The following is a 72,089-nucleotide window of genomic DNA, read 5'->3' as shown; positions in this document are numbered from 1 at the left end:
GACACCCTGGGCAATGTCTGGACTCTGCTGCTCCAGGGCCACCAGGACGTTACACGTCTTATAGTCGAAACCTGCCGCACGCACGCACACATGCGCGCGCACACACACACACACACACACACACACACACACACACACACACACACACACACACACACACACACACACACACATACACACACATACACACACACACACACACACACACACACACACACACACACACACACACACACACACACACACACACACACACACACACACACACACACACACAGGGACGGACCAGGACGTTACACGTCTTAAAACCTGCAACTGGGCTCACCCTGGTGTCATGACTGCTTCTTGCTCTGCTTCTTACCCATGTACTTTAAAGGTAGGGTAAGTGATTTTCTTTGGTTTTTGTTCAGTAACGGGAGTCTCTCTGTCCTGAAAATTGCATTTTCAGGTCGTGAATCGGGATAACAATTGTATCCAGTCAAGATATAGAGCACTAACGCAGCCCGGATACAGAATAAACAAGTGGAATTGTAATTTATGACACAAATAAATTAACAAAAAGTTTGGAACTGGAACAGTATAACAATGTTTCTGCTAAATGCTTACTCTCTCCTGATTGGCTGAAATTGTGTCACCTACCTGAACATGTATTTTCTGTTTATTAAAGAGTTGGAGAGACAGGGAGACCCCATGTTACTGAACACACACTCTGTAGCAATGATTACTATCAGAATATAGGGATTTAACCTTTTAACAAAAAACCTTTTGTTTTAACCAAGAAATATCACTTACCCTACCTTCAGTGTCTTTCTGATATACAGTACTAGCACTTTTATCAATCGATTGACCCTTTATTGCTTTTTTTTGTCCATGCACTCCTTAAATATTTAACATTGTTGATCACTTGTAGGCATATTTATAAAAGCTAATGAAATTGCAAATAATACACATAATAATACCCATATTATTCTTTTTTGCTTTTTGCTTCCTCCAGATGGGTGTCAGCTGGCATGGAGCAAGAAGTCGACCGGAGCAAATGGAGGGAAATCGTCGCCCAATTTTCCAGTAGGAACGGGAGGACCTAAAGTCTAAGTAAGTCTTTTTTTGCTTTCGTTAGTGATGTGAAAATTGGACCTTGTCCTTGTTCTTGAAACAGAGAGCAGACTCCCTGGGATTTGGCTGTGCTGCACAGAGCAGATGTTTCCATCTTAGTTCCTCTCACCTTTGTCAGAGTTGTCGTAGCCGATGTGTTTGATGGCGTCTCGGACAACCTTCTGGTAGTCCACGTTGGCACGAGAGGTGATCTCGCCACACAGCAGCACCATGCCCGTCTTGCACACAGTCTCTGTCAGTGGTGTCATGAGCCCGGTTAGGCCTATACTGTACAATCTACTGTGCTTGTGGCATTGTGCACAATCCAATGTATTTATGAATATCTTGTGATTAGGGGTGCAACAGTTAATAAATAATAATAATGAAGAAAAAAAACGATAATTTAATACAAAATATATTATATATCCTTATTTTGGGCCTGTCATTATCAGCGAAAAGCTTAAAAACATCTCGTAGAAGGCTTGTCTTTGACTTAGGTGAACTTTCTAATACAATCAATCGTCATAATCTATGAATGTCAACTGTGTGTCACAATGATAATTAATTGTGACAATGTGCTATTTAAAAAAATAATACAAATAATAAACACAAATATTGCGTAAATGTTGAATAATCTTGAACACTTAACGACACACAGCTTCTGGTTATGGGGGTCCCAGACACGAAATCTTTTCAAAATGGGGATCTGTGGCTAAATAAATGCAATTTGCGGGGTCCTTGACATGACAAAGATTGAGAACCGCTGGTCTTTAGGTATACATGTGTTTAGGTGACATCTTGTGCATCTTGGTCTGACGTGACAGAGTGCCACTCACCACAGGCCACCTTGGCATCGGGGTCCTGTCTCAGATGGGCGTCCAGCACCGCATCGCTAATCTGGTCACAGATCTTGTCTGTAGAAAAATAAGGACAACAAACAAGAGGAGCCACGGTTAAAGACAAGTATATCGGCAGGTCCAGACATGGTTATATAAGTGTAGTAGAACAAAACTGTTGCAGTACACACGTGTGTGTGTGTGTGTGTGTGTGTGTGTGTGTGTGCATGTGCATGTGCGTGTGCGCGCATGCGCGAGACGCACAATCGCACCATGATTTGTAGACCAGTAAATCTTTGAGCTGCTCTTTGCAGCCAGTAATCCTGGCTTAACGGTGCCGGCCAAAGCAGACATTTTAAGACTGTATTAATTCTCCACATATTCATGAACATTAGCTAATTAACCACATTTCAAACTTGGCATTCCTGTTTTGGACATGTCATTATAGGCTGAAAATAAAACAAAAAATAAATAGCACGTCAACAAGCTTGTAGATCAGCTGTTTTCACAGCAAGGCAGGGCTTACTTGGTTCATGTTCATCCTTTCATTTAGACATATTTTCTTGACCTCGTATAGCATGTAGACAGATGCTACGTTTGATGTTTACCTGGTGCCCCAGTCTCTCTCTGTAGAACTACATTGTTTCTTTTTGCACATACAGTATTTACTTGACCATTTACCCTGCTGTTTGTTGACCAGGGTTCATGGCATTTAATCTGATCTTGCACTTTGTAACGTCACTCTGGAAAAACAGCTTCTGCTGAAATGCCTAAAGTAGTGAGACTGGCATCTGGTAATCCCAGATCTCATTAATTGACCGGTGTTTATACAGTACGTCTGAAAATGATGTTAATTGTTTTGAACGGGAAGAGTGTTTTGTTTTGTTGTTCCTCTCCTGGGTTGGATTCCAGTGTGGGACAGCACAGTAGCAACCAGACAATACAATCCCCCCCCCCCCCCCCCCCCCCCCCCCCGCCCATTCATCTCTCTCTTTCTCTCTGTCATGCTGCTGAAGCAATGCAATGCAAAGGTTACATCAGAAACATAAAAACTATTTGCTCATCAATCATCATCAACATAAGTTGCTTTGCATGCCATGATGGGAGGAGTTAAATACAGTTTATGTTAAGTTTTAAAACAATGGAAAGAAAATGTAAAAGTTTTTCATCATAGTTGCAATATGCACACGGTGAAATCCTCAGGGATCAATTATAATACAAATAAAACAAACGCTTACTGATAATCTCTATACTTATAAACTTTACTCTACATACTCGTTGTCCGATGCAATATTGCAACAGATGTCACATGCTGCCGGGCCATGTACGTACCTCTCCTACATGGTCTGTTTTCCGTGTAACGTCCATACCTATACACAAATACTGAGTATTTGTGCGTATACTTCCATACGGTCCCACTACCAAGAGACTGTCCCAAGTGTCTGTGGGAACCGTCCAGACCTCAAGGTCTGTTATCAGGTGGAAACGTGTTGACTGTGGCCTTCAGAGCCAAGGCCACGCAGCCGTGTGCCAAACTGCAGCTGACCAAGCAGCTTCCAGTCCCATCACAGACGTTAGGGAAGAGGGACACATGTTGGGGACAGACTAGCTAGAGGCCCATGGAATCTTATCGTGTTCACGTGGCATCTCATTACAGGAAATATGTATTGAAATAAAATATTTGAATAGGTTTGTCTGCAAGGGATACTGTGACACCACACATGCACTGCAGTCTGCAGTATAGATGGGCAGTGTTGCCTTTTCTGGGAAATGGCAAAGTTATGAATGTGTTTTAGCCTATATGGAAGAACTAAAAGTCTTCTTCTGCTCTATCTGAACTGTTTATTGTACTGTATGAACTTGTGAAGATACAAGTAGACGGAACCTCTCTGATTCTAAAGTTTTACTTCACGGTTAAAAGGTTATGAATCTTCATGACACGTCATCAATGTTTCACTACTACTTATAGTGACATTCCAAATCTTAACTGTCCAGCCGCATATTATGATAAAATCCTAACAAATTGTCAATTTAAAGGTTACACATTTCCAGGTGTTTTACAACATTGTTTAGTCCAAAAACTGCAGAGCGGGCAGAGTGCATTTTAACATTTCTGATTGGATGGTTAAAACAAACTAAGAAGCTCAACGTGGTTCCAGGAGATGGGAGGCCACAGAAAAAAAGGAAAGAGAACTATGTTCGCATACATGCACGACGCATGCACGTGTGCGCACACACACACACACACACACACACACACACACACAGACACATGTGCACGCACACACGCGAGTGCGTGCACAATTCGTCATTCTTCAAGAAGGACATTTTTATAGTCCATAATCGTGGCTCTAAGTCCCACAGCATAATTACACGCTTTGTATTGCTGGCTGTGACAGCTGATTTATTATGTCAAGCTTTGTATTGCTGCTGTAACAGATGGATTTATTATGTCCACACACATGTTTGGATTTGTAAATAACTCCGATTAATCTCCGAAACCTAGCTGTATGTACACCGTGCAGGGAGGTGAGTCGTATAACTGCAAAATGTAGTACTGGCTCACTATACTTTTCACACATCGGTCGGTTTCTCAGTTGACATTTCCTTTTTTTCTTTTTTAGCATGCAACCCTATACTCCCCCCCCCCCCCCCCCATGAAGAATGAGAGCGTAGTAAACACATGTTGAGTAAGAGTCGTATATCAATGGAATACCGTTTCATTCAAGCCTGGATAGTGAATGGAGTTTAGGAGATCTATGTAATTTGTGCCAGCAAAGGTTGGTCACTGTTTGAACCATATCATCTCTATATTAATATTAATAATAATAATAATAATAATAATAATAATAATAATTGCAGAAAATAGCAGATCTATGTTGTTGATCTTGGGGGTTTTTTGGCAAAGAGAGATTTGGTGTAGAGAGGTGTTAAAAAGAGCACAAAAAAGGCCAAGAGGTTTAGGGATAAGGGGTTTAGCGGTGACGAAAATGTAGCCCTAAGAGACAGGCCAAGTTGAGTTTTGTCACAAAAAGTGCAGACATCACCTGACCTCTGACAGTGTGACTGTCACTCGTCAGTCATCAACAGAGAAACAAATAACACTGGAGCTTTCTCTACACAGAAGTGGTTCGCAAAGTGGGCTCCATCAGGAACCCTCAGGGTTCCTTGTGGGGGGGTTCCAATTTTCAAAATGGACCCTTTTACTTTAGTTTAGGGGTGTCCTTGGGAGAAAAAAACCCAAAGAAAGTTTAAGAACCACTTCTGTACAGGAAGCCCCATGCATGCAGTTGTGGTTCAGCCTCACCTGGGTGTCCCTCTCCCACAGACTCTGACGTGAACATGAAAGACCCATCCTCCAGTGAATCACTCATTCTCTACACCGCCAGGCAGCTCGCAAAAAAAATTAAAAAGGAAGAGAGGAAAAAAATAACCACACACACACACACACTCCGGGGGAGAAGTAGATAGAGGTCCTCAGTCAGTTGACAGGGAGTTGTGGAGGTCTGCTTCTGGTTCAGTAATCCTACTGGGGTCTGGAAGGCTTGTGAGAGAAACACACAGAGAGGCAGAAACAGAGAGAGAGAGAGACAGAGAGAGAGGTAGACGAAATAGAGAGAGAGAGAGAGTTGAAGCCCTGCAGCCAATACAAAATCTATCCTACAAAACAGAACGTCTATGTGCACATGGTCCTATATATGGCTAAGACAACACACACACACACACACACACACACACACACACACACACACACACACACACACACACACACACACACACACACACACACACACACACACACACACACGTACACACACACACATACGTCATGTGAACTGGTGTGTGGGATAGACCATTCCAGGGGGGGTGTTGTTGATGGGAGGGCTCTTCCCATTTGAATACTCCCAGTTTAACCCCTTGCGTGCATGCTGCTATCAGGGTGATTTATTACTTAATTAAAAGTATCAATACTGCAATATAATATATAAATTACTGTTTTGTAACATAATAATGAAAATCTACAAAGTAACTACAGTATAGTAACAAAAGTTTTCAAATAATTGTAATGGAGTAAAAGTACAATATTTTGCCTCTGAGATGTAGTGGAGTGGAAGTGAAAGTACAGACAATTTGAAATTCTCCAGTAAAGTAAAAAATGTCTCAGTTGTACAACTAAGTACAGTACTTGAGTAAATGTATAGTTACTTCACACTGGTGAGTTCCATTGTGTTGTGTTCTATTCTGCTAGTAGAACGTCATCAGTGCCCATACCCGAGGCGGGGTTGGCGAAAGGGCCTTTCTGTGTGGAGTTTGCATGTTCTCTCCGTGTCCCCTAGGGTAGGTACCCTCACAAAAAACATGCAGTAATCCTGGTCTCGAAACTGCCTCCCCCTGGCCAGCCGGGGCGCCTGAGGGAGGGGAAAGGAACTGGTTGGAATAACGTGTTCCTTCCACGCGCTACGTCCAACCATTTCCAACACATTATTGGTTTGTTGTGTACAGTACAGTACAATAGTCATCCACCCATTTAACAATAAATTATACATTCTACAAAGTAAGGGGTGGCCTCAGTGTTTTGCGTGCATCCACATTTCTCATTAAATTTTTTCTTGCATTCAAATTATGTTGATTTTGTGTTATTTTTCTAACTATGTGTGCTGCCATTTAGGCCAGGGACTCCCTTGCGAAAAACATTTTTAATCCCAATACGACTATTCCTGGTACATTTTACATTAACAATAAATAAAGCACATGCACGCATACATAACACGTGCACAAAACGTGTAGAAACGGACAGCTAAGGACACTCACAAATGTGGAATCCATTTTGGCAAAACATTGACGGTCTTTGCAGCTACTCTGTGAACTATTATCTTTTTAGATTAACACCACTGTATTTCCACAATGGTGCAATAGAACAAATCTGGTATTTGCTGTAACACAAACAGTGCACTGGCTGGCACATGTATATTCTCTCTCCCACCTGCTTCTCATTTCGGTTTGACATGGCTTCCAGCTTTTAGCATTGAGTAAAGTAAAATGCTTCTCTCCCTGACAGCTTGGGACCAGCAGCTTTGACGGCGACTGGGATAAAGCATGCCGATGCCATCGGAAATACATCAGCTGTGAAGAAAATCGGTTTCATCACTGTTTTACGGGTGAGTTAGGCTATTCCTCGGTTCACAGACAGTGCACTACAGTAGTATCGGTAGATTTGGTACTGCTGTACGGGGCCCGAGACATGGACGCTCACAGTAGAGCAGGGAAAGGCCCTGTTTGCGGAACCACATCAGTTCATGTGTACCTCTACGGGGGCCTACGTTCAGCGTTTTCTTTTTTCCCCTCTTTTTTCTCACTTCGCTGCACAGTCTGGAAAGTTAAGCCACCTATCTCCTTGCCCAAACGAGAGAAAACGACTTGTGGCTTCTGATTGGTCTGCATGTGCCATGTAGTCCAATGTAAAACTGGAGTCACTTCCTGACTTGCCTGGCTGTATACAGTACAGTATATGGAAATAGGAGTCAAATTGGACCGTGGCCAGACTGAGTAGCAAAGTGAGACAAAGACCAATGTAACCAATCAGGAGGGGTTCCAGGCTACTTTAGGAGAGTGCAGTGCATGTGCTGACTAAACTTACTTTAACCACAGGAACCCTAGTGTCCCTATTCTATTCTATTTTCAGAGAAGATATTTAGCTTAGAGCGAAAACATGAGGGCCCCTATTATACAGCCCTGGGGGACTCCGGTCCACTAATTATAGACTTTAAGTGTGGCATGTGCTTAAAGTTCAGTTTATAGTGCCACAAAACGATAGAACTGAGAACCAAAATATGAAGTAAAAGTTAACATTTGTGATGATAAAATGTTGCTGGGAAGGGTGGGGCGGAGGGACAGAGGATGAACTACCAAGGTGTTCAAAGGTGTTCTGCTAAGCCTAATTGTATTTTAAGTAGGGCTGTCCCAATCACGTTTTTTTGCTCTCTGTCCGATTCTGATCATTTGATTTTGAGTATCTGCCGATACCGATTTGTCCCGATCCGCTATCCGATATTCAGTCCAATATCATGATACTGTATGGATATAGTATTGATGCCCTGCCTGTTATGTTATGAGTTGTCCATGTACATCTAAGTCTGTGTACTTGAACTTGAGATACAGTGTACTTTATGTATTGTGTACTGCCTGTAGTGTAGCATACTTTATGGATAGGCTACGAGAGACATCTCAGTGCCAGCAAGGTCAGCCTTGCTGCATTAGTCATTATCATGTCACCTTTCTATGTCTCATATCTTAGTGTCACGTCATTATGATCCAGCACTGTATATGTTCCCTGTTTGTGTAATAAACTTTGTGAACCTTTAGCGTGATACTGTCTCGTGATACTGTCTACTGTCGCCGTACCAAAGGAATACTTCAACTGGATTATCACACACCACCCAGCCTGCACACACTACCAGTCTGTCAGAACCAGACGAGGGTCCAGTTTAGAGATTACAACACTGCCCATTTTAAAACAATTGTTGTACCATTGCTGTCATGTCTGTGTCACAGTTATAGAGCTGCATGATTATGGAAAAACTTATTATGAGTCCATAATGAGATCAGTTATTAAAAGTATTACCTTTTTTAACAAACAAAATCTTAAGCGAGATTATTCTTATTTTGACCAAAAGCTAAAATAAAAGGTTTTCCCATTCAGGCACATGGCAGCCGATCTTTCCCCCCCTGATTCCGATCTTTTGAAAATCACCCGGTCGGTGCCGATTTCCGATCATGTGATCAGATCGGGACAACACTAATTTTAAGGTTATTGGCATTCTTATTTTTTATACAGGATTGTTAACGAGTTTAGGCCTACATCTATAATATGATTTTAATAGACTTTTTTTAATGATTATTGTAATGTACACGTTAAACTAGCATCCGTTGTCTGGACATACGTATATAATAGGAGACCATTCGCAAAACTAGCAGTTCCACAATCAATCAGTGACTGGCCTCTGGAAGAAGGTCATTTTGGTTCATTATGAACTTGATCTTATACGCAAAAACACATCATAAAAAACATACTCAACCTTCACAGGTCAAGGGGATGAGAGGCCTGAGAGGTCAGTGTGTGTGTCCAGGCCTTTCCTGCTAATCATCACCCAGATACAGTCTTAAGATAAGTGCTATCGTATGATGACCGCTTTGACAACGTGTCCTAACCTGAAAGGTGGGAGATGGTCTGGGGCCACACTAAATACACCCAACTGCATTATCCAATGGGTCTACTTGGAGGGGACACAACCTGATTGTCAAATTTACTGTACGTTCTGTGCGTGCACAAATACACGCACGCACACACGCACGCTTACAGGTTACATACTGTACATCTGTATATGAATGTGTTTTTTTGTGCATTCGGTTTGTAAAGAAGTCAGTCAGTCAATCAATCAATCTACATTTGATTTGGTGATCAGGTTAAGGCTAATTGATGATGCACACATGCATAGTTTTTCATAAATATTCAATTCAAATTTTCACCAAATGATGAAAGTGCAAGTGTCCCGTCCTCCAGAGTACTACATACATTCAAGCAGAGTGTCCTACTTAATATATCACTACGTAGACATAGACCACCATGGAACTGAGTAAATGGGTAATGTAGTAAACTGGGCCTGAGTTGGCTCTACACTTGGACCACGTTTTCATATCTTCACCGAAAGTATAGCTACAACCTGCAACAGCCTGGTCCACTCCGTCTGACCGTCCGCCCCTATAAAAAAAACAGGTTGCATCCTCATCTTATATTTCTTTTTACACATTTTACCTCTATACCAGGGGTTCTCAACATTTTTGGCTGGGGACCCCCGGAAATGCTTTGGCCATGTCTCGCGACCCCCGCCCCGCCCCCCTCCCCACCCCCAATACAAATAACCATTCTTACTATCAGTTCAGAGAGTTCATTGTGAGTCGGTGGGTTTATGAAACCCACTGCTTAGTGCGACCATGAATGGAGTTCAAAGTTCAAACCCACCTGCATGTCCATCTAGAGCCTCACTGGACCCCACTGAGGAAGGACAAAGAATGAGATAGAGCAGGCTGAACTGACACTATGCTAGCCAATGTCCATCCACTCTGGTTATGCCACCCCACAATACCTAATGGTGACTATAGGCCAGTCGCAAGTATTATATAATCGCCCGATCACAATGATTTGAGATGAGCTTATTTTTGCATCATCGTCATATTCGTTTCCATGTTGACAAATGGGGAAATGTTGAAAAAGGGAGGAAACAATAAAGCTCACAGCTGTTGATCTACAAGCATGCAGATCAACTTGTTCTGCTATTTTAAAGACATTTGAAAGTGTGCAATTATTTATGATCTATTTTTGGATTATTATTTGGATTATTGGCATTGGTCATTGTCAGTAATTACTTTGTATGTTCAAGTTATTTGTCATATCTGCCCTGTGCACTGTGTGCAGGCAAACAGAAACGGTTCAATGCTAAACAAAATAAAGAAATAAAACACAATAAAATTGCTAATTGCAATTATTTGTATGCATAAAGTCGCCAAGACTGATTTCAGTTATTTGGAGTCCATAGAAGACTAGAAGTCATCATGTCTTCTGTAGAAGTGTGTCCTGTACCAAAAATAGGCTATCTACAAGCTTACAACATGTCACAGCGTTGTAGAGAGCCTATTTTGGGTTATTATTAGTTATTTCAGTCTTCCAGAAAACCCTAATGAACTCAAATATTTCATCATAACCGCAATCCTTAACTCCAATCTGCAATTTCGTCAACTGGTTAGCTGTATGGCTATACCAAAACATATAAATTTTGCATATTGTGTGCATATAAGTGTATAAGACACACGGCGCTATAGACTAGTGTGAGGTGGCTCCTTTCACGCCGTTTCACAAATTACATATTAGTACTTGGCCTATAGCAGCATGAGATTAAGATTTTGCTTTAATCCATGTGTATGGCAGTCAATCGTCAAGTCAACTTCCATGATTGTGACAGCCCTAGCAGTGACACGGACCAGAGGGCAAGGTTGCTTGACATCTCTAATCTACTGTAACTGGGACAAAGTATCAACGTAATAACAAAGAGTCCAAACAAGTTTCAGCAGGGATTAATAACCTGAACCCTAGCGTCCTGGTTCTGGAGCAAACATTTGGCGCTTATGGCAGACTTACAGGCTCACGACGTGTGTTTGTGAGTGCTTGTAGATTGGCTATTATCTGCAAAGATTTTTGGTGGTAAAAAAGGACGGGGGCCTAGTATTGCCCCATGGGGGACTTCGGTCAGCAAAGAAGTGGTTAAGCTTGCTTTGCACGTGTGCATGCATGTGTGCGCGCATTTGTGTTTGTGTGTAAATAAAGACAAACACTCTTTACGTGTGTTTGAGAGAGAGTTCATTAATGCAGTGGTTCTCAAAGTTGGGCCTGGGGGTCCAACCTCTTAAGCTCCATTGCCCCAGCCGGCGGGGGCGATGGCTGTTTACCTCTGAACAGCACTCAATAAATCTAATCAGACCTAATCAATCTGCAATTGCAATGTTGATTCTGGGGATTTTCCCCCTGGACCCCGCTGGGGCTTAACAAGTTAAGGGGCTCAGAACAATTTGTTAGTTTAACCACTATAACCATATTTGAAAATCTTGGAAATATCTTTTAAGCTTGTTTGGGCGTCCTCCCAGGCACAAAACTCGCAGATGGGGACCATGAATTCCAGTACCGGACTTCCATCCCAAATCATAGATTGACTTGATCAGGAAGGACACTCGACAGCATCAGGGTGACCATGTCAACTCCTCCTTCTACCTGATTGGGTAGAAGCTCTGCCGTGGTTGAGCTCTTTGAGGATTGGTAAGTCCGGTTCAGTCCCGAGGTCATGCTCTGGACCCCTGGGTCAGTCACACACAAACCTGAATGAACAGGATAGTTGACGTCGGGAACAGACTAGCAACACCTGTTTATTTTTCCTCAGGTTCAAGGACCTGTCCTGTGCCCCTCCCCCCCTCCCCCTCGGTGCAGTGTGTGTGTGTGTGGTTACTAACTAGTCCTATCCGGATGGCAGTAGGCAGATGAAGCTGGACCGTGCCAGTCCCTCTTATGGCCCTTTTATCGCAATGTTGGAGAGAGGCTTGTGTGTGTGTGTGTGTGTGTGTGTGTGTGCGTGCATGCGTGTGGGGGTGTTTGCAGAGAGAGAGATTAGTTTGGCATGTGTTGCTACTTGCTGTTCATGCAAGCAACTGCATAACAATACACATTGCCAGGGCGGCAGTGGCTCAGAAGGTATAGCGTCACAGTCCCGCCCCCTTTCATGACCACGCCAGGCCCAGGAAATAATTCCCAATGCATTTTTCCCATAGACATTTCAAAAAGTATTTATTTAAAGACCTTTTAAGCGTCGTACAAAGCCAACTGGAGTCGTGACAAATCATGACAATAAACACAATATTTTGGATCAAACAAATAAGAAAAACAAGAAAAAAAGTGTTGTAACCTGCCGTTTTCTTCTTCTTTCTAATTATTTGTTCGGCCCGAAAAATTGTGTTTGTTGTCTGAATATAGGAACTACTTTAGAAGTCTTCATACTGTTTGGGAAGACCCCACAGTATGAGTTGGCTTTGTACGACGCTTAAAAAGGTCTTTAAATAAATACTTTTTGAAATGTCTGAGGAAAATGAACATAGAATCATTTCCTGGGCCCTGGTAGGGGGCGGGACTGCGACGCTCTATAGGGCAGTCGCTTGAGAAACTGAACGTTCACGGTTTGATCCCCGCAGCTCCCCCAGGAGTACTTGAGCAAGACACTGAAACACCAATTTATCCTGATGAACATGAATGGGTTCTTCCTTGCATGGTTTACCATTCACAGGAAACACGGGTGTGTGTGTGTGTGTGTGTGTGTGTGTGTGTGTGTGTGTGTGTGCGTGCGTGCGTGCGTGTCTTTTATGAGCATGAGCAGTAAAATCTGGTTCCCTGCTTCACTGGTGATTGCAGAACTGCTCACTAGAGCGCACTTAACCCAAGCATACATATCTGTATTTGCGTCATGTATTTAAATAAGCGATATCCAGACAGAACATTTAATCAACATATTCCATGAAGCACTGTGGCTTTGGCTCAATTCCCTTTTCCTACTTCCCACCAAGCCCTCCGATTCGCCCGATTCACCAAAAGAGGGAGTGTGGCATCCCAACCAATGGCTGCTCTTTGTGAGCGCCAAACAGTAGGTGGGGTACAAGACCATCATTCTGATTGGCTGTCAGTCTGACACTCCCCATCCACACTACTTCAGTTGGTAGTAGGTTTACTGTCACGTGCACATGCGTGGGTGTGTGTGCATGTGTGTGTGTGTGTGTGTGTGTGTGTTTGAGACAAGCAACAGCACACACTTGCCATAAAGAGACCTATTTCTTGAACCCCTCAGCAGAAAACGGGAGTGCATTGTGGAAGAAGTGATGTTTATATCTGACAGCCATGATAACACAGATGTTCCTTTTCTCCATTAGAACTCTGCACAAATATTGTTTACCATGATGAATGAAGATGACGAGGAAATGCAGTACAGGCTCAACATGCAGCAGTTGCATAGCCTAAAAGTCGGACTAAAACGCACATATGCACGCAGCACGGACATATGCACGCACGCACGCACGCACGTATAGTAGCACATGGCAGACGTACATGGTCAGAAGGACTACAGCAGCTGGCTTGGGGCCAGTTATTACGACCCATTTTGGACTCTCAGCACATTCCTGATGAGTGCAACATTACAATTACAAGTCTTTAAGTATAAGGCTTATATAAAGTTCAGCCTAAAGTTTAGGCTGTGGGGAGCATGCAGCCTGTACATGGCCTCTCTTCAAGCTGCTGTTGGTCAGTATAGGTATAATACTGGGTGATATGGGGAAAAAGCAAAGATGGAGAAATCTGAAGCAGCTTTAGTGTACATGGCCTACTTTCAGTGCACATACAAGTAGTGCGCTACTACAGCTGTTTTTAACAAATTATTAACCATACTGGATCAGGGCACACTTGAATATCTCAAAAGTCCTTTTGCGGCCCATCATGTTAAGCCTGATAAGCTGATGTTTTATGATAACGGGGGAAGGGGTTAGGGGAGGAGATGATATTGTGATGTCACTACTGTATATCTGGTGTATTTTGATTGGGCCTTGGGACATATTTCGATATTCTAACCACACCTGGGGGTCTATTAGAGTAATGTTAACTCCATAGACACATACAAAACAGAAAAAAGTACAAAAGAAGTACACTCTGTGTTCCATCTTCTGATCTTGGTCCAATGGAACCAGTGTAGTAGCCTATACTTTAACTGCCTATTTATTGGTCCCATAACGGAAACACATTTTTGAAGGTTTTAAAGAAAGACAAAACATGACAATTCTTTTAAAAATATACATTTCAACTCGTAATGTTACCTGGGCCCTCTTTCCATATCCTCGGCCCCGGCCCGGTCCACAGGTTGGGAATCGCTGGTCTAGCCTGACCTCCTCACAGGGGTCGAAGTTCAAACGTGTGTGTGCGCACGTGTGCGTGTGTGTGTGTCAGTGCTTCTCAAACATTTTTAACGTCAAGGACACCCACGTTTATAATATTATGTATTTGTACCCCGATATGAAAAGATTTCCCCTCGCATCTGTGTAAATTTAGAATGGTTGTACGTGTCACATCGCAAAGCATTGTGAGCTTGTACATAGTCTGTTTTTGCATAAAATAGGATTAAAGTGGTTACAACTGACTTTGGTGCTATACTGTATTATTAGTATTAATACATTTTGTTGGGGACCCCTCAAAGGGCTCTTGGGGTCTCCGGACGCTGTGAGGACCATTGGTCTGTCTGTCTGTCTGTCTTAATGAATTATTATGCTGTGTGTCTTACAGAAACAGCTCGCCATGCTCTCTCTCATACATATATAGGTGGAAAAAAGTAATTCACTCATTCTTGAGATGAGGGACAAAAGTGTCCCACACATAAGAGCCTTATTTATGTTAAAAATAAATTAATTCATACAAATAAAAGCACTTGCAAAGTTAAATGTAATACAGTTGTGTATTATTATGCCATTAATTTCATTATAATTGTTTTCATATGCCATCTGAATTAGTTAAAAGCAGGCACTGTACCCAAAAACGCCTGTATTTAGCCTGTCCCCAGCAAGTGGTCACAATTTCAAACTGCTAAAAAAGTGTCTAATACGGTCAAAATCACATAAATATACATACTAAATTAAAGTAGATTGTCAACAACATAGCAAACAATATACACAGTTAATTTTCAGGTTTTTTAATAGTCTTAAATTAATCCGAAAATATTGTCGACAGATTTAGCCTGAAGACTCCTTTTCCAAGTCCCGTTTATATTTGTTGCAACAGTGGAGCACCTGGTCTGACAAGCATTCAATTGTTTGATATTTTAAACAAACAATGTTGATATCAATGAGGTCACAGCTTTTACATGTCAACTCTGTCAGGACATTATTATGATCTTTGTTAAGAATTCCAAAATAATGTTTATTATTTTAGTTTAGGGTTAGGTTTAGCTAACAAATGAAGCAAAAACAAAATGGCTACATTGTACTACAGAGGGTTAAGATGAAAACAAATTACATTTTGTCAACTCCGTCAGACGTCAACTCCGTCAGGTTTTGTGTCTGACGGAGTTGACATGTATCTGACGGAGTTGACAAAAGTGTTCCTAAAACAATAAAATTATAGTTTTTGAATAATGGGACGTATTCTAATTTGGCACACAGTTAGAGCATGCCTTAATGAACATTTTTGGCTATAGGGCCATCACAGATTTGTCTCATGGTGACCATGGCAGCCATTTTCCAAAATTGCCGCCACCTTATTTTACAATAACTCAAGTTCTACACCACCTAGGATCTTGATTCTGGTGACTAAGGCCTCTTTTAGACGGCGACCATCTCCATATAACACGTCAAAGTCCCGTTGCGTTCTAATTTTTTCTTACCCTTTACACGAGAACGCACACGTTATGATATGATGTGCTATTATGCTATACTGTCGCTAGGTGGCGATAACGGGCTGCCAAATAGACAGGTCACCCACGTACAAGAAGAAGAAACCTTCACGCAAGCCTGCGCAACACAGCTCTGGGCGCGCCACGGGATGGTTATATATTTTATAATACATTAGGCTACATAAACGCTGCTGCCGCGGCTGCCGTCTATCACAAGGCTTTTTATTTACATCATGGTTTTACATTCAACATCGCTGATGAGCAGCACTTTGTAGGCGAGGAGGGAGGCTTGTTCAGGAACTCCATTATATCATAATGATATGGCTCTGCATCAATGTAATAAACATATGCGCTGTGAGCCAACATGAGCCATGATGTCATAAGTTTTGCGGATTCACCGTTTTGCCTGTTTATATGGAGACCATAGGAAACGGTGTTCTGAATGATTTCCACTCTGGGAGGCGGTTTCACTTCGATGCGTTTTCACCTCCTGAGAACACCGTTCTCGTCTAAATGACAGCGCTAAACGGTACTTTATTTTGCCGTTTTTTATGAACACCATCCTCGTGTAAATAGCACCTAAGACTACATTTTCAAGGATGAGGGATACAGTGGTACAATTTAGATTTTCCCTGTGACCATGGCAGCCATTTTTTTTAATGGCCGCCACCTGCTGTTATTTTACAATAACTCAAGTTCTACACCATCTAGGATCTTGATTCTGGTGACTAATCATACATTTTCAAGGATGTGGGATACATTGGTACTATTTAGATTTGTCCTGTGACCATGGCAGCCATTGTTTTTCAAAATGGCCGCCACCTGCTGTTATTTTACAATAACTCAAGTTTTAGACCACCTAGGATCTTGATTCTGGCGACTAATAATACATTTTAAAAGATGAGGAATACAGTGGTACTATTTAGATTTGTCCTGTGACCATGGCAGCCATTGTTTTTCAAAATGACCACCAACCTGCTGTTATTTTACCAATAACCAAGTTTTAGACCACCAAGGATCTTGATTCTGGTGACTAATCATTACATTTTCAAGGATGAACTTTCTCTGGGAGGGGTCAGGGCTTATTTCAGGTGCAGGTTGAGTTGCTACTGACAGGACATTAAAAGGAGGTGGGCTTTCTGGCCTTTGACTTGTCCCTTTCAGGTACAGACGCACAGTTTGACTTCACTGGCCACTGCAGTGTGGCGTTGTATCTTGGTGGCCTCCTGCTAGTGTTTCTCTATCCTTCTCATGAGCTGTGTGTTCTGGGGCTCTGTTATAGTCAACTTACATTGTCTTGGCTGGAGATTGCTTTCCTGCAGGGTCCAGCCCAGTCTTGTGCAGATGGCTGCTGGCCCACCTGGAGGCCCCAACCTCACTTGTTCGGTTGGTGTGATTAGGTGGGGTGGTCTTCCCCAATCAGGATGAAGGGTTTGACCCTTTCAAACGGCAGTCTGGCCAAGTGTCTGTATTTAGTTAGAGGCTAGATACAGGATACGATTGCTCACCCAGCCCCAGGTGACTTGAGGTGAAGGCTCCTTTGATTTGGTAGCATTGCTTTGGTTGACATGCTGGGGACACAGAACGACACTGATGCCTTCAGTGTCTGCACATCCTGCCTGATAGTCCTGAAGGCAGATCTTCTGTCTTCAGTCTTTCGCTCACTGTTCACTGCTCACTGTTCACCTCAAGCAGGTCTTCAAGGTGTTTGCCTTTGCACAGGCTCAACCACTCAGAGAACTCCAACATGGTGTTGGTTGCTCCTGGGCCGCAGAGCATTGTGCGGCAGAATTGAGCTCTCATCTCTGGTGGCAGCTTGTTGAGGAGCCACATCTAAGTTCTGTGTCTCCCTCTGGGCCTAGGGTAGACACTTGCTATTTTCCGTAACACTAATTGGTGGGGCTGTCCAAACTTGTTGTTTAGGTGTCAATCGGGTCTCTGTTGGTGAAGTCGGGTCTTGGTGGTCTAGAAGATGAGTTAGTCAGGGGATATTAATACAATCTGGTAATAAATTCCTTATCAAGAATTTTCTTCACCAATGTGTTTGGAAGGGTGTCTACTAACATATGCCACATTACTTTATATTCAACCACCCTAGGGGAACTTTTTACAGCTGCTGAAAGTTGGGGTACCATCAACAACCTATAGGCTATAAGGCAAAATGTTCATTATGCTTTAAGTATCATGTGACATGTCAAACTAAGGAGTTTTCATGATTTGAATGCATTCCAAGCATTAGCTATGCACGAAGAACACTCCTTGGGCTGACCTCACAAAATGAGGTCAGCACATTTGGGCAAGTGGATATATGGCCGTTTGGCCATAGACTCCCTAGTTTGGCCATAGCCACTTGGTATGGTATACCCAACTTTCAGCAGCTGTCAAAAATGCCCCTAGGGTGGTTCAATAGAAACCAATGTGGGATATGTTAGTAGACACCTTTACAAACACATTGGTGAAAAAATTATTGGTAAGAAATGTATTCACAGATTTGACATTATTCTGATAATATTCCCTGACTAAATTGGTAAAATAATAGCAGGTCCACCATTTTTTAAAATGGCTGCCATTGTCACAGGATAAATCTAAATAGTACAACTGTATTCCTCCTCCTTGAAAATGTAGGATTAGTCACCAGAATCAAGATCCTAGGTGGTGTAGAACTTGAGTTATTGGGAAATAACAGAAAGTTGGCGGCCATTTTGAAAAATGTCTACCATGGTCACAGGACAAATCTAAATAGTACCAATTTATCCCACATCCTTGAAAATGTATGATTAGTCACCAGAATCAAGATCCTAGGTGGTGTAGAACTTGAGTTCTTGTAAAATAACAGCAGGTGGCGGCCATTTTGAAAATGGCTGCCATGGTGACAGGGCCAATATAAATAGTACCACTGTATTCCTCATCCTTGAAAATGTGGGATTAGTCACCAGAATCAAGACCCTAGGTGGTCTAGAACCTAAATCAGTTAAACTTGTCAACTCCGTCAGATGTTCGTCAACTCCGTCAGACGTTCGTCCCGTGATGTTTTTGTTAATTTCCAAAGAAATAGAAAATTCGATGTTAAATCTTTTGTGCTTATGTATTGAAACACCAACTGAAATTATACGTAATGATGATTATTTTTTTTTTACATGGTTTTCATGTTATAATATTGAAAATAAAGGTTGAAATGACGGATTTGAGAAATTGGATATTTCATAATAGTGTGATATTGGAACAAAACAATATTAAAAGAATTGTATTACTTAACTTGATTACTGAAAGCCATTATAAGATAACTGAGGACTTTATATTATTGTTGAAATTATCAAATTCAATTAAAAGGGATTTTAGTGTGTCTGACGGAGTTGACATGAATCAGGTATTAAGTGCATAAATGTCCCATTTTAGAAAGAAATGTTATGCGAAAAACCTGTTCCTTCTCAAGATTGGTAGTTGAGACCTGTGTCTACAAATACATCTATTTGATTTGAATGTATCTAGTTTGAAAAAGTTTTGTCCCTTATCTCAAGAATGGGTGACTTATATATAGCTCAGTAAAGTAATTAAAGTATTCATGTATGTACAGTAGCTGAACAGTATTAGTTGTAGGCCTCCTACTGTACATCCCTCTTGCTGTAAATTCAGTGCCTGGAGAGTGGAGACGTATTGTCAATACTGCCATGTCACCCATAGAGGGGAGCCTTGTTTAAAAAATATCTGAACCACCAAGAATTGAAGGGAGAATAAATATGGAAATGCATAAATGAAATATGGATATGCAGAAGAAAACATACTACATTATACTTTGTCTAGTTGGTATATCTGTGGATATTTAGAACAAAAATAATATATTTCTACTAGTCAATGACAATATCATCATAACACAAGTGCCCTGTTCTTCCAAATATATTTTATGTTACAGTATGATTGAAATAGGAGTGCTTGTTTTAGTAGTGCATTGACGTGACGCTGCCAGTGTTATCTGCATTGATAGACATTTTTGGTTGTGGTGATGTCATGAGCGTGAGTCATGAGTCCAGCCACGGTGGTGGCCGGATGGGAACTGCAAGGTCTGCATTCCTGGTTAGAGATGTACTGATACCATTTTTCTTCCTTCCCGGTAGGCCTAACGATTCCCATAACTTCAGTACCGGTCCAAAGATAGGAATAACATCCTACCAGTTCCACCCAGCACACCATCTTATCCAACGTCTGCCCTCTGGTAGGAGATACCGATCTATCTGGTCCAGAACCAGCAGACTGACCAACAGCCTTTACACCCACATGCCGTCAGGCTGCTGAATGAAGAACCTGACCATCCCCGACCCTCCTATTATTATAAGTGTACTGTACTGGACTTTGCATTGCTGAACTATATTATTATTACACTGCACTATTACATTGCACTAGCACTATTGCATTATGCACTTTGAGTATTATTTATTACAGTATGTTTATTTGTATGCCAGTGGTGAAGCTCTGAACTGAATTTCGTTATTTCGTGCAAGCAATGACAATACAGATTTATCTTCAATACTAGTGAGTCATTAAAAAAAATCTAGGAAAGTGGTTCTGTGGGTACCAGGAACCCTATGGGTTCGTTTAGGGGGTTCCAAGAGTGTACAAATGGAACCATGCATTTTTACACTCTCAGAGTGAGAACTATGTATACTGATCTAGGAATAAATGAAGATTCCATAATAATTGTTAAAGTGCAGCTACCTAGTTTGTAAAATACTGTTAATAGTACAGTAAGAGTATAAAACAGTAGTGCAACATCAACGGAAGCAATCAAAATATGACTAAATCTCATTATGTGATAAATGATGTGGTATTTTATCGGCATAGACTGGCATACTGACCAAGGCCGATACCAGCATTTTAGGCAGTAGGCCTATATCGAAAGCGTTTCAGATACTGGTATCGTTATCGGAACAACTCTATTCCTTTGCGTTTAATGACTGTAGCAACTTGTACATGAAATAATAAGTAATAATTATTATTATTACTCCCGGCAGGCCTGAATTTCAATACAGCAGGTGCAACAGGTGAAAATCCACATTTCAGCAGGGCAGGCCAAAGGGAGAGGAAATTATTGGTCAAGTAGAGGTAGTCAAGTGACTACCTCCACCTCTTGATAACCCCCTTTTTTCCCCCAACCTGTACATGGCTTTTTAGTTTTATAATATCTTTTTTATGATAATTATCATTTTGTTATTTTTACCGCAAGGACCTTTTTCTGTGATATCCTTATACCAAGTGTTGTACTCTGATTAATAAAGTATTCAATCACTCAATTTTAACTGCTTGTAAGTTGTAAGTGCATTGTTTACTTACTTACGCCTATAGCCCAACTTTGGGCATAGGCCACGAACAAGAGCTCTCCAGACATCCCGGTCCTGGAACATCTTCTCCAGCTGTCCCCATGTGTGGCCAGATCTGCATCCAGGTCACGGCGCAAGGTGTTTTTCGTGGTCTGCCTCTCTTCCTTGTGATTCTTCTAACATGTAAACAAAATTAAATAAGAAGGTTGCCTCTTATATCCATTCTGGCATATTTTCATATAATGCTCAGATTAGGAGCCCAAATTTGGAGCTCTGGTTCATGGACTTCCGACTTGGGTATTGCCATAGGCATTAACACCTGAATGCAGCCTGACTACTGACCAGTAATGTAAACCAACCAGAATCTCAACTGAGAATACAGGTTCTGTTTCAAGCTCCGTCGCATAAAGAGACACAATTTGGCCATGCAGTTCAAACCTGTCACCCTGCACTGCAGAGCCACTATTACATAGACTTCATAGACAAGCACTTACCTGTTGTTGTTCTGTAGCTGCTGATGCCCTTTTAGGATGACCAGAATCAAATCCAAACTGTTCATTTGAGGGACAGAAGTATTTGTGTGGAACCGGGGGGGACGGGACGGCGTTAGCAACTTATTACTCAAATGCGTTGATGTCATATTCGACCATATAGGCTAAATAATGCCTATCATTTTATTATTAAATCATGGGTAGTATGGCTGACTTGGTACCGTAGCCTAGGGGATATTTCTCATGTTATTTTGACATACTTACATTTTGCAGGAAAGAGGCAATGAGAGCTTTACAACAAAAAGCCAACTATTAGGGGACTATAGGGCATTTGAACACTGCTAGTCACAATGTGGGACATGGTCTCAATTTGTGGGACGCCTGAAAAGTCCTGGCAATGAGGGACTATATATCCCACGCAAAGGGGGACATCTGGTCACCCTAACACACACACACACACACACACACACACACACACACACACACACACACACACACACACACACACACACTTTTTTTCCTTCCTTCCTTCCTTCCTTCCTTCCTTCCTACAAGATTATCCAAAAAGTGCTACAATAATAAAAAGTAATCAATAGAATAAATAATCAATTTAAAATACAGTTCTTGCTATTGTTATTGCCCTGTGTTTAGGTAACATTTAGATATGCTTATATAATTCATTTTTTATCTCACATACAGTAGGCTATGTCCTAGTTTTATATCTGAGATGATCTGTGTCAAAGTTCAAGTACTTTGATCGAGCAATCTGTTGCGATTTATCTGGCCTGCTCAATTGCTCCGCTCTTTATCTGTGCCGCTGCACACTGCAGTGACTGCCTGGTCACCTGACACTGCTGCTGTCTGTGTCTCTGGCTCATAGAGTATATATACTCTAAGCTCTGGCTCCATTCCTGCTGCTATCCACTGACTGTGACTGTGAGTGTTGTTTACATTCATTCATTTTACGTTAAATCCAAATGCAATTCACACTCTAAATGCTGCAGTCTGCAGTTAATATGCTTCAATCGCTATAGGCTTCTGTTCTCTTTTCATTCGTTTTTTAATGGTTGATTCTGTGTTAGTGTGTTATGGAGGTATGTATGAAAGAACCTTTGACCGACAACCGACATGAGCGTAAGCTAAACTATTGTGTTGGACCTAAAATACCACCATTCTGTAGCCTATTTCGATGTTTGGCCGAACTGCTAATTAATACCATGTAATTGCAGTCATCACAATTCATTACACACCATTGAACCTGTTGTCAATCATAGAAGTAAATGTCTGTGTCAGAAATGGCATGTGAGGAATCCAGACAGTTCCGGTTCGCGTCCATGGACCGATGGCAGAATGCCGCCATGGGTGCTCCTTATCAGCCTGAGCTCTTTGCCCTCCGTCTTGTCTGCCTGCCACTAATGCTAACGCAACACAAGTCAGTCAAGTGCAGTGAGCTAGGAGACTGTTTGGAATTGGATGAGCTAGTTCTATTCGACTTCTGCTTAGGCCTACTACACTTAACCCGCACCCCAGAGAGGAGACAGTGGCAAGTTAGTATTTTCAGATTTGTCACATGTGTTTACCATTTGAGGTAGATGTCTATTATCTAGATACTAGATAGCATAGGATTACAAAGGCTGCATTTAAGTGTGACTAGTTTTTATAGACTCGATCTGTACTCAAACGTTTGAAGGGGGAAACGTTTTGTTCTCTTAAGTTGTTACCTTTTCTTTTGTTTTTATTTTTTCTTCAAAGCTTGCATATTATGTTGTGCTACAGTACAGTACGAGTCTGTGTCTAATGTCGCTCTTTATGTAGTGTGTAAAGGCTTAATAAGAGCAAGCAGGATTCAATGGTAGTATGCCGCTTGTGGACTGAGGCAGCTTGACAGATTCTACAGTAGTGTATACCTTTATTGATCCATGTGGTAGGGCTGCCTGCAAATAACAATTATTTTTCAAAATCAATTAATCGTTGCAGCCTTACCATGTGGGGAGATGCATGTCCTAGCAGCAACGGCAATAAGCAGGAAGCAGGATGGCTATAAGTTGCTGTACAGTTGAAACTGAAAGTAGCTAGAGAGATATGAATAATGCGTTATTATTTAGTAAAATAAATACTCTTAAAGTCTGAACTGTTTGATCAGTATTCATACTAGTATAGTTAATAGTATGTTTATAGTTTATACAGAGTATGTAAATAATCTCTCAGACAGGTCGAGTCCAGAATTCCACTTAAGCGCTATATACTTTGTTGTTCAACAAATAGCGAAAATAGTTGACCTACAAGCTTGTAGATCTTTGGAAAATTTGAAAGATTTAGAATGCTTTTGCCTATAATGCCATGTTGAAAGTGGTTATCACTTAACATACCTACACCCGCACAGTATCATTGGTATGAAGTGTAACTGAATATCGCTGTTTTAGTATCCCCACTTAAACCATTAACCTGAGTTTGATTCTACAAATGTTATGTTCTTATGGTTATGGCAAAACTTAACTTAAATAATAATCACTTATGGATCCATAAAACATGTATTCAGCTCTTTTGAATGCATTAATTGCATACACTATTCGGTGATATATTTTCTGCCTATTTGGGCCGAAACCAAATAGGCCGAAAAGAAAATGCATTTTTAGCCATTTTCTGCCTAATATTTTCTGCGGCCGAATATTCGGTGCATCACTAGTATAGTAGATAATGCAGTATGTATTTAAAAAAAAAAATCTTTTTAGGGGGTATTAAAAGTCTTAAAAGTCCTTAAAAACATTTAGAACCACTGCTGTATACAGTATCACCGCCAATGTAGTAACTTTGAAAAACAAATTGCTTTAGGCTAAGTTACGCCCCTTATTGTGATTTGATGGTCTGTATAAGATAAGAGAGTTGAATATTGTATGCATTTTCACTTCTCCATTGTAGGGTATGCATTGTATGCTGAACTAAAACCTGGGAAACTAGTTTGACTTTCACACAATTGGGTTACTTAGCCCAGATTTCATATGAAGAATGCACCGTTGCACAATGCCAGCCAGCCAGTGTGTGGCAGTGCCTGCCGTCCACATCACATGCTGCACACACAAGCACAACTATGCACATGCCATGGGTGTGTGCAGTCTGAGAAAAATAACAATCGTGTCGAGTCGAGTTTTGCGTCTGTCAACATAACTGACAGTTATGATACATTTCCTTTTATCTGCCCATATGTTTTTACCACTTCGGTGCATTTAGTTGCTTAGGTCTACAGACTACAGTAAGAGTAGCCTGATATTTTGACCTTTTTAAGCTTGCAGAAAAAGAATCCATGCTTCATTATTCAATTGAAAAGTAATCGATTGAATAATCACTGAGCTAATTGATCGTTAAATTGATAGTTGCACACTAGTTGCATAGTTGCACACTATTCTAATTTCTAATCCAAGTGAGCCTACTTTTGTTTGCTAGCATCTGCACTAGGGAGTGGTCATCATATCGGTACTGGCTTATTAAAATGCAATATCGTATCGAACAGATATCAAAATAATCAATCAAAAATCAGTTTTAGGTTATATTTATTTTCTAATTATGTAATATTTGAATGTGAAGCTGAAAAAGATTTGTGACGACAAAGGCTGCAGATTCTGTCGTGTTTTCTGGGGATGCTTTAAAAAAAAGTCAACAAGTCGGAACACATTCAAGCTGTTTATGTTAGGATATGGTCCAATGTTACTTTCAATAATGAAACAATGTAGAGAATAATGTAGAGAAATCTGGCAGGCATTCAAAAGGAACTCAAATGTGACGTTAACGTCCTGTAAGTTGACTTAGAAATAAAAACTAGTGTTGACTAATCATTACACGTGGCTCTTATTTTGAAGAGGAAGTCAGTGCACAGGAAGTCCGTTTCAGTTGTAAACAAGCTACTATGACACTTTCCCAAAGTTACGCAGTGCTCCTGCTAAACCACACGACCATAATTATTTACAATTACTTAAACATGGAACCTGCAGCAGTAGGTGAGTAATTACTTTTGTCTGTGTTGGACGTTTGTTTTGGTTTCAGTGGTTGAGCTGCTAACAAACGTCCTCCTGCTTAACTTATAGCCTACAAATACTGTCTGTGGGCAGCATAACATTGTGGCAGAGAGCATCCCTAATCTGCACCCTCATTGCTGCAGTTCCCTTCCCTGCCTTTCGGGAAAAGGGTTTGCCTTTATTCATGAAGGATGTTGCAATACTTGCTGCTGCATCTGCATATAAAGGCAATCAGAGTGGTAGCAGGGGGGATCAGAAGCAGATGGAGGCACCCTCTGCCCTGCCCCGTCCCAGCATGCATCCCTGCTTTTAGATTACTAGGAATGTCATTGGCAAAGAAAATTATTTTTTTGTCTATTACAGAACAGATGTGTCCTTCTCTTCATGTGTAGGCCTACTGTACTTGGTGTACTGTGTGGCTGAGAGTGTAGAGGGAGACAGAGTCAAATTCCATGGCCCCTACTACCCATGTACTGTCCAGATGTGCACAGAGTCTGAGGTGGAGACTGTCCTTACTGCACTGCTCCTCCCTGCCTCTAGGCGGCTTCTCTCTGAACAGACAGCCCACTACGGCAGCGGTCAGGTGTTCCTCTCCCACCACCACAACCCAGGCTGCTCTCTTTCACCAGAGCAAAGCCAAATGGGCCGACAGCCCTGACCCAAGCAAGGCCCCTTCAGGCAAGACATACAGCATGTTTGCAAATGTGTTGCTGCTCATACGTGCAGTATTTAGAAAAAGCAGCGGTTCCTGCGAATCCCAACCTTTTCTGGATCAGGGACCACCTGAAAATCTAGAAAGTATTTGCAGCCTGCTGACCCATTTAATCCAGACATGAATAATTGTATAGTGGCGGCTTTGCACATTGGAACATAGTAATATACTTTTAAGTTCCTATTTATCAGTTTCACAATTAAAAAAACCCCTCATTTTCAAGGTTTTAAAGAAAATGGCATATGATACGTCGCTTGCGGAGTTAGTTCAGTCAGATATACTCGAGGCCGGGGTAAATTCGCTGCATTTGGTGTTTGCAAGACCCACATGTCATACGCTGATGTGGCAATCAGCTGACCAATTGGGTGGTGTATTTAACTAACAACCACATGAACTTCAGCGTCCCTGTCCTCGGGCCTTGCATCTTAACTAACAACCACATGTCATGAACTCCTCAGGCCGAATATTTGGCAAAAGTTGCTTATCTACAAGCTTGCAGAATGCAAGCCGGAGATTAGGGAGATTGAATGTCTATGGCTCTATGCAGGAAAAACTCAAGTCAAACGGAAAAAAAACAAAGCCCCCAAAATGCCTCAAATTGAAGTAGACCAGCCTTGAAAGCAAGCAGCAAAGACTGTAGTGCTATAGAGAGAGCTATAGAGAGACCCGCACCCCCAAAATAATGTCTCATACGTTTAAACTCTTGCAATCATATTCTTCTAATGATGACCTTGCTTTATTCTGTTCTTTTCTTCTCCCCCGTTTTATTTTATTTTTTGGTTGTAGTGTTGTCCTCCGCATTGGAGGTGGAGCTGTTAGGAATGGGGATGTGGTCTCTGGGTCTGGGCGCTGTCGGGGCAGCACTAGCCGGGATCTTCCTGGCCAACACTAACCTGTGTCTGCCCAAAACTGCCCTGGCCTCACTGGAGCACCTGGAGGATGCCGATCTGCGCTCCGTGCAAGATGGTCAGAACATGCTATTTGTTTGTATCCACAAATGTCAAATTGTGTAGATCTGCTATTTTCACTAGTTTGGGTGCTGGGAAAACTTTAAATGTATTTATTGGGTCTTGACTCATCTACAACGTTTTGGAACCAGTGACTATTATGCTATGCTATTCACACTGACAAATTGTGCAAACCGTGCCTGCAAACTTGTTGGTTTATTTTGTATTGATTCCGCTGTCCTTTTCAGAGGACAAGGTGGTGAAGGCCAAGACGCTGTGGGAGAAGAACGGGGCTGTGGTCATGGCAGTACGGCGGCCTGGATGATTTTTGTGCAGAGAGGTGACAGAATACAGTTTGATAACTTCATCCCAGAGGTTGCCAGTCATTAGAGTAGAGTGCAGAGAGGTGACAGAATACCGTTTGATAACTTAATCCCAGAGGTTGCCAGTCATTAGAGTAGAGTGCAGAGAGGTGACAGAATACCGTTTGATAACTTAATCCCAGAGGTTGCCAGTCAGCGGCAAAGCAAGCAGATTCAGCCAGTGGCTTTTCAAAATGGTTATTTTTTGTAAATCAAATGTTTATTTTTCATAATAGTACAGCCTAACAATATTACACATTTACAGAACAGCCATTCCAAGAAACGGAACAACAGTTAAAAACACAACACAATGTTCTTGTATTTATTTAAGGTTAATATAAATCCAAAATCTGTCCCACGTCTCTTTCATTTTACTTTCTCCATTCACTCTGCCCAACATATTTTCATATGTGATTTTAACCATTTCCTCGTTTCACTCTAAGCCCAGGGGTTCTAGGAACTGTCCAATTACGCAGCAGGATAATGTCCCTTTTTAGGGATTAGTTATATCCCTGCAAAATAATAATAATACTTCAAAAATAGCAGCTGTACAAGCTCACAGCACTTTGTGCAGCGCTGCAAGCGTGTACAGCTGCTATTCTTTTGAAGTTTGAAAAGTAAAAAGTTTCGAAACTACTGCTGTAGACGGCATTTGCAGAATCGGCCTAGGGTCTTAATGGGTCCACACAGTGATCTGAACCTCCTCAAGCTCTCCTGGGGATCAGCAGACTCCGTTTTGAAGACCACTGGTTTAAATATACAGAAGGATATGTTTCTCCCTGTCAGTTTGTGTCTCCCGTCTCACTCTTCTTGTCTTGATCTGGCGCCTCTTTCTCTCACAGCTGTCTCTCTCTTCCTGTCTCTCTGCAGGAGGTCTCTGAGCTGTCTGTCTCTCTCTGAGCTGTCTGGTTCTCTCAGAGCTGTCTGTCTCTCTCTGAGCTGTCTGTCTCTCTTTCTCTGAGCTGTCTGTCTCTCTCTGAGCTGTCTGTCTCTCTCTGAGCTGTCTGTCTCTCTTCCCGTCTGTCTGCAGGAGGCCTCTGAGCTGTCCTCTCTGCGGTCCCAGCTGGAAGAGCTCGGGGTCCCTCTGGTTGCCGTGGTGAAGGAGAACATCGGCACGGAGATCCAGGACTTCAAACCGCACTTCGCTGGAGACATCTACATAGATGAGCACGTATGTAACCATTTATTATCTTTAGCAAGCCTGTTGAGAACTCTATTTTTCGCCGGCTGCGGGGCAAGGCTGCGCTACCCGTTATCACTGTATTAAATATACGAAATCAACCGTTATCAGGACGTTGGAATATGGCCAATATGGCCATACTGGCATATTAGACATTGTGGTGTTTGGCTGTATTCCCCCGGACTGCATGTGGTGGTGCAGACATAGCCTGGTCAAGGACTCCCCCTGCTGAACGTGTCATTTCCAACTCTATTGTCGGCGCATGGAAACTAGGGGCTACTAATATATACTATTCTCTGCCTATCGGGACGTAACTTGGATGGCGCTGAGTCGGGTCTGGTGGCCCTCGCAACGCTCGGCACGGCGACTCGCTTGGCTAGCGCCTTGCTCGGCGGTGCCTCACGTAGCTCAAGGCCACCAGACACGGCACGCCTCCGTCATTGACATCATTGACACAAAAAGCAAACGCTCCCATAGTTTCTCTTCCGGATTTCGCAGTATGTTGATTATCACATACTGGGGGTATTTCTAAGGTGCTGATTACAAACATTATCTTTATTATCGGGTGATAACAGTTGAATGGGGTGCAGCGGGGCGGGCCCGTCTAGAGTTTGAATGGACAGGTATCAGTCAAAAGGGAGACATCGAAGAGGAATGACGGGTGGGGAAGGATCAACATGAGTCCGACACCCAACCCTAAATCTAACCTAGCATGAAGCCATGGCTGAGCACGGGTTAGTTGTAACTGGCTGCGCATGTCGGGAGCCACAGGTTAATTTTAACCTGCCACGCATGCCGTGAGCCACGGGTTAGTTTTAATTCGAATCACGGGTTAGTTGTAAGTGCACCGCATGTCAGGAACGACTGTGTTGTCGAACTAATGCCTGTCGGACTGTTAGTATGTCTAACCAACGTGTGTGTTTGTATGTATCTCTGCAGAAACACTTTTACGGGCCCCTGCAGAGAAAGATGGGGGGGCTGGGCTTCATCCGGCTGGGGGTGTGGCAGAACTTCATGCGGGCTTGGCGAGCTGGTTACCAGGGCAACATGAACGGCGAGGGCTTCGTCTTGGGTGGCGTGTTCGTCATCGGCGCGGGAGACCAGGTAACCTAACTAAAAGTGCTCGCTGACGCCTCCCCCACCATTTCTGAACATCTAGCATGTTTGATATTTGACTCTGTTGCCGATTGGATATCCTACAGTATGAACTGGGTTGCGACTGTGCCCAGATAAGGCCTGTATTACAGCCAATGAGAGCGCACTGCTCACAGCACTGCTGCCTTCTGTCTGTCTGTCGACTGTATAGATGATTTTATATATATATATAAAAATAACCTTCATTCCGTCAGTAAATCCCTGTGTCGTACGGTAGCCTATATTAGCCCAATATTGCCGTTACGCATTTGACTTGAATAATGTTGATACAACCGCATCGGAATCAACAGTGCAGACTAAACTTTTGGTCCTTGTGTGTGTGTGTGTGTGTGGAGAGAGACAGTTATTTAATGAAACTCAAGATTATAACGTCCTGTCTCGCTATAGCGCTATCACAAACACGTCGCCCTGTGTAGCCTGGCAGCTATTCCTGTGTGTGTGTGTGTGTGGCGTGCAGAGAGAGAGAGAGAGAGATGCGCCCTGTGTGGGTGTCGCGCTTGTATAACGGCATCCTGCACGTGCATGAATTGGAATAAAAAAACAAATGATCTAGCCGCTGCCTATAATTATGTATCGGGTCTGGATCGCATCTTGGTGAACTCTTGCAGTGTGTGATCCCTGGTTGGCGATCAATCGTTTAGTGTGGAAGCCACAAAGATATAATGACAGCCGATGTATATATATATATATTTTTTTAAAGACTCCTGCAGTGTGAAATTCACAACGATCTTATGACTCGTTGACAACTTTAAAACTCCTGCAGCGTGTAGGGGCCATTACAGAGTAACTCTGAGAGTGGACAAAACTGTCTATTCATCATACCAGATATAGGGCTCAGATGCTTAACATGTGTGAAAAATGTGTGCGCGCATGTTTGGGGGTCTCAGCTTTATCACTAAAGATTTTTAAGTGTTCCCAGATCCAGACATGTTTGAGAACCTCCGGGTTGTGTATTGTTCAGTTGCTTGGCTCACAACATTCCACTTGAGGTGTCCGGTAGTGTTTTGTTGGGGTGCATACTTAGTTTAGACTAGTCATTGGTTAGACATGGGTTAAGGTTAGGTTTAGGTGTGCTGCCCCGTGGGAGGTTAGGTTTAGGGTGAGGGTTTGAGATAGGTTGTAGTAGTAGGACTAATGACTGGTCTAACCAATGACTAGTCTAAACCTAAAACTATCTAAACTAAGTACTGCACCTGTTTTGTTTGCTATTTTTTCAGCGCACTCTTGTGGACCATTTAGCTTGGAACCACAGGTGTAGAGAATTTGTGTGAATTAGGGATGGGAATTATCAATTAATAAATTTGATAACCTTATCAATCGATTAACTGGTTAGTTGATGACTGGTGTTTTTTAAAATAAATCTAAGAATCTTAATTTCCCTCAATGTCTAACACAAATCTACATTTTGCTGATGTACAGAAAGAATACAAAAGGCATATTATATTCCTTAATCAAATATTTATTTGACCATCTTTTTAAACTGGCCCACATGTGCGTTCCTCGGCCAGACGGCATTACATTCACAGAAAATCGCCCAATGATAGAACCGCAGAATTTTCGATTAATTGTTAAATGTTGCGTCTAACAGAATTTCTGAACGGCGATTCATTGATTAACTATTAACATCCCTAGTGTGAATAGACCTTTTCAACATTTTTTCTTGTATTGCAGGGCATCCTTCTGGAACACAGAGAGAAGGAGTTTGGGAATAAAGTGGAAAATGCTGATGTTTTAGAGGCAGTCAAGAAAATTGTGCCGGTGAAATAGCGTTTATATAATATTCTTTTTGACCAGCGATATTATATTTAGATTAAAAAGTATGAAAAAGAGACTTGGACACAGTTGTTTGCTGTTTACTTACACATGTTTACTAATCTCCTGAGATAATTTTCTTTTGCCTGATCGTTTGAGATTGCCTGTGCTGTAATGTTGCCATTTTCACCAATAGACATGCCATTTTTTACATTGTTAAGTTATTGAGATGTAGTCTCTGTCCATTTTTGAAATTCTACCAGCAATAATGTGAATGATTTAGATTTACTCGGGTGATCTCCGCTGTGTTGTTGTCGTCGAATATCGCTTTACACTTGGGCTACTTTAACTTTACGCAGATAAAAAGGCATTGTGTAGCAAATAAATTAGATGCGTTAGAATGCACGATTTTTTTTTATATTTTTTTTATTTCAACATTGCTTACTTGACCGTACTAGTATGTACGCATCCAGCAGCTAAGAGTAGGTTTTTAAAACCACTAATACAAAGGCAAAACTTGAAGTCAGAACCTGTGTTGGGCAGTTTAACTCTTCCACTGACTGAATGGTTGAATCTATATTTGACTACATTACTGCGTTGTACTACTGAGGTCACCGATATTAACATCTAGTATCTGTCTGTTTTATAGTGCCCTTCCTATGCGTATTTGTCTGATGAGGCGGTTCTCAGGGGGGTTTAATCTAAATAGACCCTCACAGGTATGTAACTCTTGAGTATACAACATGGAACCAAATTGGTTCGATGTTGCAAACTGAGTTACGGGGGTCAGTCAAATGAAAGAAGTTTTGAGATGTGTGGTGCGGTTCACCTACTCGGGTAACCAAGCTTGCCTCCAGCGTGACCGATGTGCAGCGTGTGCTCTGTGCGTGTGCGTTAATGACGACCTGACTCTAAACTCTTCACGGATGGGAGCAGGTTCGATGCTTTGATGCGTACGGACTCACCTGCTACTGTTGTGTTGGTGGCTGTTCTTGGTTTCCTTGAAGTCGGTGACTGCATGAGTTTGAATAGTACGGTGTGAGACGTGTGTCTAATGTGTATTCTATTAAGTGAATGCAGAGCACAATAAATTCTAGGAACCTCATCACGCCGTCCTGTGTTCTTATTAAGGAAAAGCTTAATCACAAATGCAATTTCTCACTGATTGTTCCATCAAATAAAATGTCATTAATTTATCAAAGCTAATGATTGAAAAGCAGTTTATCGACGTGAAGAGGAAGAAAACCCATGCTGGATCTGTGGATCTGGATCCAGATCTTCAAATGGAAAAATCAACAGGAAGTTAACATTTAGTATTTTAGTTAACCTTACTTGGTTTGGTGATGCTCTAGTAGTGACTATACTAATACATATATAAACAAATACGTTGATTGAAATACGGTGACAGTATAGTCACTATACTGTCTGAATCAACGTATTTGTTTATATATTTGTTTACCCGTGTGAATTGAGTGGTGCAACTCTGTGTGGGGGTTCCAGACCCACAGGACCACAGCCAGGGTGCCGGCCCGGTTCCGGCGAGCCGCCCCACGTCCGAAACGGTAGAGTTACCATGTGGGGGTCTCTGGGGGTCCCCGGAACATCCAGAAACACGCCCAGGGGGCCGGGCTGATTCCTGCGAGCAGCCCCACATCCGAAATGGTTGAGAAATGACAGAGTTACCGTGTGGGGGTCCCTGTACTGTACTGTCACTGTATACACAGAAATCATCTCATATACAGTTAACGTGTGTGCCAGGCAGCTAGCCACACACATGGCTCCGTAAGGGAGTTGTTGCACCACTCAAAAAGTGTGAATGGTGCCAAAATCTGCCATTGACCCCCATTCTGAATTTCTCAAATTTAAAAGCACTATATTTCTAAAACTATGAAACATTTCAAACATTCATTTTCAGGTAAACATGTCCACCATAAGATTATCCTAAATAGGTTTGAATGGGATTTCTATAGGTGTAAGTATGTAGGACTAGTAGTAGCATGCCAAAGTTTGTGCTATTGCCATTGAGAATGCATTGTGCGTTTAAGTTAAATAACTAAAAGTTTCTAGGTGAAAGGGATTTTTTGACGTGCCAATATCTGCCACTGAACACACTATACAATCATTACTGTGTAGCAATCATTACTGTCACAATATAGAGCTATTTAACACTGTTACTGAACACTATAGCAATGATTACTATCACAATAGAGCTATTTAACACTTATTTTAACCAAAGAAAATCACTTGCACTACCTTTAACTCTTGAGAGTGTAACATTTGTACACACTTGAAAACCACTAGGCCAGTGGTTCCCAAACTTTTTCACGTCAAGGACCCCCAGATTGACACTAATTAGCCCACAGACCCCCTAAGAGAAGATTTTTACAGCTCTAGCAGTGATTCTCAACGTGTTTAATTTCAAGGACCCCCAGTTTGACATGCATTAGTCTACGGACCCCCATTTAATGGCATTTCTGTCTCTGGGACCCCCATGTATATTGTAAAATCAAAGTGGTTCCATGTGTACACTCTCAGAGTTACAGACCCATTTGGTTACAAACTATCATTTAGCTCCCTCAAAGAAAGAAAGAAAGTTACTATGTTTACCCAGGGTAACTGGACTAAGCTCAAGAACTTGTTTACAGCCAGGCCCTGCTCATAGAACATTTCATGGTAGGGGTTCAATGCCTTGTTCAAGACACTTTAAAGGTGGTAATTTTAACGTGCCGGTCCGGGGATACGAACTAGCGACCTTCCGATATCAAGACCGTTTGGCCACCGATGCCCCCTCAAGGACTACTGGGGGACCCCGGATCCCACTTTGGGAACCACTGCCCTAGGCTACCACAGTGCGAACTGTGACTGGTACAGTGGTGCAGCACCTATAGCCACGGCGTTTTTCTTCAGGAACGATGACACGTAACTGCATAAGTGATTGTAGAGGAATTGTTACAGGACGAATGTTGGCTGCTATTTAGTTTGTTACAAAGCCATAGTTTTATTTATTCACAAAGAATATGAACATAATTGTATGATTATTGTTTAACATGACTGTGGACAGTGGAATAAGAGCAATTTACAGTTGATGATGCATGCATTTAGCAGATGCTCTTTATCCAGATTAAACGCATGCAGAGAGACAGTGTAGTGTATCAGTAAACTATAGGATCACATAGACTGCAGAGAGACAGTGTAGTCACAGTGTGTCAGTCAACTAAAGGATCATAGAATGCAGAGAGACAGTGTAGTGTCTCGGTAAACAATTGGATCATAGAATGCAGAGAGACAGTGTAGTGTCTCGGTTAACATTTGGATCATAGAATGCAGAGAGACAGGGTACACCATGTTCAATTCATCAAAACATTTAGAGACGTACAAATAGACACTTAAGTCAAAGAACGGAACAGGAATTCATCATAAAGGAGGTAAAAAGGGAAAAGAAACATATACAGTGATGGGGGAAAAAAGGTGGGGGATATTCAGATTTGACGGGGCCAGTTTCGAATTGCAGCCGTCCATAAGTGCCCTTTGAGAGCGGTTTTGAAGGAGTCAAGGGATTCGCATGTCTTAATGACTGTTTGTAGGATAGGTTCATAGAATGCAGAGAGACAGTGTAGTGTCTCAGTAAACTATGGGATCATAGAATGCAGAGAGACAGTGTAGTGTCTCTGTAAACTATAGGATCATAGAATGCAGAGAGACAGTGTAGTGTCTCAGGAAACTATGGGATCATAGAATGCAGAGAGACAGTGTAGTGTCTCGGTAAACTATAGGATCATAGAATGCAGAGAGACAGTGTAGTGTCTCAGTAAACTATAGGATCATAGAATGCAGAGAGATAGTGTAGTGTCTCGGTAAACTCTAGGATCATAGAATGCAGATGCATCATTGTTCATTCGCCGTAAAACCGGTAACCGCTTTTGGCGGAACGCTCCGTCATATAAGCTTTATTATTAATATCAAACCGCATCGCTGATTTCTTTCCTCCTTCAGTGATCCTAAGCTGGTTTCGCGTATGCACAGTGCTGTTCACTTCTTGTATACAGGCGGACTAAAAAGCGGAATAACTCTAAATCTACGGAGTTCTCCATGGTTTCGACAAAACGCGTAATGTTCGGAGGTCTTTGCTGATTATCCGGTGATCCCAATTTGAACATTGGCGCTTTCTAGAGCAAGGATGGCTTCATTTTAGCTCACTAGCATTGAAGCTATTATTTAGCATCTAAGATGGCCGCCCAAGCCGGACGTGCATCCAGCGTGCGTCACACTAAAACAAAGTAGATCCGGGTCGGCAGTCAAGTGATGGCACTTGGGTCCACCAGGTGTTGTCAGACACGCTCCGCTCCACAAACAAAAGGAATTCGCTTGGTCCAAATAATGCGTTTAAGGGATTTATTAACCAGTGAAAATAACTCATTAGGGTGTTCAAACATAAAGCAAGATAACCACAGCGATCAACGTAAATAAAATAAATGAATTAAAGCAAAGTAAGTGGTATAAAGCGGTCAACAAAAGTACGGCGTCCCACACACCCCCTCTCTCCCACTGTGTGTGAAGCAGGTGAACTAGGTGAGGTTCTTGAATGAATCAGGTCCGCCCCTATGCCCGTCAATCATCCACATAAATCACCAGTGACAGCCTACTCATTTCATTGACCAATAACATAAACATAAACCAATTCATGGCTCCTACACGCTAGCCCATAATTATTAGATTATTACATAATAATTACATCAAACATAATAGGAGGCATGAAATAACAGTAGCCTACTCAAATTCCCAAACTTTTCTTCCTTTTGCATAGTATGAAAGTCTTTCTTCAACCAAACGAAAAAAAACAAGTAATGGTTCCTGAGACCAGATGTTCCCGCGCAAATAGTCGTTTTCCAGGTAACACCCTCGTCAAAGTCAATATCCAAAGTAAAAAACAGTCGAGATGAAAATATTCCAAGTGATTGTATTTGTAATCCAAGGAAAGGTAATTGTAATCTTTATTCAACCTGAATGCAACAGGTCATGGAAATTGTTCACTAGTCCTCCTCTGCCTCCTGGATCAAGCAGATCTTAGTTAGTCAAGTCCCGCTTTAACCAAAAGGTTTTTAAAAAGAAAAAAGCTTTTGGTTAAAGCGGAACTCGAACAATCGCCAGGCATCAGGCTCCCAAGGCTAATGCTCATACCACTACACCACTGAGATGAAGCCATGGTGGGTGTCTGCATTAAAGCATCAGTAAGCAGATTGGTAAAGTAGGCTGCTTATCGATACGAGGACCCGGGTTTGTTTGCCTCCCGCCAAAAATGTTTGTCCTCCCGCCAAAATGATTAAGTCCTTTTTAACAACCAAACGTTTGTTATTAGCAGCATTTGTTTATGCAGTTACTTTGGGACAAATAGCAGCATTTTTTGTCCTCGAGAGTATACAAAAATCAGATGTAAGAACACACGCAGGGCTTACTCAAGCTGTAATATAGACAATAGAACCCGCACCAGACCCGCGTCCGAGCATTCGCCTTGAAATCCGTACCTGATACTTGGCGAGTTGAAGTCCCACTTTAACCAAATGTTTTTTTTTTAAAGAACAAAAAAACAGTCCTCGAGCCGGATGCGAACCCAGGCCGCTGTACAGTCAAAACGTTGACGTCACCGCTACAATAAAGTACCATACACAAAATAAAAGGTAATTCATTTTATATCTACATTCTCTAATTGTGTAGACTTATCGTAAATTAAGTAATGCAGATGCTTAACAATAATTTAATAGTGTAAATAACTAACTGGGGTCCATTTGGTTACCTAAATGAAATAGCTCTATATTGTGACAGTAATAATTGCTAGAGTGTTTGTTCAGTAACAGAGTCTCTCCAGCTTTTTATATTAGGGTCATTCTCACGAAACATTGGTTTTCAAGATTTCAGCGTGCAAATTCTCAGAACACTTTTTTCAAGAAATGTCTTTTTAAGCATTATTAACAAGGTCCTAAGTATTTGGTAATATTAATTTTAAATTATTTAATGACAATTTAACACCTTTTTTAGCATATTTTCCAAAACGTGTCCATATAAGATCCCAGCAAGGGCAGAATCCATTTCTTGCGACCGACGGTCCGTCGCGACGCACCGTCGGCCGGTCCTATTTAGGTTGGTCGGTCAGTATTTAGGTCGGTCGGTCAGTATTTACGTCGGTCGGTCAGTGTTTACGTCGGTCGGTCAGTGTTTACGTCGGTCAGTGTTTACGTCGGTCGGTCAGTGTTTAAATAGGACCGGCCGACGGTCCGTCGCGACTGACGGTCGGTCGCAAGAAATGGATTCGGCTTTGATGCGTCGGTCCGTCGCTATGTGTATCCGTCGTGGCTGCCCCCTGTCGGCCGGTCTTTGTCACGTCGGCCGGCCGCTTTGATGGGTCGGTCGGTCGCTCGCTATGTGTCTCCGTCGCAAATGTTTTAGGTCGGCCGGTCGGTGATTTGGTCTGTCCTTCATATATTTTTTTTTCTGCTCTCGTTGGACTTAACTTTAAAAGTCCAATGGAACACCTCTTTGTAACGGGCCGCTGTAGTATAGTGGTCTAATCCCTCGCCTCTCTATTCTTTTTTGCTGAGGACGCTGGTTCAATTCCCGCTCGCGGCAGACCAAAATTATTATATTTTAGACAGACACACACACAGACAGACAGACAGACTGCCTGTCTGCCTGCCTAATGTATTGTAAATAATGTATTCATTCCATACGGCTATTTTTTTTAAATATAAAAACTTTTGTCTTTCGCGCGATTCGAACCAGCGTCGTCAGCACCAAAACATTGAGAGGCGAGTGATTAAACCGCTAGACTACAGCGGCCATACGTTACAAAGAAGTGTTTCATTGGACTTATAAAGACAATAGCACCCAGCTGCAGTCTCGCAAGGGGAGGGACCGGAAGTGCTTTTATTTCCGGCTTCCACGTGCACAAGCGCACATACACGCACGCGAAATATAATGCGCGTGCACGACACGCACTTGCTGGTGCGCGCTTAAATGCCGGGTGTATATAGTACCATCTGTGCTTAAACATAATTACGTGGTCGGTTTGGAAAAGTTTGAAGTAGTTTGTTGTAGTTTAGTGTCATGGTCAGTGTCATGTCAGTATCATGGTCAATATGACTAAAATGTAATAAAAACTCATAATGTAATAATCAGCTCATACATTATAAAGACATTATTGCATTATGAAGTTTTATTACAGTATGAGTCGCCTATGTGGAGGTTCTTAATGTAACACATTATTGTGACACACATGACACACTTACTGACTGACTGACGGGAAATGCAGGTTTTCATAGTAAATTAAATGCATATGGTCGTGTGTCTGTGGTCTATGGTCTGGACATGGTGTGTGTGGGACAGGGGTACGGGGTTATAGCAACTTATTACATTACTTAAATGCCTTGATATCATTATGTTATAATCGACCATATAGGCCTAGCCTATTATTGCATATCATTTTATTATTGTTAGATTTGCATTTCTTCAAATATGCACACTTATACCACCAACTAATAAGCTTTCAATTAAAATATTACCTACAACAAACTACTTCAAACTTTTCCAAACCGACCACGTAATTATGTTTAAGCACAGATGGTACTATATACACCCGGCATTTAAGCGCGCACCAGCAAGTGCGTGTCGTGCACGCGCATTATATTTCGCGTGCGTGTATGTGCGCTTGTGCACGTGGAAGCCGGAAATAAAAGCACTTCCGGTCCCTCCCCTTGCGAGACTGCAGCTGGGTGCTATTGTCTTTATAAGTCCAATGAAACACTTCTTTGTAACGTATGGCCGCTGTAGTCTAGCGGTTTAATCACTCGCCTCTCAATGTTTTGGTGCTGACGACGCTGGTTCGAATCGCGCGAAAGACAAAAGTTTTTATATTTAAAAAAAATAGCCGTATGGAATGAATACATTATTTACAATACATTAGGCAGGCAGACAGGCAGTCTGTCTGTCTGTCTGTGTGTCTGTCTAAAATATAATAATTTTGGTCTGCCGCGAGCGGGAATTGAACCAGCGTCCTCAGCAAAAAAGAATAGAGAGGCGAGGGATTAGACCACTATACTACAGCGGCCCGTTACAAAGAGGTGTTCCATTGGACTTTTAAAGTTAAGTCCAACGAGAGCAGAAAAAAAAATATATGAAGGACAGACCAAATCACCGACCGGCCGACCTAAAACATTTGCGACGGAGACACATAGCGAGCGAGCGACCGACCCATCAAAGCGGCCGGCCGACGTGACAAAGACCGGCCGACAGGGGGCAGCCACGACGGATACACATAGCGACCGACCGACGCATCAAAGCCGAATCCATTTCTTGCGACCGACCGTCAGTCGCGACGGACCGTCGGCCGGTCCTATTTAAACACTGACCGACCGACGTAAACACTGACCGACGTAAACACTGACCGACCGACGTAAACACTGACCGACCGACCTAAATACTGACCGACCGACCTAAATACTGACCGACCGACCTAAATAGGACCGGCCGACGGTGCGTCGCGACGGACCGTCGGTCGCAAGAAATGGATTCTGCCCTCCCTCGAAGATCTCATATATATTTGTAAATTGTAATTTTTATCAGAAATTGACTGATTTGTCTCATTACCGCAACACCTTTCATAATTTACAACCCAATCTTTTAGATATGTCATTGAAACCTGATTTGTTTTCAAAATGATATGGCAATCCTGAAAGAACATAATATATCTTTCTAAACAAAGTTCTATGTTTCCATGTATTAAAATAACGTTAAATAAACACCTGTTGCGGTAATGATATGTATGTTTCGGAAATGAGGTTGATGATTTCGGTAATGATAATACGTACGTATACTATGGTATGGAGTCTGAGGTATGGTTAAAAACATTATAAAATGTGAATTCTGATTTCTCAATATATTCATTATGAATAATAATAACATGCTAACAATAATTTAGAGGTATATTCAGTGATTTCACTTAATTCAAATATCACTACTTTTTTGTTTTGTTGCGATAATCCTCCCTACTATAGAGTGTGCTGACCATATAAAGAGTTCCTTCCTGTCCCCAGTTAACCCCTGGGGGTAAAAAACCCGTAGGTTTCGTTTTTGGCAGAGTAATCTAGTAAGAGAGTGGCGACACTAGCGTTGACTCCCATTGTAACAATGGAACGCGGAAGTGCTCATTCTATCTTAATGGAATAGTTCCAATGTTTGGAACTATAGCCCATAGCACCCCGCTTTGCGGCGAGATCAAAGTGTGTCGCCACTCTCTTACTAGATTACTCTGGTTTTTGGCTAGGTGGCCTAGCCTTCCGCCAATCATGATCGAGCGGGGGCGGGCCTTGGTGTGTGTGCTGTTGACCTGCCGTGTCCACCCACTGTAGTGCGTGCATGTGCACATCTTGTTACCGAGGCGAACCGGGGGTTTTCAAAATCACCCAAATCAATGAATGCTCCTACTGCTCAGAATCGAGAACATGCACACCATTTAAAGTAATAGGGCGATAGAAAATAACACGCCACAGCGTCCATTAAGTTCAATGCTCTGTTATATTGGGATTGAAAATAGCAGATGTACCAGCACTCAACATATTTACAACCGCACAATGTGTTGCAAAGGGCAGCAGCCACAGCCATGACAGGCAAAGCAGCGGGTGTGGGGCAGTTTGGAGAATCTATGGAGAAGAACTTTCGGACTAACCTGACTCCGCTAGATTGAACAAGAGCTTGCTTCACACTCGTTACACAAACTACTTCCATCTGGAATTGCTGTAGCCCATTCCCTGAAGAAGGCGGGCTCTTTTTTTCAAGCTACTTGGCTGATTGGTCAGAACCCGGCCAGTTCAAGTCATGCTACTGCATCAGTGATTCCAGATGGAAGCTGTGTTTTGAACTTGTGAATCAATACCGCCCCCATCTGGCGGAGTCAGGTTACTTTCGGACAGCAACAAAGTTTTTCTGGAAAACCATCAGACACCTCAGGAGGGGAAAGCGGTGAAACATCTAAGCTGTGTACAGCAAGGATTGCACATTGTCGACTTCCGAATAAGGAAGTCGTTGAACGGTGGAAGGAACACTTTGAGGAACTCCCGAACCAACCCAGTGACCCACCCTCCCAGACAGGAGCAGAGCCTGATTATTATGGGGTACCGGCGTCAAGCTCCAGGGAGGAAGTGACTGAGGTAGTTAAGCAACTCCACAGTAGCAAAGACCCAGGGGTTGATGAGATCGTCCCAGAAATGCTGAAGGCTCTCGTGTTGAGGGGCTGTCTTGGTTGAGACGTCTTTTCAACATTGCTTGGAAGTCTGGGACAGTACCGAAGGAGTGGCAGACGGGAATAGTAGTGCCACTCTTTAAGAAAGGGGACCAGCGGGTGTGTGCCAATTCTAAGCATCACACTGCTCACTCTTCCTTGGAAAGTTTACACCACAAAGATATTATGCGTAGGGCATCCAATCTCTGTATGCCCAAAGCGAGAGTGTTGGGCAGTAAGTCAGATTTGTTTCCTGCGAGGGTTGGTCCCCACTATAGCTTTTCACCTATGCTGTTTGTAATATTCATGGATCGAGACACAGTCGTGGAGGAGAGGTTATACGGTTCGGGGAGCTAAGGGTTGCTTCACTGCTTTTTGCAGATGATGTGGTCCTGATGACACCATCGGTCACAGACCTTCAGCTCTCACTAGACCGGTGAAGTGTGCGGTCACTGGGGTGAGGATTAGCATCTCCAAATCTGAGGCCATTACTGATGTAATCACACCGACCAACTCATTGGAGGCAATGTAGGGTTCAGTCAACTTCAGTGTCTTGCCCAAGAACACTTTGACATGTGGACAGGAGGAGCCGGGATTCGAACCGCTGACCCAGGGATCATTGGACGACCTCTCTACCTCCTGAGCCACAGCCGCCCTACCTAGCCACTAGCCTACTTGGAATGATGCAAGTTGGAAATGAATGGCCCACCCAGATATTTTGTCTGTGTCCCTTTTATGCCCATATATGGCGTTCTTTATCAGGTATGCCCAAATATGCAGTCTATGCAGACGTCAGAATGTCAGAACAGGCAAGCTCTGGACACTGGGCAGGGGCCCTGTCCAGAGCCCGGGCAGAGGCCTTTTTGGGTTGGTTCTGGACAACCGTGGGTCCGACTGACTCGACACAGGGCACTGCGCACCCCCTGTGGTGGTGTGGAATGCGTGTGTCAAATTTGGTGGGGCGAACGGTTCTCGAGTTACATGGATTCCAGACGTACACACGTACACACAGAGATTTCTAGTTAGATAATTATAATACACTATGATCCTTGCAATGAGTGTCCAACAATGAAGTATAATGTTACTTGACATGTCATACAATTATGCCATATTATAAATAGATTATAGCGCTTTATAGTTTTTATAATGTATTATAGGCATGAGCTTCATAGAAAGCGTTCTCTCTGAATTTTGACAGCGTAGTCTTTGCTCTAAAGCTTTCTTTTTATGAAACTGGAAATAAAGAAAATATCTAGTTAATGAATAATATTTAAATGAATAGTTGATTTAAATATAAACATGACTTATTTAAAAATATAGTCATGACATTATTAAATTATCATTACCGAAACAGACGTTCTCTCTACCGCAACATACTTAAAAGTATAGCGGTGTATGAGAATGGGTGTTGCGGAGGATGAGAAACGTTAGCAAAACATGCTAATGTTTCTCATCCTCCGCAACAGAGAGAGAGAGAAGCCATTATGGCTGAGGCAATTTTTAAGTGGTGCAAACCACTTCTACATCCAGCTTACATGCCCTGTACGTGTTTGTGTGTGTGTCTGTGTGAGCGTTTGTGTGTGTGTCTGTGTGAGCATGGAACGAGAGAAGTATGTGACATGGCTGCCACCTGCTGGACGCACGGGAGTTGCACCACTTGGTTCACACTGGTGTGATTTTTACTCAATGTACAGAATTAGACATTAATAAAGTATATTGTCACAAAAAAATAATCTTTCTAACTATTTTCTAAATGTGGAAAACTACCTGTATCGGTAATGATAACCAAAAAAGTTTTAACAGACTTTTTTAACAGAGATTTTAACTTCACACTGGATACATGTAAAGAGACCTGCTACACTGGTAGCCATCTTGTTATGTACTGTCAGATGTGTTGAGTCATTCAAAATCTAACTTTTTTTGCAATTACCTGTTTGTATTTAAACAGTCCTTCAAAAATGTAGCGGAGGATGAGAACTGTGACTGTGGACGACACCTATTTTCTCAATAAAGTTTTTTTCTAATGAATACATTTTATATTTTTTCAAAACATAATAATATGAATTCAGTTTGAGTAAAATCCATATAGCTTATATCCAATCTAAAATACAGTCTAAGCACCACTAAAATGAACGTCGCCGCATTGCGGTAATGAGAATTTTGGCTAAAAATGAATAAAATATCAATAATAATGAACTTTCACATTTAAATAAACCTCTGTATAAGAAAGAGAAAACTATTATCTTTAAAATGATAATTTCATTTTATTATAAAATTGTGACTTTGTTATTGAAATGTTCACGGACATGGTATTTCATTGGTTTCGTGAATATGACCCATTAACAGAAAAAGCATTTTCAGAAAATGAAACTGGGATAGCAATTACAGTTATCCAATCAGGAACGCAGTCAGGATACAGATTCAACTAGAACTGTACTATGTCGAGTGCATACTTGCTTGTTACACACTAGTGCGCAAGCAGAGCGCACAAGTACTGTCGACCGCTACAAACTATCAAAACTCAGCTTCTCTGTGAAGGAACGTTTGAAATGTTGAATTATTAGGTTTAGCTATTTGCTACCTACCTACTTCATGCATGTAAAAAAGTAGTATTATTGAAGTATGGTACAAGTTTCTATCTACTGTATATCTATACAGTTTTATCGATTTAGAATTATTCTGGATCCCTTTTTAGTTTCTCAAAGAAAAATAAATCATCAATATCCGATGGAGAAAAAAATGTATATAAACTGAAATAAAATATGTTATCACGTATACAGTATAATTATTTAATTATTTATTTTAAATTGTCAATTGCTTTAAATTTACTTAATCTTGGACTATAGTGATATTAATACTAAATGCTTCTGTGTATATGTATATGTAATTTGTAAGTTGATTAGCGGTATACTGTGGTTACTTTGCGCCACTTTTGATGCGTATGTACCGTCCCAGCATATGACTTCAGGGTATAACTGGTATAACTAGCTCTCAATGATGACGTAATAAAGATGTGGATTAAAGTACCCAATGCCTTCGATGGTGACGTATGTCGATCAGTGTCGGGTGGATTAAAGGAAATGCTTCTATGTATATGTAATTTGTAAGTTGATTAGCGGTATACTGTGGTTACTTTGCGCCACTTTTGATGCGTATGCACCGTCCCAGCACTTTTGATGTGTATGCACCGTCCCAGCATATGACGTCAGGGTAACTGGTATAACTAGCTCTCAATGATGACGTAATAAAGATGTGGATTAAGGACGTGTAATTGGTTTTCGATGGTGACGTAGCTTTACGTCATTTGCTGGGATGGTGCATACACATCAAAAGTGCTGGGACGGTGCATACGCATAGAATATCGTCCTGGGCAAAACTAGTACTTGCGCACTCTGCTTGCGCAAGTAACAAGTGGAATTGTAATGTAACAGACAAAATTAGAACTGGAACATTAAGCTCAAATAGCTACTCGCTCCTGATTGGCTGAAAGTTTGTCACCTACCTGAAAATGCTTTTTTCTTTTTTTTTCTTTTTACCTTTTTCTATTTATTAAAGAGCTGAAGAGACAGGAATCCTGTTACTGAACATACACTCTATACTAGCAATGATTACTGTCACAATATAGAGCTATTTAACACTTACTGAACACTATAGCAGGGGTTCTCAACGTTTTTGGCTGAGGGCGCTCTCGATTAAAATAGTAACACTGCCTCCCCCTGCTGGGCAGTCCATGTAAGGAGTGAAGGAACATAATAGAGACAAAGGTGCTGTTTCTTCACCCCTAACTGAACTGTGGGGGAAACAATCCCGAGAATCCTATACAGGCTTGAGGATTCTTTTCCAGAATTGTTTTATTAAACAGAGGGTTTACGTGGTTCTGAATTTGTGTGTGTCTTTCTTTTTCTGTCTTTCTTTCTTAGGACGGAGATCAAGGTGCCGTTGGAAGGCTCAAAAAAGCCGATGACCCTAGAGATCCATCCCAAAGCTTCCCCCGGCGAGCCCGGCCAGCCAGCCCAGCCAGCTCAGCCAGCCAGCCAGCCCGCCCTGCAACTTGAACGAGGTGTGTAAACACTTATTTCACGCAGTGATATTAGTATCGCTATGCGAGGCTATGTCACTTCGTGCCACATTATGAGCTTGCAGATCTGCTATTTTTGGAAAATGTGTGCAAATCTTTGAATATACGTTTTTTCTTTTTTTTAAAGCAATCATTTTTAACTCAAATCTTTGCTTCTGGGGGTCAAAATGTAGGCCAACACAACTAAACGTTTTATTTTTCTTCTTTTTTTCCTGTAATTTCAGAACCTGAAGCTGACATCTGTAAGGCTGGTGCTGCTGTTTGCAGAGTGGAATCAGTGGCAGGAAGGTACAAATTAACCATTTGATTTCCGCTGCTGCCTGTTTAAAGAGGCTACATGCTAATGCTACCATACTGTATGTAGCATGTGCGTGCGCGCCTTCTGTGCGTGTGCACTTATTTGAACGGATTTGAATTGACGGATTTGAAAGAAAGGTGAAAATCACTGACAAGCGAAAGGCTATAGTCCATGGTCTCGGAGGGCATACTTCAGTATGTCGTTTTTCACGATTTCGGAGGATTTGAAAAAAAGGTGAAAATCACTGAAAAGCGAAAGGCTATACAGTCCATGATCTCGGAGGGCATACTATATAAATTATGTCTTTCACCATTTCAGAGGTCATCTATACTGATGAAGGTCATTTATACTGGTCAAGGTCATTTATACTGGTCAAGGTCATTTATACTGGTCAAGGTCATTTATACTGGTCAAGGTCATTTATACTGGTCAAGGTCATTTATATGGTGAAGGTCATTTATACTGGTCAAGGTCATTTATACTGTTTAAGGTCATTCACGAGTCTTATGAAGGTCATTTATACTGGTCAAGGTAATTGATACTGGTCAAGGTCATTTATACTGGTCAAGGTCATTTATACTGGTCAAGGTCATGTATATGGTGAAGGTCATTTATACTGGTCAAGGCCATTTATGCTGGTCAAGGTCATTTATATGGTGAAGGTCATTTATACTGGTCAAGGTCATTTAGCGGCGCACTTTAGTGCGCGATTCCTCATCAATGTTGGGGATTTGAAAAAGGTGAAAATCACTGAAAAGCGAAAGTCTATTGTCTCGGAGGGCATACTATTTTTTTTCACCATTTCGGAGTTAATTTTTACTAGTCTTATGAAGGTCATTTATACTGTTCAAGGTCATTTATACTGCTGAAGGTAATTTACTAGTCTTATGAAGGTCATTTATACTGTTCAAGGTCATTTATATACCTGAAGGTCATTTATACTGGTCAAGGTCATTTAAACTGGTGAAGGTCATTTACTAGTCTTATTTATACTGGTCAAGGTCATTTAGCGGCGCGCAATTCTTCATCATTGTTGAGGATTTGAAAGAAAGGTGAAAATCACGGAATGTCTCTCGGAGGGCATTTATACTGGTCATTTATACTGGTGAAGGTCATTTATACTGGTGAAGGTCATTTACTAGTCTTATGAAGGTCATTTATACTGGTACAAAACATACTCTCTCCCCATGCCTTTAGCCTGGTGGAGACAATAATCCAAGTTTTGTGCTTCTGTGTTTTTCTTCTTTATATACCGTTATTAATTATTGCCTACAATGTAAATTGTGAAATTACTTTACCGTTGAAATGTAAAATTTACATTTCAATGAATGGACCTGTACAACACAACTAAGGCACTGGTGTGGTACTTCTGGTTTACCGGAATGGGGTTCAACTCCCTGCAGTGCTCTGCTCAATTTGTTGTATTTACATGGTTCATTTTTATTTCATTTTTATTTTCATATTTTATTTCCCCCAGGTTCTTTACTGTGTTTGTACGCTACCTAGGTGCAACTCTACCTAGGTTGCTACCTAGGTGCAACTTCCCATTAAAATTTTTTTTTTTTTTAAATTTAAAAAAAATGAAAAAATGAGAAAAATTGAAAGAAATTGAAAAAAATTGAAAAAAATGAAAGAAATTAGAAAAATTTAAAAAAATGAAGAAATTAAAAAAAAAAAAAAACATTTAAAACATTTAAAAATTAAAAACTTTAACTTTTTTTTTAACTTAAAAAGATAAAACTTTTAATAAAGAACTTAATATTATTATTTTTTTACATTTAAAGAACAATCTTAGACCATTATCAATAATCATTGTGTTTATGCTTTTAAAGATAGGCCTATATGCTATTTGAACCTTCTTTTTACATGTAAAAGTATGCTATTTCTGTTAAGCTCATGAATGCTTTTATATGTATACTCCATTGAATTGACTCTTTTTTTTCTTTTTCTTTTTTACCTTTTCTTAATTCATCAAGAATACATTGTAAAGCATTATTCATACATTACAAATCATTAGTAGACAGTAATACTTTACTTACTTTATTCTGCCACTTTTTGGGCATCGTACTACTTCCGCATACTTTATTCCGCTTTATGCAGTTATTTATGCTTATTCTTTTTACCAATTTTTATACATTATTTTTTAAACTTTTCCTTCAGCTTTAATACATTTTCTACTGTACATGATATACATTGCGTATTTTGGCGAGCCCACGCAGTTTCTGCAGGGAACTGCTTTCTAGTTTAACTTAAACGCCCAATGCATTCTCTATGGCAATAGCACAAACTTTGGCATGCTACTAGTCCTACATACTTAAACCTACCAACCCCATTCTAGCCTACTTAGGTTCATCTTACGGTGGACATGTTTGCCTGAAAAGGAATCTTTGAAAGGTGTCATAGTTTTAGAAATATAGTGCTTTCAAATTTGAGACTTTTAACATGGGGCTCAATGGCAGATTTTGGCACGTCAAAAAATCACTTTCACCTAGAAACTCCATTCACACTTTTTATTATTCAGCTTACTGTGGAGACACATGCTGGAACTTTTTACTTTGAAATGTTTTGTCGTTTCTGAGTTATTTAACTTAAACGCCCAATGCATTCTCTATGGCAATAGCACAAACTTTGGCATGCTACTAGTCCTACATACTTAAACCTACCAACCCCATTCTAGCCTACTTAGGTTCATCTTACGGTGGACATGTTTGCCTGAAAAGGAATCTTTGAAAGGTGTCATAGTTTTAGAAATATAGTGCTTTCAAATTTGAGACTTTTAACATGGGGCTCAATGGCAGATTTTGGCACGTCAAAAAATCACTTTCACCTAGAAACTCCATTCACACTTTTTATTATTCAGCTTACTGTGGAGACACATGCTGGAACTTTTTACTTTGAAATGTTTTGTCGTTTCTGAGTTATTTAACTTAAACGCCCAATGCATTCTCTATGGCAATAGCACAAACTTTGGCATGCTACTAGTCCTACATACTTAAACCTACCAACCCCATTCTAGCCTACTTAGGTTCATCTTACGGTGGACATGTTTGCCTGAAAAGGAATCTTTGAAAGGTGTCATAGTTTTAGAAATATAGTGCTTTCAAATTTGAGACTTTTAACATGGGGCTCAATGGCAGATTTTGGCACGTCAAAAAATCACTTTCACCTAGAAACTCCATTCACACTTTTTATTATTCAGCTTACTGTGGAGACACATGCTGGAACCTTTTACTTTGAAATGTTTTGTCGTTTCTGAGTTATTTAACTTAAACGCCCAATGCATTCTCTATGGCAATAGCACAAACTTTGGCATGCTACTAGTCCTACATACTTAAACCTACCAACCCCATTCTAGCCTACTTAGGTTCATCTTACGGTGGACATGTTTGCCTGAAAAGGAATCTTTGAAAGGTGTCATAGTTTTAGAAATATAGTGCTTTCAAATTTGAGACTTTTAACATGGGGCTCAATGGCAGATTTTGGCACGTCAAAAAATCACTTTCACCTAGAAACTCCATTCACACTTTTTATTATTCAGCTTACTGTGGAGACACATGCTGGAACTTTTTACTTTGAAATGTTTTGTCGTTTCTGAGTTATTTAACTTAAACGCCCAATGCATTCTCTATGGCAATAGCACAAACTTTGGCATGCTACTAGTCCTACATACTTAAACCTGCCAACCCCATTCTAGCCTACTTAGGTTCATCTTACGGTGGACATGTTTGCCTGAAAAGGAATCTTTGAAAGGTGTCATAGTTTTAGAAATATAGTGCTTTCAAATTTGAGACTTTTAACATGGGGCTCAATGGCAGATTTTGGCACGTCAAAAAATCACTTTCACCTAGAAACTCCATTCACACTTTTTATTATTCAGCTTACTGTGGAGACACATGCTGGAACTTTTTACTTTGAAATGTTTTGTCGTTTCTGAGTTATTTAACTTAAACGCCCAATGCATTGTCTATGGCAATAGCACAAACTTTGGCATGCTACTAGTCCTACATACTTAAACCTACCAACCCCATTCTAGCCTACTTAGGTTCATCTTACGGTGGACATGTTTGCCTGAAAAGGAATCTTTGAAAGGTGTCATAGTTTTAGAAATATAGTGCTTTCAAATTTGAGACTTTTAACATGGGGCTCAATGGCAGATTTTGGCACGTCAAAAAATCACTTTCACCTAGAAACTCCATTCACACTTTTTATTATTCAGCTTACTGTGGAGACACATGCTGGAACTTTTTACTTTGAAATGTTTTGTCGTTTCTGAGTTATTTAACTTAAACGCCCAATGCATTCTCTATGGCAATAGCACAAACTTTGGCATGCTACTAGTCCTACATACTTAAACCTACCAACCCCATTCTAGCCTACTTAGGTTCATCTTACGGTGGACATGTTTGCCTGAAAAGGAATCTTTGAAAGGTGTCATAGTTTTAGAAATATAGTGCTTTCAAATTTGAGACTTTTAACATGGGGCTCAATGGCAGATTTTGGCACGTCAAAAAATCACTTTCACCTAGAAACTCCATTCACACTTTTTATTATCCAGCTTACTGTGGAGACACATGCTGGAACTTTTTACTTTGAAATGTTTTGTTGTTTCTGAGTTATTTAACTTAAACGCCCAATGCATTCTCTATGGCAATAGCACAAACTTTGGCATGCTACTAGTCCTACATACTTAAACCTACCAACCCCATTCTAGCCTACTTAGGTTCATCTTACGGTGGACATGTTTGCCTGAAAAGGAATCTTTGAAAGGTGTCATAGTTTTAGAAATATAGTGCTTTCAAATTCGAGACTTTTAACATGGGGCTCAATGGCAGATTTTGGCACGTCAAAAAATCACTTTCACCTAGAAACTCCATTCACACTTTTTATTATTCAGCTTACTGTGGAGTCACATGCTGGAACTTTTTACTTTGAAATGTTTTGTCGTTTCTGAGTTATTTAACTTAAACGCCCAATGCATTCTCTATGGCAATAGCACAAACTTTGGCATGCTACTAGTCCTACATACTTAAACCTACCAACCCCATTCTAGCCTACTTAGGTTCATCTTACGGTGGACATGTTTGCCAGAAAAGGAATCTTTGAAAGGTGTCATAGTTTTAGAAATATAGTGCTTTCAAATTTGAGACTTTTAACATGGGGCTCAATGGCAGATTTTGGCACGTCAAAAAATCACTTTCACCTAGAAACTCCATTCACACTTTTTATTATTCAGCTTACTGTGGAGACACATGCTGGAACTTTTTACTTTGAAATGTTTTGTCGTTTCTGAGTTATTTAACTTAAACGCCCAATGCATTGTCTATGGCAATTGCACAAACTTTGGCATGCTACTAGTCCTACATACTTAAACCTACCAACCCCATTCTAGCCTACTTAGGTTCATCTTACGGTGGACATGTTTGCCTGAAAAGGAATCTTTGAAAGGTGTCATAGTTTTAGAAATATAGTGCTTTCAAATTCGAGACTTTTAACATGGGGCTCAATGGCAGATTTTGGCACGTCAAAAAATCACTTTCACCTAGAAACTCCATTCACACTTTTTATTATTCAGCTTACTGTGGAGACACATGCTGGAACTTTTTACTTTGAAATGTTTTGTCGTTTCTGAGTTATTTAACTTAAACGCCCAATGCATTCTCTATGGCAATAGCACAAACTTTGGCATGCTACTAGTCCTACATACTTAAACCTACCAACCCCATTCTAGCCTACTTAGGTTCATCTTACGGTGGACATGTTTGCCAGAAAAGGAATCTTTGAAAGGTGTCATAGTTTTAGAAATATAGTGCTTTCAAATTTGAGACTTTTAACATGGGGCTCAATGGCAGATTTTGGCACGTCAAAAAATCACTTTCACCTAGAAACTCCATTCACACTTTTTATTATTCAGCTTACTGTGGAGACACATGCTGGAACTTTTTACTTTGAAATGTTTTGTCGTTTCTGAGTTATTTAACTTAAACGCCCAATGCATTCTCTATGGCAATAGCACAAACTTTGGCATGCTACTAGTCCTACATACTTAAACCTACCAACCCCATTCTAGCCTACTTAGGTTCATCTTACGGTGGACATGTTTGCCTGAAAAGGAATCTTTGAAAGGTGTCATAGTTTTAGAAATATAGTGCTTTCAAATTTGAGACTTTTAACATGGGGCTCAATGGCAGATTTTGGCACGTCAAAAAATCACTTTCACCTAGAAACTCCATTCACACTTTTTATTATTCAGCTTACTGTGGAGACACATGCTGGAACTTTTTACTTTGAAATGTTTTGTCGTTTCTGAGTTATTTAACTTAAACGCCCAATGCATTCTCTATGGCAATAGCACAAACTTTGGCATGCTACTAGTCCTACATACTTAAACCTACCAACCCCATTCTAGCCTACTTAGGTTCATCTTACGGTGGACATGTTTGCCTGAAAAGGAATCTTTGAAAGGTGTCATAGTTTTAGAAATATAGTGCTTTCAAATTTGAGACTTTTAACATGGGGCTCAATGGCAGATTTTGGCACGTCAAAAAATCACTTTCACCTAGAAACTCCATTCACACTTTTTATTATTCAGCTTACTGTGGAGACACATGCTGGAACTTTTTACTTTGAAATGTTTTGTCGTTTCTGAGTTATTTAACTTAAACGCCCAATGCATTCTCTATGGCAATAGCACAAACTTTGGCATGCTACTAGTCCTACATACTTAAACCTACCAACCCCATTCTAGCCTACTTAGGTTCATCTTACGGTGGACATGTTTGCCTGAAAAGGAATCTTTGAAAGGTGTCATAGTTTTAGAAATATAGTGCTTTCAAATTTGAGACTTTTAACATGGGGCTCAATGGCAGATTTTGGCACGTCAAAAAATCACTTTCACCTAGAAACTCCATTCACACTTTTTATTATTCAGCTTACTGTGGAGACACATGCTGGAACTTTTTACTTTGAAATGTTTTGTCGTTTCTGAGTTATTTAACTTAAACGCCCAATGCATTCTCTATGGCAATAGCACAAACTTTGGCATGCTACTAGTCCTACATACTTAAACCTACCAACCCCATTCTAGCCTACTTAGGTTCATCTTACGGTGGACATGTTTGCCTGAAAAGGAATCTTTGAAAGGTGTCATAGTTTTAGAAATATAGTGCTTTCAAATTTGAGACTTTTAACATGGGGCTCAATGGCAGATTTTGGCACGTCAAAAAATCACTTTCACCTAGAAACTCCATTCACACTTTTTATTATTCAGCTTACTGTGGAGACACATGCTGGAACCTTTTACTTTGAAATGTTTTGTCGTTTCTGAGTTATTTAACTTAAACGCCCAATGCATTCTCTATGGCAATAGCACAAACTTTGGCATGCTACTAGTCCTACATACTTAAACCTACCAACCCCATTCTAGCCTACTTAGGTTCATCTTACGGTGGACATGTTTGCCTGAAAAGGAATCTTTGAAAGGTGTCATAGTTTTAGAAATATAGTGCTTTCAAATTTGAGACTTTTAACATGGGGCTCAATGGCAGATTTTGGCACGTCAAAAAATCACTTTCACCTAGAAACTCCATTCACACTTTTTATTATTCAGCTTACTGTGGAGACACATGCTGGAACTTTTTACTTTGAAATGTTTTGTCGTTTCTGAGTTATTTAACTTAAACGCCCAATGCATTCTCTATGGCAATAGCACAAACTTTGGCATGCTACTAGTCCTACATACTTAAACCTGCCAACCCCATTCTAGCCTACTTAGGTTCATCTTACGGTGGACATGTTTGCCTGAAAAGGAATCTTTGAAAGGTGTCATAGTTTTAGAAATATAGTGCTTTCAAATTTGAGACTTTTAACATGGGGCTCAATGGCAGATTTTGGCACGTCAAAAAATCACTTTCACCTAGAAACTCCATTCACACTTTTTATTATTCAGCTTACTGTGGAGACACATGCTGGAACTTTTTACTTTGAAATGTTTTGTCGTTTCTGAGTTATTTAACTTAAACGCCCAATGCATTGTCTATGGCAATAGCACAAACTTTGGCATGCTACTAGTCCTACATACTTAAACCTACCAACCCCATTCTAGCCTACTTAGGTTCATCTTACGGTGGACATGTTTGCCTGAAAAGGAATCTTTGAAAGGTGTCATAGTTTTAGAAATATAGTGCTTTCAAATTTGAGACTTTTAACATGGGGCTCAATGGCAGATTTTGGCACGTCAAAAAATCACTTTCACCTAGAAACTCCATTCACACTTTTTATTATTCAGCTTACTGTGGAGACACATGCTGGAACTTTTTACTTTGAAATGTTTTGTCGTTTCTGAGTTATTTAACTTAAACGCCCAATGCATTCTCTATGGCAATAGCACAAACTTTGGCATGCTACTAGTCCTACATACTTAAACCTACCAACCCCATTCTAGCCTACTTAGGTTCATCTTACGGTGGACATGTTTGCCTGAAAAGGAATCTTTGAAAGGTGTCATAGTTTTAGAAATATAGTGCTTTCAAATTTGAGACTTTTAACATGGGGCTCAATGGCAGATTTTGGCACGTCAAAAAATCACTTTCACCTAGAAACTCCATTCACACTTTTTATTATCCAGCTTACTGTGGAGACACATGCTGGAACTTTTTACTTTGAAATGTTTTGTTGTTTCTGAGTTATTTAACTTAAACGCCCAATGCATTCTCTATGGCAATAGCACAAACTTTGGCATGCTACTAGTCCTACATACTTAAACCTACCAACCCCATTCTAGCCTACTTAGGTTCATCTTACGGTGGACATGTTTGCCTGAAAAGGAATCTTTGAAAGGTGTCATAGTTTTAGAAATATAGTGCTTTCAAATTCGAGACTTTTAACATGGGGCTCAATGGCAGATTTTGGCACGTCAAAAAATCACTTTCACCTAGAAACTCCATTCACACTTTTTATTATTCAGCTTACTGTGGAGTCACATGCTGGAACTTTTTACTTTGAAATGTTTTGTCGTTTCTGAGTTATTTAACTTAAACGCCCAATGCATTCTCTATGGCAATAGCACAAACTTTGGCATGCTACTAGTCCTACATACTTAAACCTACCAACCCCATTCTAGCCTACTTAGGTTCATCTTACGGTGGACATGTTTGCCAGAAAAGGAATCTTTGAAAGGTGTCATAGTTTTAGAAATATAGTGCTTTCAAATTTGAGACTTTTAACATGGGGCTCAATGGCAGATTTTGGCACGTCAAAAAATCACTTTCACCTAGAAACTCCATTCACACTTTTTATTATTCAGCTTACTGTGGAGACACATGCTGGAACTTTTTACTTTGAAATGTTTTGTCGTTTCTGAGTTATTTAACTTAAACGCCCAATGCATTGTCTATGGCAATTGCACAAACTTTGGCATGCTACTAGTCCTACATACTTAAACCTACCAACCCCATTCTAGCCTACTTAGGTTCATCTTACGGTGGACATGTTTGCCTGAAAAGGAATCTTTGAAAGGTGTCATAGTTTTAGAAATATAGTGCTTTCAAATTCGAGACTTTTAACATGGGGCTCAATGGCAGATTTTGGCACGTCAAAAAATCACTTTCACCTAGAAACTCCATTCACACTTTTTATTATTCAGCTTACTGTGGAGACACATGCTGGAACTTTTTACTTTGAAATGTTTTGTCGTTTCTGAGTTATTTAACTTAAACGCCCAATGCATTCTCTATGGCAATAGCACAAACTTTGGCATGCTACTAGTCCTACATACTTAAACCTACCAACCCCATTCTAGCCTACTTAGGTTCATCTTACGGTGGACATGTTTGCCAGAAAAGGAATCTTTGAAAGGTGTCATAGTTTTAGAAATATAGTGCTTTCAAATTTGAGACTTTTAACATGGGGCTCAATGGCAGATTTTGGCACGTCAAAAAATCACTTTCACCTAGAAACTCCATTCACACTTTTTATTATTCAGCTTACTGTGGAGACACATGCTGGAACTTTTTACTTTGAAATGTTTTGTCGTTTCTGAGTTATTTAACTTAAACGCCCAATGCATTCTCTATGGCAATAGCACAAACTTTGGCATGCTACTAGTCCTACATACTTAAACCTACCAACCCCATTCTAGCCTACTTAGGTTCATCTTACGGTGGACATGTTTGCCTGAAAAGGAATCTTTGAAAGGTGTCATAGTTTTAGAAATATAGTGCTTTCAAATTTGAGACTTTTAACATGGGGCTCAATGGCAGATTTTGGCACGTCAAAAAATCACTTTCACCTAGAAACTCCATTCACACTTTTTATTATTCAGCTTACTGTGGAGACACATGCTGGAACTTTTTACTTTGAAATGTTTTGTCGTTTCTGAGTTATTTAACTTAAACGCCCAATGCATTCTCTATGGCAATAGCACAAACTTTGGCATGCTACTAGTCCTACATACTTAAACCTACCAACCCCATTCTAGCCTACTTAGGTTCATCTTACGGTGGACATGTTTGCCTGAAAAGGAATCTTTGAAAGGTGTCATAGTTTTAGAAATATAGTGCTTTCAAATTTGAGACTTTTAACATGGGGCTCAATGGCAGATTTTGGCACGTCAAAAAATCACTTTCACCTAGAAACTCCATTCACACTTTTTATTATTCAGCTTACTGTGGAGACACATGCTGGAACTTTTTACTTTGAAATGTTTTGTCGTTTCTGAGTTATTTAACTTAAACGCCCAATGCATTCTCTATGGCAATAGCACAAACTTTGGCATGCTACTAGTCCTACATACTTAAACCTGCCAACCCCATTCTAGCCTACTTAGGTTCATCTTACGGTGGACATGTTTGCCTGAAAAGGAATCTTTGAAAGGTGTCATAGTTTTAGAAATATAGTGCTTTCAAATTTGAGACTTTTAACATGGGGCTCAATGGCAGATTTTGGCACGTCAAAAAATCACTTTCACCTAGAAACTCCATTCACACTTTTTATTATTCAGCTTACTGTGGAGACACATGCTGGAACTTTTTACTTTGAAATGTTTTGTCGTTTCTGAGTTATTTAACTTAAACGCCCAATGCATTGTCTATGGCAATAGCACAAACTTTGGCATGCTACTAGTCCTACATACTTAAACCTACCAACCCCATTCTAGCCTACTTAGGTTCATCTTACGGTGGACATGTTTGCCTGAAAAGGAATCTTTGAAAGGTGTCATAGTTTTAGAAATATAGTGCTTTCAAATTTGAGACTTTTAACATGGGGCTCAATGGCAGATTTTGGCACGTCAAAAAATCACTTTCACCTAGAAACTCCATTCACACTTTTTATTATTCAGCTTACTGTGGAGACACATGCTGGAACTTTTTACTTTGAAATGTTTTGTCGTTTCTGAGTTATTTAACTTAAACGCCCAATGCATTCTCTATGGCAATAGCACAAACTTTGGCATGCTACTAGTCCTACATACTTAAACCTACCAACCCCATTCTAGCCTACTTAGGTTCATCTTACGGTGGACATGTTTGCCTGAAAAGGAATCTTTGAAAGGTGTCATAGTTTTAGAAATATAGTGCTTTCAAATTTGAGACTTTTAACATGGGGCTCAATGGCAGATTTTGGCACGTCAAAAAATCACTTTCACCTAGAAACTCCATTCACACTTTTTATTATCCAGCTTACTGTGGAGACACATGCTGGAACTTTTTACTTTGAAATGTTTTGTTGTTTCTGAGTTATTTAACTTAAACGCCCAATGCATTCTCTATGGCAATAGCACAAACTTTGGCATGCTACTAGTCCTACATACTTAAACCTACCAACCCCATTCTAGCCTACTTAGGTTCATCTTACGGTGGACATGTTTGCCTGAAAAGGAATCTTTGAAAGGTGTCATAGTTTTAGAAATATAGTGCTTTCAAATTCGAGACTTTTAACATGGGGCTCAATGGCAGATTTTGGCACGTCAAAAAATCACTTTCACCTAGAAACTCCATTCACACTTTTTATTATTCAGCTTACTGTGGAGACACATGCTGGAACTTTTTACTTTGAAATGTTTTGTAGTTTCTGAGTTATTTAACTTAAACGCCCAATGCATTCTCTATGGCAATAGCACAAACTTTGGCATGCTACTAGTCCTACATACTTAAACCTACCAACCCCATTCTAGCCTACTTAGGTTCATCTTACGGTGGACATGTTTGCCAGAAAAGGAATCTTTGAAAGGTGTCATAGTTTTAGAAATATAGTGCTTTCAAATTTGAGACTTTTAACATGGGGCTCAATGGCAGATTTTGGCACGTCAAAAAATCACTTTCACCTAGAAACTCCATTCACACTTTTTATTATTCAGCTTACTGTGGAGACACATGCTGGAACTTTTTACTTTGAAATGTTTTGTCGTTTCTGAGTTATTTAACTTAAACGCCCAATGCATTGTCTATGGCAATTGCACAAACTTTGGCATGCTACTAGTCCTACATACTTAAACCTACCAACCCCATTCTAGCCTACTTAGGTTCATCTTACGGTGGACATGTTTGCCTGAAAAGGAATCTTTGAAAGGTGTCATAGTTTTAGAAATATAGTGCTTTCAAATTCGAGACTTTTAACATGGGGCTCAATGGCAGATTTTGGCACGTCAAAAAATCACTTTCACCTAGAAACTCCATTCACACTTTTTATTATTCAGCTTACTGTGGAGACACATGCTGGAACTTTTTACTTTGAAATGTTTTGTCGTTTCTGAGTTATTTAACTTAAACGCCCAATGCATTCTCTATGGCAATAGCACAAACTTTGGCATGCTACTAGTCCTACATACTTAAACCTACCAACCCCATTCTAGCCTACTTAGGTTCATCTTACGGTGGACATGTTTGCCAGAAAAGGAATCTTTGAAAGGTGTCATAGTTTTAGAAATATAGTGCTTTCAAATTTGAGACTTTTAACATGGGGCTCAATGGCAGATTTTGGCACGTCAAAAAATCACTTTCACCTAGAAACTCCATTCACACTTTTTATTATTCAGCTTACTGTGGAGACACATGCTGGAACTTTTTACTTTGAAATGTTTTGTCGTTTCTGAGTTATTTAACTTAAACGCCCAATGCATTCTCTATGGCAATAGCACAAACTTTGGCATGCTACTAGTCCTACATACTTAAACCTACCAACCCCATTCTAGCCTACTTAGGTTCATCTTACGGTGGACATGTTTGCCTGAAAAGGAATCTTTGAAAGGTGTCATAGTTTTAGAAATATAGTGCTTTCAAATTTGAGACTTTTAACATGGGGCTCAATGGCAGATTTTGGCACGTCAAAAAATCACTTTCACCTAGAAACTCCATTCACACTTTTTATTATTCAGCTTACTGTGGAGACACATGCTGGAACTTTTTACTTTGAAATGTTTTGTCGTTTCTGAGTTATTTAACTTAAACGCCCAATGCATTCTCTATGGCAATAGCACAAACTTTGGCATGCTACTAGTCCTACATACTTAAACCTACCAACCCCATTCTAGCCTACTTAGGTTCATCTTACGGTGGACATGTTTGCCTGAAAAGGAATCTTTGAAAGGTGTCATAGTTTTAGAAATATAGTGCTTTCAAATTTGAGACTTTTAACATGGGGCTCAATGGCAGATTTTGGCACGTCAAAAAATCACTTTCACCTAGAAACTCCATTCACACTTTTTATTATTCAGCTTACTGTGGAGACACATGCTGGAACCTTTTACTTTGAAATGTTTTGTCGTTTCTGAGTTATTTAACTTAAACGCCCAATGCATTCTCTATGGCAATAGCACAAACTTTGGCATGCTACTAGTCCTACATACTTAAACCTACCAACCCCATTCTAGCCTACTTAGGTTCATCTTACGGTGGACATGTTTGCCTGAAAAGGAATCTTTGAAAGGTGTCATAGTTTTAGAAATATAGTGCTTTCAAATTTGAGACTTTTAACATGGGGCTCAATGGCAGATTTTGGCACGTCAAAAAATCACTTTCACCTAGAAACTCCATTCACACTTTTTATTATTCAGCTTACTGTGGAGACACATGCTGGAACTTTTTACTTTGAAATGTTTTGTCGTTTCTGAGTTATTTAACTTAAACGCCCAATGCATTCTCTATGGCAATAGCACAAACTTTGGCATGCTACTAGTCCTACATACTTAAACCTACCAACCCCATTCTAGCCTACTTAGGTTCATCTTACGGTGGACATGTTTGCCTGAAAAGGAATCTTTGAAAGGTGTCATAGTTTTAGAAATATAGTGCTTTCAAATTTGAGACTTTTAACATGGGGCTCAATGGCAGATTTTGGCACGTCAAAAAATCACTTTCACCTAGAAACTCCATTCACACTTTTTATTATTCAGCTTACTGTGGAGACACATGCTGGAACTTTTTACTTTGAAATGTTTTGTCGTTTCTGAGTTATTTAACTTAAACGCCCAATGCATTCTCTATGGCAATAGCACAAACTTTGGCATGCTACTAGTCCTACATACTTAAACCTACCAACCCCATTCTAGCCTACTTAGGTTCATCTTACGGTGGACATGTTTGCCTGAAAAGGAATCTTTGAAAGGTGTCATAGTTTTAGAAATATAGTGCTTTCAAATTTGAGACTTTTAACATGGGGCTAAATGGCAGATTTTGGCACGTCAAAAAATCACTTTCACCTAGAAACTCCATTCACACTTTTTATTATTCAGCTTACTGTGGAGACACATGCTGGAACTTTTTACTTTGAAATGTTTTGTCGTTTCTGAGTTATTTAACTTAAACGCCCAATGCATTCTCTATGGCAATAGCACAAACTTTGGCATGCTACTAGTCCTACATACTTAAACCTACCAACCCCATTCTAGCCTACTTAGGTTCATCTTACGGTGGACATGTTTGCCTGAAAAGGAATCTTTGAAAGGTGTCATAGTTTTAGAAATATAGTGCTTTCAAATTTGAGACTTTTAACATGGGGCTCAATGGCAGATTTTGGCACGTCAAAAAATCACTTTCACCTAGAAACTCCATTCACACTTTTTATTATTCAGCTTACTGTGGAGACACATGCTGGAACTTTTTACTTTGAAATGTTTTGTCGTTTCTGAGTTATTTAACTTAAACGCCCAATGCATTGTCTATGGCAATAGCACAAACTTTGGCATGCTACTAGTCCTACATACTTAAACCTACCAACCCCATTCTAGCCTACTTAGGTTCATCTTACGGTGGACATGTTTGCCTGAAAAGGAATCTTTGAAAGGTGTCATAGTTTTAGAAATATAGTGCTTTCAAATTTGAGACTTTTAACATGGGGCTCAATGGCAGATTTTGGCACGTCAAAAAATCACTTTCACCTAGAAACTCCATTCACACTTTTTATTATTCAGCTTACTGTGGAGACACATGCTGGAACTTTTTACTTTGAAATGTTTTGTCGTTTCTGAGTTATTTAACTTAAACGCCCAATGCATTCTCTATGGCAATAGCACAAACTTTGGCATGCTACTAGTCCTACATACTTAAACCTACCAACCCCATTCTAGCCTACTTAGGTTCATCTTACGGTGGACATGTTTGCCTGAAAAGGAATCTTTGAAAGGTGTCATAGTTTTAGAAATATAGTGCTTTCAAATTTGAGACTTTTAACATGGGGCTCAATGGCAGATTTTGGCACGTCAAAAAATCACTTTCACCTAGAAACTCCATTCACACTTTTTATTATCCAGCTTACTGTGGAGACACATGCTGGAACTTTTTACTTTGAAATGTTTTGTTGTTTCTGAGTTATTTAACTTAAACGCCCAATGCATTCTCTATGGCAATAGCACAAACTTTGGCATGCTACTAGTCCTACATACTTAAACCTACCAACCCCATTCTAGCCTACTTAGGTTCATCTTACGGTGGACATGTTTGCCTGAAAAGGAATCTTTGAAAGGTGTCATAGTTTTAGAAATATAGTGCTTTCAAATTCGAGACTTTTAACATGGGGCTCAATGGCAGATTTTGGCACGTCAAAAAATCACTTTCACCTAGAAACTCCATTCACACTTTTTATTATTCAGCTTACTGTGGAGACACATGCTGGAACTTTTTACTTTGAAATGTTTTGTAGTTTCTGAGTTATTTAACTTAAACGCCCAATGCATTCTCTATGGCAATAGCACAAACTTTGGCATGCTACTAGTCCTACATACTTAAACCTACCAACCCCATTCTAGCCTACTTAGGTTCATCTTACGGTGGACATGTTTGCCAGAAAAGGAATCTTTGAAAGGTGTCATAGTTTTAGAAATATAGTGCTTTCAAATTTGAGACTTTTAACATGGGGCTCAATGGCAGATTTTGGCACGTCAAAAAATCACTTTCACCTAGAAACTCCATTCACACTTTTTATTATTCAGCTTACTGTGGAGACACATGCTGGAACTTTTTACTTTGAAATGTTTTGTCGTTTCTGAGTTATTTAACTTAAACGCCCAATGCATTGTCTATGGCAATTGCACAAACTTTGGCATGCTACTAGTCCTACATACTTAAACCTACCAACCCCATTCTAGCCTACTTAGGTTCATCTTACGGTGGACATGTTTGCCTGAAAAGGAATCTTTGAAAGGTGTCATAGTTTTAGAAATATAGTGCTTTCAAATTCGAGACTTTTAACATGGGGCTCAATGGCAGATTTTGGCACGTCAAAAAATCACTTTCACCTAGAAACTCCATTCACACTTTTTATTATTCAGCTTACTGTGGAGACACATGCTGGAACTTTTTACTTTGAAATGTTTTGTCGTTTCTGAGTTATTTAACTTAAACGCCCAATGCATTCTCTATGGCAATAGCACAAACTTTGGCATGCTACTAGTCCTACATACTTAAACCTACCAACCCCATTCTAGCCTACTTAGGTTCATCTTACGGTGGACATGTTTGCCAGAAAAGGAATCTTTGAAAGGTGTCATAGTTTTAGAAATATAGTGCTTTCAAATTTGAGACTTTTAACATGGGGCTCAATGGCAGATTTTGGCACGTCAAAAAATCACTTTCACCTAGAAACTCCATTCACACTTTTTATTATTCAGCTTACTGTGGAGACACATGCTGGAACTTTTTACTTTGAAATGTTTTGTCGTTTCTGAGTTATTTAACTTAAACGCCCAATGCATTCTCTATGGCAATAGCACAAACTTTGGCATGCTACTAGTCCTACATACTTAAACCTACCAACCCCATTCTAGCCTACTTAGGTTCATCTTACGGTGGACATGTTTGCCTGAAAAGGAATCTTTGAAAGGTGTCATAGTTTTAGAAATATAGTGCTTTCAAATTTGAGACTTTTAACATGGGGCTCAATGGCAGATTTTGGCACGTCAAAAAATCACTTTCACCTAGAAACTCCATTCACACTTTTTATTATTCAGCTTACTGTGGAGACACATGCTGGAACTTTTTACTTTGAAATGTTTTGTCGTTTCTGAGTTATTTAACTTAAACGCCCAATGCATTCTCTATGGCAATAGCACAAACTTTGGCATGCTACTAGTCCTACATACTTAAACCTACCAACCCCATTCTAGCCTACTTAGGTTCATCTTACGGTGGACATGTTTGCCTGAAAAGGAATCTTTGAAAGGTGTCATAGTTTTAGAAATATAGTGCTTTCAAATTTGAGACTTTTAACATGGGGCTCAATGGCAGATTTTGGCACGTCAAAAAATCACTTTCACCTAGAAACTCCATTCACACTTTTTATTATTCAGCTTACTGTGGAGACACATGCTGGAACCTTTTACTTTGAAATGTTTTGTCGTTTCTGAGTTATTTAACTTAAACGCCCAATGCATTCTCTATGGCAATAGCACAAACTTTGGCATGCTACTAGTCCTACATACTTAAACCTACCAACCCCATTCTAGCCTACTTAGGTTCATCTTACGGTGGACATGTTTGCCTGAAAAGGAATCTTTGAAAGGTGTCATAGTTTTAGAAATATAGTGCTTTCAAATTTGAGACTTTTAACATGGGGCTCAATGGCAGATTTTGGCACGTCAAAAAATCACTTTCACCTAGAAACTCCATTCACACTTTTTATTATTCAGCTTACTGTGGAGACACATGCTGGAACTTTTTACTTTGAAATGTTTTGTCGTTTCTGAGTTATTTAACTTAAACGCCCAATGCATTCTCTATGGCAATAGCACAAACTTTGGCATGCTACTAGTCCTACATACTTAAACCTACCAACCCCATTCTAGCCTACTTAGGTTCATCTTACGGTGGACATGTTTGCCTGAAAAGGAATCTTTGAAAGGTGTCATAGTTTTAGAAATATAGTGCTTTCAAATTTGAGACTTTTAACATGGGGCTCAATGGCAGATTTTGGCACGTCAAAAAATCACTTTCACCTAGAAACTCCATTCACACTTTTTATTATTCAGCTTACTGTGGAGACACATGCTGGAACTTTTTACTTTGAAATGTTTTGTCGTTTCTGAGTTATTTAACTTAAACGCCCAATGCATTCTCTATGGCAATAGCACAAACTTTGGCATGCTACTAGTCCTACATACTTAAACCTACCAACCCCATTCTAGCCTACTTAGGTTCATCTTACGGTGGACATGTTTGCCTGAAAAGGAATCTTTGAAAGGTGTCATAGTTTTAGAAATATAGTGCTTTCAAATTTGAGACTTTTAACATGGGGCTAAATGGCAGATTTTGGCACGTCAAAAAATCACTTTCACCTAGAAACTCCATTCACACTTTTTATTATTCAGCTTACTGTGGAGACACATGCTGGAACTTTTTACTTTGAAATGTTTTGTCGTTTCTGAGTTATTTAACTTAAACGCCCAATGCATTCTCTATGGCAATAGCACAAACTTTGGCATGCTACTAGTCCTACATACTTAAACCTACCAACCCCATTCTAGCCTACTTAGGTTCATCTTACGGTGGACATGTTTGCCTGAAAAGGAATCTTTGAAAGGTGTCATAGTTTTAGAAATATAGTGCTTTCAAATTTGAGACTTTTAACATGGGGCTCAATGGCAGATTTTGGCACGTCAAAAAATCACTTTCACCTAGAAACTCCATTCACACTTTTTATTATTCAGCTTACTGTGGAGACACATGCTGGAACTTTTTACTTTGAAATGTTTTGTCGTTTCTGAGTTATTTAACTTAAACGCCCAATGCATTCTCTATGGCAATAGCACAAACTTTGGCATGCTACTAGTCCTACATACTTAAACCTACCAACCCCATTCTAGCCTACTTAGGTTCATCTTACGGTGGACATGTTTGCCTGAAAAGGAATCTTTGAAAGGTGTCATAGTTTTAGAAATATAGTGCTTTCAAATTTGAGACTTTTAACATGGGGCTCAATGGCAGATTTTGGCACGTCAAAAAATCACTTTCACCTAGAAACTCCATTCACACTTTTTATTATTCAGCTTACTGTGGAGACACATGCTGGAACTTTTTACTTTGAAATGTTTTGTCGTTTCTGAGTTATTTAACTTAAACGCCCAATGCATTCTCTATGGCAATAGCACAAACTTTGGCATGCTACTAGTCCTACATACTTAAACCTACCAACCCCATTCTAGCCTACTTAGGTTCATCTTACGGTGGACATGTTTGCCTGAAAAGGAATCTTTGAAAGGTGTCATAGTTTTAGAAATATAGTGCTTTCAAATTTGAGACTTTTAACATGGGGCTCAATGGCAGATTTTGGCACGTCAAAAAATCACTTTCACCTAGAAACTCCATTCACACTTTTTATTATTCCGCTTACTGTGGAGACACATGCTGGAACTTTTTACTTTGAAATGTTTTGTCGTTTCTGAGTTATTTAACTTAAACGCCCAATGCATTCTCTATGGCAATAGCACAAACTTTGGCATGCTACTAGTCCTACATACTTAAACCTACCAACCCCATTCTAGCCTACTTAGGTTCATCTTACGGTGGACATGTTTGCCTGAAAAGGAATCTTTGAAAGGTGTCATAGTTTTAGAAATATAGTGCTTTCAAATTTGAGACTTTTAACATGGGGCTCAATGGCAGATTTTGGCACGTCAAAAAATCACTTTCACCTAGAAACTCCATTCACACTTTTTATTATTCAGCTTACTGTGGAGACACATGCTGGAACTTTTTACTTTGAAATGTTTTGTCGTTTCTGAGTTATTTAACTTAAACGCCCAATGCATTCTCTATGGCAATAGCACAAACTTTGGCATGCTACTAGTCCTACATACTTAAACCTACCAACCCCATTCTAGCCTACTTAGGTTCATCTTACGGTGGACATGTTTGCCTGAAAAGGAATCTTTGAAAGGTGTCATAGTTTTAGAAATATAGTGCTTTCAAATTTGAGACTTTTAACATGGGGCTCAATGGCAGATTTTGGCACGTCAAAAAATCACTTTCACCTAGAAACTCCATTCACACTTTTTATTATTCAGCTTACTGTGGAGACACATGCTGGAACTTTTTACTTTGAAATGTTTTGTCGTTTCTGAGTTATTTAACTTAAACGCCCAATGCATTCTCTATGGCAATAGCACAAACTTTGGCATGCTACTAGTCCTACATACTTAAACCTACCAACCCCATTCTAGCCTACTTAGGTTCATCTTACGGTGGACATGTTTGCCTGAAAAGGAATCTTTGAAAGGTGTCATAGTTTTAGAAATATAGTGCTTTCAAATTTGAGACTTTTAACATGGGGCTCAATGGCAGATTTTGGCACGTCAAAAAATCACTTTCACCTAGAAACTCCATTCACACTTTTTATTATTCAGCTTACTGTGGAGACACATGCTGGAACTTTTTACTTTGAAATGTTTTGTCGTTTCTGAGTTATTTAACTTAAACGCCCAATGCATTCTCTATGGCAATAGCACAAACTTTGGCATGCTACTAGTCCTACATACTTAAACCTACCAACCCCATTCTAGCCTACTTAGGTTCATCTTACGGTGGACATGTTTGCCAGAAAAGGAATCTTTGAAAGGTGTCATAGTTTTAGAAATATAGTGCTTTCAAATTTGAGACTTTTAACATGGGGCTCAATGGCAGATTTTGGCACGTCAAAAAATCACTTTCACCTAGAAACTCCATTCACACTTTTTATTATTCAGCTTACTGTGGAGACACATGCTGGAACTTTTTACTTTGAAATGTTTTGTCGTTTCTGAGTTATTTAACTTAAACGCCCAATGCATTCTCTATGGCAATAGCACAAACTTTGGCATGCTACTAGTCCTACATACTTAAACCTACCAACCCCATTCTAGCCTACTTAGGTTCATCTTACGGTGGACATGTTTGCCTGAAAAGGAATCTTTGAAAGGTGTCATAGTTTTAGAAATATAGTGCTTTCAAATTTGAGACTTTTAACATGGGGCTCAATGGCAGATTTTGGCACGTCAAAAAATCACTTTCACCTAGAAACTCCATTCACACTTTTTATTATTCAGCTTACTGTGGAGACACATGCTGGAACTTTTTACTTTGAAATGTTTTGTCGTTTCTGAGTTATTTAACTTAAACGCCCAATGCATTCTCTATGGCAATAGCACAAACTTTGGCATGCTACTAGTCCTACATACTTAAACCTACCAACCCCATTCTAGCCTACTTAGGTTCATCTTACGGTGGACATGTTTGCCAGAAAAGGAATCTTTGAAAGGTGTCATAGTTTTAGAAATATAGTGCTTTCAAATTTGAGACTTTTAACATGGGGCTCAATGGCAGATTTTGGCACGTCAAAAAATCACTTTCACCTAGAAACTCCATTCACACTTTTTATTATTCAGCTTACTGTGGAGACACATGCTGGAACTTTTTACTTTGAAATGTTTTGTCGTTTCTGAGTTATTTAACTTAAACGCCCAATGCATTCTCTATGGCAATAGCACAAACTTTGGCATGCTACTAGTCCTACATACTTAAACCTACCAACCCCATTCTAGCCTACTTAGGTTCATCTTACGGTGGACATGTTTGCCTGAAAAGGAATCTTTGAAAGGTGTCATAGTTTTAGAAATATAGTGCTTTCAAATTTGAGACTTTTAACATGGGGCTCAATGGCAGATTTTGGCACGTCAAAAAATCACTTTCACCTAGAAACTCCATTCACACTTTTTATTATTCAGCTTACTGTGGAGACACATGCTGGAACTTTTTACTTTGAAATGTTTTGTCGTTTCTGAGTTATTTAACTTAAACGCCCAATGCATTCTCTATGGCAATAGCACAAACTTTGGCATGCTACTAGTCCTACATACTTAAACCTACCAACCCCATTCTAGCCTACTTAGGTTCATCTTACGGTGGACATGTTTGCCAGAAAAGGAATCTTTGAAAGGTGTCATAGTTTTAGAAATATAGTGCTTTCAAATTTGAGACTTTTAACATGGGGCTCAATGGCAGATTTTGGCACGTCAAAAAATCACTTTCACCTAGAAACTCCATTCACACTTTTTATTATTCAGCTTACTGTGGAGACAGATGCTGGAACTTTTTACTTTGAAATGTTTTGTCGTTTCTGAGTTATTTAACTTAAACGCCCAATGCATTGTCTATGGCAATTGCACAAACTTTGGCATGCTACTAGTCCTACATACTTAAACCTACCAACCCCATTCTAGCCTACTTAGGTTCATCTTACGGTGGACATGTTTGCCTGAAAAGGAATCTTTGAAAGGTGTCATAGTTTTAGAAATATAGTGCTTTCAAATTCGAGACTTTTAACATGGGGCTCAATGGCAGATTTTGGCACGTCAAAAAATCACTTTCACCTAGAAACTCCATTCACACTTTTTATTATTCAGCTTACTGTGGAGACACATGCTGGAACTTTTTACTTTGAAATGTTTTGTCGTTTCTGAGTTATTTAACTTAAACGCCCAATGCATTCTCTATGGCAATAGCACAAACTTTGGCATGCTACTAGTCCTACATACTTAAACCTACCAACCCCATTCTAGCCTACTTAGGTTCATCTTACGGTGGACATGTTTGCCAGAAAAGGAATCTTTGAAAGGTGTCATAGTTTTAGAAATATAGTGCTTTCAAATTTGAGACTTTTAACATGGGGCTCAATGGCAGATTTTGGCACGTCAAAAAATCACTTTCACCTAGAAACTCCATTCACACTTTTTATTATTCAGCTTACTGTGGAGACACATGCTGGAACTTTTTACTTTGAAATGTTTTGTCGTTTCTGAGTTATTTAACTTAAACGCCCAATGCATTGTCTATGGCAATAGCACAAACTTTGGCATGCTACTAGTCCTACATACTTAAACCTACCAACCCCATTCTAGCCTACTTAGGTTCATCTTACGGTGGACATGTTTGCCTGAAAAGGAATCTTTGAAAGGTGTCATAGTTTTAGAAATATAGTGCTTTCAAATTTGAGACTTTTAACATGGGGCTCAATGGCAGATTTTGGCACGTCAAAAAATCACTTTCACCTAGAAACTCCATTCACACTTTTTATTATTCAGCTTACTGTGGAGACACATGCTGGAACTTTTTACTTTGAAATGTTTTGTCGTTTCTGAGTTATTTAACTTAAACGCCCAATGCATTGTCTATGGCAATAGCACAAACTTTGGCATGCTACTAGTCCTACATACTTAAACCTACCAACCCCATTCTAGCCTACTTAGGTTCATCTTACGGTGGACATGTTTGCCTGAAAAGGAATCTTTGAAAGGTGTCATAGTTTTAGAAATATAGTGCTTTCAAATTTGAGACTTTTAACATGGGGCTCAATGGCAGATTTTGGCACGTCAAAAAATCACTTTCACCTAGAAACTCCATTCACACTTTTTATTATCCAGCTTACTGTGGAGACACATGCTGGAACTTTTTACTTTGAAATGTTTTGTCGTTTCTGAGTTATTTAACTTAAACGCCCAATGCATTCTCTATGGCAATAGCACAAACTTTGGCATGCTACTAGTCCTACATACTTAAACCTACCAACCCCATTCTAGCCTACTTAGGTTCATCTTACGGTGGACATGTTTGCCTGAAAAGGAATCTTTGAAAGGTGTCATAGTTTTAGAAATATAGTGCTTTCAAATTCGAGACTTTTAACATGGGGCTCAATGGCAGATTTTGGCACGTCAAAAAATCACTTTCACCTAGAAACTCCATTCACACTTTTTATTATTCAGCTTACTGTGGAGACACATGCTGGAACTTTTTACTTTGAAATGTTTTGTCGTTTCTGAGTTATTTAACTTAAACGCCCAATGCATTCTCTATGGCAATAGCACAAACTTTGGCATGCTACTAGTCCTACATACTTAAACCTACCAACCCCATTCTAGCCTACTTAGGTTCATCTTACGGTGGACATGTTTGCCAGAAAAGGAATCTTTGAAAGGTGTCATAGTTTTAGAAATATAGTGCTTTCAAATTTGAGACTTTTAACATGGGGCTCAATGGCAGATTTTGGCACGTCAAAAAATCACTTTCACCTAGAAACTCCATTCACACTTTTTATTATTCAGCTTACTGTGGAGACACATGCTGGAACTTTTTACTTTGAAATGTTTTGTCGTTTCTGAGTTATTTAACTTAAACGCCCAATGCATTGTCTATGGCAATTGCACAAACTTTGGCATGCTACTAGTCCTACATACTTAAACCTACCAACCCCATTCTAGCCTACTTAGGTTCATCTTACGGTGGACATGTTTGCCTGAAAAGGAATCTTTGAAAGGTGTCATAGTTTTAGAAATATAGTGCTTTCAAATTTGAGACTTTTAACATGGGGCTCAATGGCAGATTTTGGCACGTAAAAAAATCACTTTCACCTAGAAACTCCATTCACACTTTTTATTATTCAGCTTACTGTGGAGACACATGCTGGAACTTTTTACTTTGAAATGTTTTGTCGTTTCTGAGTTATTTAACTTAAACGCCCAATGCATTCTCTATGGCAATAGCACAAACTTTGGCATGCTACTAGTCCTACATACTTAAACCTACCAACCCCATTCTAGCCTACTTAGGTTCATCTTACGGTGGACATGTTTGCCAGAAAAGGAATCTTTGAAAGGTGTCATAGTTTTAGAAATATAGTGCTTTCAAATTTGAGACTTTTAACATGGGGCTCAATGGCAGATTTTGGCACGTCAAAAAATCACTTTCACCTAGAAACTCCATTCACACTTTTTATTATTCAGCTTACTGTGGAGACAGATGCTGGAACTTTTTACTTTGAAATGTTTTGTCGTTTCTGAGTTATTTAACTTAAACGCCCAATGCATTGTCTATGGCAATTGCACAAACTTTGGCATGCTACTAGTCCTACATACTTAAACCTACCAACCCCATTCTAGCCTACTTAGGTTCATCTTACGGTGGACATGTTTGCCTGAAAAGGAATCTTTGAAAGGTGTCATAGTTTTAGAAATATAGTGCTTTCAAATTCGAGACTTTTAACATGGGGCTCAATGGCAGATTTTGGCACGTCAAAAAATCACTTTCACCTAGAAACTCCATTCACACTTTTTATTATTCAGCTTACTGTG

General features: G+C 40.2%; 2 protein-coding genes across 4 annotated transcripts in view; one reads left to right on the top strand and one right to left on the bottom strand.

The window, feature by feature from the left end:
* The window catches only part of mat1a (methionine adenosyltransferase 1A), a gene marked incomplete at its 3' end in the record, with an annotated part of 16,850 nt that extends 11,337 nt beyond the window's left edge, over window positions 1–5,513 (bottom strand). For both annotated transcript variants that reach the window (XM_083774515.1, XM_083774516.1), the window contains exons 1-4: window positions 5,236–5,513; window positions 1,929–2,006; window positions 1,223–1,345; window positions 1–71 (exon numbers count right to left, since the gene is read on the bottom strand). The exon at window positions 1–71 is cut by the window's left edge and continues 42 nt beyond it. In XM_083774515.1, the coding sequence (XP_083630641.1) occupies window positions 1–71; window positions 1,223–1,345; window positions 1,929–2,006; window positions 5,236–5,302 (339 nt within the window). In that variant the 5' untranslated portion in view covers window positions 5,303–5,513. The remainder of the gene's footprint in view (window positions 72–1,222; window positions 1,346–1,928; window positions 2,007–5,235) is intronic.
* Window positions 5,514–22,663: 17,150 nt separating this feature from the next.
* On the top strand, window positions 22,664–32,969 carry selenou1a (selenoprotein U 1a). Of its 2 annotated transcripts, none has more exons than XM_083774757.1 (6): window positions 22,664–22,682; window positions 27,255–27,434; window positions 27,664–27,755; window positions 28,808–28,948; window positions 29,897–30,061; window positions 31,784–32,969. In XM_083774757.1, the coding sequence occupies exons 2-6, from the start codon at window positions 27,290–27,292 to the stop codon at window positions 31,877–31,879; spliced, it is 639 nt and encodes a 212-aa protein (XP_083630883.1). In that variant the 5' UTR covers window positions 22,664–22,682; window positions 27,255–27,289; the 3' UTR covers window positions 31,880–32,969. The 2 variants fall into 2 exon arrangements, with proteins under 2 accessions (XP_083630883.1, XP_083630882.1); XM_083774756.1 differs by lacking the exon at window positions 22,664–22,682 and adding an exon at window positions 26,149–26,434.
* Window positions 32,970–72,089: the final 39,120 nt, after the last annotated feature.

Source organism: Protomyctophum parallelum (genome assembly GCF_964188405.1).
Source record: "Protomyctophum parallelum genome assembly, chromosome: 10".
Taxonomy (NCBI): Eukaryota; Metazoa; Chordata; class Actinopteri; order Myctophiformes; family Myctophidae; genus Protomyctophum; species Protomyctophum parallelum.
The sequence above is the reverse complement of the archived record's forward strand: the minus strand, read 5'-3'. Positions and strand labels throughout refer to the sequence as shown.